A 72089-nucleotide genomic window follows, 5' to 3' on the forward strand; every position below is an offset into this window, starting at 1 on the left:
TTGTAAAATGTATTAAGTGTGTCTATAGCAAAATACAAGTTTTCATCTGAGCCATCCAAAAATAATTCAGTGTCATATGCATATTGACCTAATTTGTATTCTTGATCATCAGTTACAATACCCTTTATAGTTTCATGTTGCCTTATCATACATCCTAGGATTTCAGCAACAAAAAGAAATAGATATGGAGATATGGGATCCCCTTGCCTACAACCCCGTTCATTTTGGAAGAAATCAGAGAGATGCCCATTCTGAATAACACATGAAGTTGTGTTATATGTTAAGACGTTAATCCAACATATAATCTTTGGACCAAAACCAAATTTTATTAGGACAGAATTGATAAAATCCTTAGAAACTGTGTCAAATGCTTTTTCGAAATCGATCAAAATTAATAAACCTGACATGTCTCTTTTCTTAGTTTCAAACATAATGTCTTGTGTTTTCACTTAATGTTCTGCCAGGTATAAATCCAGTCCGGTTGTTATGTATCAGGGAATCAAGGGTAGTTTTAACCGATTTGAGATACATGCGCTTATTAATTTATACAGAGCATTTATCAAAGTAATTGGTCTCCAGTTCTTCAATAAATTCCTATTTTTATTAGCTTTAGGTATACAAGTGATAACTCCTCTCTTCATGGTAAGAGACATCTTATTTCGTTTTGATACATCTTTGATAAATCTGAAAATCCAGACCTTTAGTTCTTTCCATAAGAATTTAAAGAAATCAATTGGAAATCCATCTATACCTGGGCTTTTGTTATTTTTCATACTTTTTATTGCCAATGATATTTCATTTATGTCTAATTCTTTTTCCAATTTGTCTCTCTGTTGGTGACTTAAGGTTGGAGTTATCACGTTTTCTAATAGGCATCATTCCCATAGTTCTCAGCAGAAGAATACAGTTTTTTATAGAACTGTTTAAGTTCATTTAAGATTGCATCGCTGTCAGTAATTTCGTCATTCTTATCTGTAATAATTTTATTAATTGATTTGCTGACATAATTTCTATTTTCTAAGTGACAGAAATATTTTGTTGGTTTTTCCTCTTCCTCATACCATATAATTCTGTTTCTGAGTTGAATTCCTCGTATCTCTTCTTCCTTAATTTGTTGTAGTTCTGATTTTAATTTAGAAAGTTCAGATTGTAAGGCTTCATCTACGTTTTGAAAATCTTTTCTAATAGTATCTTCACAGTCTCTTATTTTAGTTTCTAACTCATTTGTTTTGTCCTTTGTTTTCTTTTTGAGATAGGATGAAAAAGATATTGATTTACCTCGAACATTCATCAGAAATGTTTTTAAGAATAAGCTGTCATCTATCTTAAGTTTGATATCTGAGTCATTCACATTCTCAACATAAGAGTCAATATTTGAGTATTCTTTGGTCGTCTCCTTTAAGATTGATCTGACTAAATCAGCATAATCGGGATTTAAGAGTAAAGAAGTATTGAATTTCCAGTAACCCCTCCCTCTTTTTTGATTAATACTGTTTGAGAAAGTAAAACTAATAGCTGAATGGTCTGTTTTATAGCCAGGTATGATGTCAGCATCAAGTGAAAGATTAAACATGACCTGCGAAATTACAAAAAAAGTCCAATCTTGCTTGCTGTCTAGGGGTTTTTTTCCACCATGTATATTTTCTTAAATCAGGATTTAGTTCCCGCCAGATATCAATAAGATCTAAGGATTCAATTTTGTCTAAAACTATATCTCTGGCCTTGGGGTTGTTAATATTTGTAATTTTCCAAATCATTGGAAGGATCCAGAACCAGATTCCAGTCACCAACAATAGCCACGGATTCATTATCAAAATTACAGATGTTTTCAAATAAGTTTAAATAAAAATTGGGATCATCAATATGAGGTCCATATAAATTGGTAAGGGAAAATCGTTTATCATATACGGTTACATCTGCAATAATATAAGTATCGTTTTCATCCTCTAGTGTTCTATTTATAGTGAGATCGATGTCATTATTGAAGAGTATAGCTACTCCTCTAGAGTTCGTTCTAAATGGTGCAATTATACTTTGCAATTCCCGTTCAGTTTTCACTCTGTTAATATCTTCTTTAGTGACATGGATGTCTTGTAAACAGATTATAGAATAAGTTTTTTTCTTAAATAAATTCATCACTTCCTTTCTTTTGCTTTTGTCAGCTAAGCCTCTACAGTTAGCTGAAATCATTTGATTTTCTTTGTCTTATCCACAGTCAGATACTAAAACAATAGTACTTGAATACAGTGATCTCAAAATAAAATGCTTCATAAGTGATATAAAAGGAAAGGGCTTTGAACAATATGTCATAGTGGTTGTTTTAAGATGATTTGGAAATTGGGGTATTGTTACAAGTGAAGGCGAGATTTGTACTGCAATGTTGGGAACAAAGTTTTTTTTAATAAGAAAGATAGCGAGGAGAGAAAAAGATACAATGCAAATAAAAAAATGGAATATTGTTACAGAAGAATGCGAAATTTGTACCTTATTGGAAACAAAACTTTTATGGATAGGAAAAATAAAGAGGTAAGGGAGAGATAAAAACAATGAAAAGGACGACATAGATGCTTATGTGTAGGAACAAAGTAAAAATAATTTTTAAAAAATGAAAAAAGAAAAGAAATTAGAGTTAAAAACCAAGAAAAAGGGTGGACTTCTCCACCTCTCTTCCAAACCCAGCTATTATTCGTTATCATTGACATGCACATATATTGTTCATCATTCAATAAGGAAAAAAAGTTAGCGTAATGATTTGATAAAAATGTTCCGGCTATGATAACCTCGTTCTTGCGGTATAAAAGCATAACAAATGGAATAATGTATAGATTACGGACAAAATATTTAACCTTAGTTAGATTCAAATGTAAATAGTAACTAACGCGAAGAGTCCTATCGACTAAGTTCGATTCAAATGTAAATAGTAATTAACGCGAAGAGTCCTATCGACTAAGTTCGATTCAAATGTAAATAGTGACTAACGTGAAGAGTCCTATCGACTAAGTTAGATTCAAATGTAAATAGTAACTAACGTGAAGAGTCCTATCGACCAAGTTAGATTCAAATGTAAATAGTAACTAACGCGAAGAGTCCTATTGACTAAGTTCGATTCAAATGTAAATAGTAACTAACGTGAAGAGTCCTATCGACTAAGTTAGATTCAAATGTAAATAGTAACTAACGCGAAAAGTCCTATCGACTAAGTTAGATTCAAATGTAAATAGTAACTAACGTGAAGAGTCCTATCGACTAAGTTAGATTCAAATGTAAATAGTAACTAACGTGAAGAGTCCTATCGACTAAGTTAGATTCAAATGTAAATAGTAACTAACGTGAAGAGTCCTATCGACTAAGTTAGATTCAAATGTAAATAGTAACTAACGCGAAGAGTCCTATCGACTAGTTAGATTCAAATGTAAATAGTAACTAACGCGAAGAGTCCTATCGACTAAGTTAGATTCAAATGTAAATAGTAACTAACGTGAAGAGTCCTATCGACTAAGTTAGATTCAAATGTAAATAGTAACTAACGTGAAGAGTCCTATCGACTAAGTTAGATTCAAATGTAAATAGTAACTAACGTGAAGAGTCCTATCGACTAAGTTAGATTCAAATGTAAATAGTAACTAATGTGAAGAGTCCTATCGACTAAGTTAGATTCAAATGTAAATAGTAACTAACGTGAAGAGTCCTATCGACTAAATTAGATTCAAATGTAAATAGTAACTAACGCGAAGAGTCCTATCGACTAAGTTAGATTCAAATGTAAATAGTAACTAACGTGAAGAGTCCTATCGACCAAGTTAGATTCAAATGTAAATAGTAACTAACGTGAAGAGTCCTATCGACTAAGTTAGATTCAAATGTAAATAGTAACTAACGTGAAGAGTCCTATCGACTAAGTTAGATTCAAATGTAAATAGTAACTAACGTGAAGAGTCCTATCGACTAAGTTAGATTCAAATGTAAATAGTAACTAACGTGAAGAGTCCCATCGACTAAGTTAGATTCAAATGTAAATAGTAACTAACGTGAAGAGTCCCATCGACTAAGTTAGATTCAAATGTAAATAGTAATTAACGCCAAGAGTCCTATCGACTAAGTTAGATTCAAATGTAAATAGTAACTAACGCTAAGAGTCCCATCGACTAAGTTAGATTCAAATGTAAATAGTAACTAACGCTAAGAGTCCTATCGACTAAGTTAGATTCAAATGTAAATAGTAACTAACGTGAAGAGTCCTATCGACTAAGTTAGATTCAAATGTAAATAGTAACTAACGCGAAGAGTCCTATCGACCAAGTTAGATTCAAATGTAAATAGTAACTAACGTGAAGATTCCTATCGACTAAGTTAGATTCAAATGTAAATAGTAACTAACGCGAAGAGTCCTATCGACTAAGTTAGATTCAAATGTAAATAGTAACTAACGTGAAGAGTCCTATCGACTAAGTTCGATTCAAATGTAAATAGTAACTAACGTGAAGAGTCCTATAGACTGAGTTAGATTCAAATGTAAATAGTAACTAACGCGAAGAGTCCTATCGACTGAGTTAGATTCAAATGTAAATAGTAACTAATGTGAAGAGTCCTATCGACTAAGTTAGATTCAAATGTAAATAGTAACTAGCGCGAAGAGTCCTTTCGACTAAGTTAGATTCAAATGTAAATAGTAACTAACGCGAAGAGTCCTATCGACTAAGATAGATTCAAATGTAAATAGTAACTAACGGAAAAGTCCTATCGACTAAGTTCGATTCAAATGTAAATAGTAACTAACGTGAAGTAGTCCTATCGACCAAGTTAGATTCAAATGTAAATAGTAACTAACGTGAAGAGTCCTATCGACTAAGTTAGATTCAAATGTAAATAGTAACTAACGCGAAGAGTCCTATCGACTAAGTTAGATTCAAATGTAAATAGTAACTAACGTGAAGAGTCCTATCGACTAAGTTCGATTCAAATGTAAATAGTAACTAACGTGAAGAGTCCTATCGACTGAGTTAGATTCAAATGTAAATAGTAACTAACGTGAAGAGTCCTATCGACTGAGTTAGATTCAAATGTAAATAGTAACTAACGGTTAGATTCAAATGTAAATAGTAACTAACGCGAAGAGTCCTATCGACTAAGTTAGATTCAAATGTAAATAGTAACTAACACGAAGAGTCCTATCGACTAAGTTAGATTCAAATGTAAATAGTAACTAACATGAAGAGTCCTATCGACTAAGTTCGATTCAAATGTAAATAGTAACTAACGTGAAGAGTCCTATCGACTAAGTTAGATTCAAATGTAAATAGTAACTAACGCGAAGAGTCCTATCGACTAAGTTAGATTCAAATGTAAATAGTAACTAACGCGAAGAGTCCTATCGACTAAGTTAGATTCAAATGTAAATAGTAACTAACGCGAAGAGTCCTATCGACTAAGTTCGATTCAAATGTAAATAGTAACTAACGTGAAGAGTCCTATCGACTAAGTTCGATTCAAATGTAAATAGTAACTAACGTGAAGAGTCCTATCGCCTAAGTTAGATTCAAATGTAAATAGTAACTAACGTGAAGAGTCCTATCGACTGAGTTAGATTCAAATGTAAATAGTAACTAACGTGAAGAGTCCTATCGACCAAGTTAGATTCAAATGTAAATAGTAACTAACGTGAAGAGTCCTATCGACTAAGTTAGATTCAAATGTAAATAGTAACCAACGCGAAGAGTCCTATCGACTACAACACCCGGTATTGACCGCGGATATGCGCACTGAACGTCAGCTAAAGATTGCAAAGCACGTGTACTTTGTGCATAGAGATAACAATAGCTTTCACAAATGAGGGAAACAGATTGGGAGTTTCATAGATACAACAATCATTAACTCATAACTGTAAATTTTATATTCAAAAACGTCAGATACGAATTGAAACAATCTAATGCTAAGGTTAACCCAAAAAATAATTTAAAAATCAAACTCTCATAAAAAGTAGTAACTCACTTGGAGAGCCCTACCAACTACAGCACAAAGACTACGTAAACATCCGGCATTGTAAGCGGATATGCGCACTAGTATGTCAGCTAAAAATAGCAAAACACGTGTATCTTGTGTGTAAACATTGCCATAGATTTCATCGAACTGGGAAGCAGACTGAGTTCAGTGTCATAGTTACGTCACTCATTAGCTGCTGATAACTATACTTTTGATACTCACAAACGCCCGATAAGAGTTGGAACACTCAAATCCTCAAAGTAAACAAAAGTCAAACTCTGAAAGAAAGTAGTAACACACGTGAAGAGCCCTACCGACTACAGCACAGAGACTAAGTAAATAAGCGTGGCACCAGTTATTTGCTTAATTAGCCGTAGCCCACTTACATAAGTCTTACAGTTTAACCAATTGTGAGTGGGGTTGCAACAACACTAACAACAATTCCACGAAAGAGTGCAAGGCATATTATATTACAGTTAGCTTATAGATGGGGGAATACTACTAATTTGCAAAGAACCTTTTAATTAGTTATAGTGATGTAATGTACAAAGGTATTTTTCTAAAATAATTTTGAAGACACAGAATAACTAATACACAGAAACCATCCACAAAGGTGAATATCGATTAGTATTTTTAATGAATCAGTATACACTGTCTTATGTCAGTGAGACAAAACATTTAAACAATGAGCAAAACTAGCTATCTGGTAATCCACGTGTGCCAATAAGCTAAAATGATATTCATGTGAGGGAGCTTAACAGTACATGTATATTGCAGCGAATTTCAGGTTTGTAAACCAAACACTATAACGTTACTGATTTAACTAACGTTATTTTAAACTATCTATCTTTGTTTGTGTGTAAAATTTTGTTTGTGATTTTTAAAGTAGCCAATCAATGAACTAATGGTGAGGTCAGGTTTTAGGAAAATGACTGACTGACAATAACCTCAGCACGATAATTAAATATTCGTCGGTTTATGTCGCATGCGACTGTTCAGATGTAATTTCAATCACGATCATCAGCCGAAATAGCTGGGCGCAAAGGTGCAAAATGGATATGAATGAATCACTGAAATTCGGTGTTCGTGAAGTGAGTAAGCATTTCCAAAGACACAAACACAATTTGCATACACACGCGTGTATTTGTTGTCAACCAAGCCTACGGTGACAGAGATTTGGTGATGGAGATAAAATGTGGCCCAATTGGGTGAACATGTCCTGCTCTAGCAAGCAATCAATATTTAATGATTCCCAAACTACCTACGGTGGTACAAGAGCAAAACACAAAACAGATATATTACACATACATGCGTCTTAGTGACTATTTCTTAACAGGATTTGTAAAATATTTATGAATTTAGACAGGCATTTCAGTTCTTTTGTACATTTAGGCGTCAAAATTTTACAAAAGTTATATACATTTAGGTATTGATAATATAGTTTGGGAATATACAATAATCTGGTTGGGAGAAGAGTTTCATATCTAAAGATGTAATGAAACTCATCTTCTCCTATTACATTTTTGTTGCATAGTTTACATAAACGAACTTCCCGGTAGCATCCACTACATGTAAATGTTATTTTGTCAACCGAATTAACGAAACAGCCAAGAGTGTCAGCAAGGGTCATTCCGACTTCCCTAGCACCTTTTGTTTTAGGGTTCCAGGTCAGTGGAGCGAACTAATCCCCTATAACAAAAGATGCGCTTTTTATTTTGTTCTCTGTGATATTTGGTCACCTGTGATATTAGTCACTGTGTTGTATGATCCTGTAATCATTGTTAACTCCAGACAAATGTACATATCTTCACTTGCAAAAAAAGAAAGCGAAGTGTGACAAGCTGAGGTTTTCGATTGAATGCTATCTGAATGACTGCTGCATCGAATTTATATGCAGTATGTTAACGTGAACAGCATCCCTGCATAATCCGTCGTATTAAATGAAGTTGGCGCGCCTGATAAAAGGTTTTCTGTTTTCTGCTCAGGGCTAATCACGCCCCATTCGTAACCGTTGGCTCAAAACAGTATCTTAAGTAACGCGACGGCGTGACCGACGCTTTATTACCGTCCTCGCTATGCTTGTGGTGTTGACTCAAGTGAGGTGAGGTGAAATTGGGTTTAACGTCGTGCTTGAGAATATTTCGCTCATATGACGACGTGCATGCGTGTGTATATGTATGTGCGGCTGCTTGTACTAGCCCAGACTGAAGCTGGTTTTATAGTGCTAGGCCACTGAGATACCATGCCGCAGTGAAGCACGAATACCCCACTCAGACACATTATACTGACTCCGAGCCGACCAGTCCTTGATGAACCCATTAATGCCGAGCGCCAGGCAGGGACCAACACGTACCATATGTTAACGTCTTTTGGTATGACGCGGTCGGGGATCGAACACGCGACCTTCCGCTCTCCGGGCGGACGCTCTAACCACTACACCACGGACGCGGTCGGTGTTGACTCAAAACCTCAACACATGCTACAACTCAGAATATGTTGAAGGTGTCACGGAACTGAGAATGATTTAAGTAGTTTGAACAGGCCAGTAAAACGACGTGACCAAGCTTCTTTTATATGACCAGTGTAAGTATTTAGATCATTGACTTTTCCGTACCTTTTGACACTAATTTGATTGCCAAGTATGTAGACCCCGCTTACAAAAATCACAGTTGGAATCCACGTAGCAAGTGGAATCCATTGTTACTAAGTAGTTTCGTTCGGTTTGGTATCCCCCCAGTCTCTTGACACAAGCTGAGAAAGTAACAGGGTTTACTACGAAAAATACATGTTGGGATGGGCACGTGTGAAGCCCATTTCTAGTCTTCCCAGCCGTGATATTGCTGGGATATTGCTAATAGCGGCGTATAAAAGAGGGAAAGGACCAGTGCTCATGATGAGTCTGCATCAGCTAAACCTTCCTTGCTACATTAATGTATAATTATCTGTAAATAATTATAAATACTTATGGTCTATTGTCATTGATTTCCTGATGTTCAGTGAAGAAACAATATTTTCAGACAAATTTTCTGGGCTCGTTCTTGCCCCTTCTTCATCCACCTGAAGAAGGGACAAGAACTAGCCCAGAAACGTTGCGAAAAATAAATCAAGAAGTTGTTATCAATAAGATTTGTCTTGTATTACTACACCAACTTCTCAATGCCTTTGAAGAATTTCAATATTTTCAGATCATAAATCATCCACATTGGTGTTGACTGACCTGTATTGCATACACCATCTAGAATTATACAACGGTGAAGGGGATTTTATCACTTGGATGATAATAAAGATAGTAATCCTGACAACTAAAATTATGACTGGTGAGAGTCGACCATTGAGTTGTTCATGGGGCACACGTAGGGGTCGTTGCACTGTTCTCTGCTGGAGCTGCAATATGAAAACAACAGGTGTGAGCGAAGGAATAATGGTAATCAATCAACGAACCATTCAACATCAGTGCTCACTATAGTAGAAACATACGATGAACGGTTTATCTGACATCGCGAACCCAGTGATGTACATTGCGAAACTGACAAGTACCTCGAACAACAGTGCCAAATACATCCGTCACTCATAAATGGTCATAAGTAGCATGGACACATCTTGACCAAGTCTGACATTATGAGAAACAATTTCACAAACAGATGTCATATCAAATTAAATACATCACGCTAATCATATCAGAAATAATTTTACTCTATAGCTGCTGTTGTTCTTTCGCAAATACTAAATGAATGTGTCTTTGAAATGCTGTTCTCAAAAGACAAATGACATTGATCCTTGGTATGGCTGCTTGATCAAACGTTTCATTCACACAGAAGAGTGTCAGAACTTCGAGCGGTGGCATGTATATCAAAAAGGGAAATACAAGTTCAAAACACGTGGAAACACGATATCAAATTTAGATGTGACCACCTGTTTGATAGATCGAAGTATATGCCAGTGTTCAATTTTGTTCTGCCACTTTACTTTAATTAACAGACCGCTTCAAAGGAATGGTATTCGTCATGTGTATGCAGAGCTACAAACCGATATATTATCACAAGGCAATATGAAATATTTTGAAACCATGTCACTGTCTAATTCGGAGTACACGTGGCCCTGTTCTGCAGTTTCACTAGCTTTATACAGAAAACACATAACTAAAGAACGTTTTTCTTTTTTCTTCTTAAAGTTAAAACATGTGTGGGATGTGAAAGACTTTCTGGATGCACAACAAAGTCATTTGTAAACGGCACTCGCGATTTCAAGTGCCACATGGCATTGTGATGTATTGTTAAACGTGAACATTGGGTATCGACGTTACCCTAATGAGATGCTTTCGACGGGCGTTACATTGCAACCACTGACCGCAGTGTTATAACTGGGTTACATGTTTCTGTTAACAATCAGTTGATGTTCATAAAATTGTGTTCAAACAATAATCAGTAATGCATTAGTACCTAATGTAAGCAGTGAATATGGACGTTAACCTATGAAGAGTCAAATGTAATCTGGAATCTTCAGTTAAGTATTCCAGCATAGTGTGGAACATTCTGGAAGGTATTTAGACATATGGGATACGCGTATGCCATCTCACATTGGATGATCGAGATCAGCGGTTGTGTATAAAGACTCTTTACACCTTGAATATGAAGCTGACTTGCCTGATTTTACAACTGCTATTCGTTTTTATACAGTCGCTGCAATTAAAATTGTACAGCCACTCTTTTGTGTACTGTATCCTAATTACTTTGCAGTAATAGGTATTGATTTGTAAAACCGGTTTCGAATACCATACAGTTACATATTATTTATTTCTCTCTGTTGCTTGTTGTTTTCAGAAATAATTATTTTCGGAGTGTTCTTGTTGTTTCAGTTTGGGAATTGACGCTCGATAGTGTTCCGTTCTGTACACAATTCATGTAAATTGTCCATGTTCCTATTTTCGTTCATTATGGAAACACGTACATCAAGTTGGAATAAAGTAAAATATCTGTGGCCCTAATATAACGGCTTTGAGCTAGCCGGGCTCACGTGATTCTGTCCAAAGGTTTACAAGTATTGCATTTATGAGGCCAAACTATATAGCCACTAAATTGCTGCCTCCACAATATGAGATTACCGGTTATCATTTCACTATTTACATGATAAAGGTTACTGCTGCCTTTGGCAATGCCCTTACCATCAGTTTTTATCAACGAAAGGGACAGAGAACCGACTGAACAAGCACCGCAATCTCCTCCACACCGAATTTCGATCAACTGTCCACCCAATGACCGGTTCACAATCGGGGCCCATCCACGAGTTATTTTCTTCCATGTTACCTGAAGCATTTGTGATGAGAAAGGAAATATTAGAATCGAGGATAAACAAACCATTGACTGATATTGTGTGAAAACATTCTATGCAACGAGGCTCGGTGAAGCACAATAAACAAAGAACACCAACCTGACCACCCACTAAGTCGCTTCTTACTACAATAACAGGTAGGTTGTTTGGGATCAGTTTGAACCCGGAATCCAAATGGGGCAATGAATGCGCACAGTTCGACTTACTATTCCGCAATAACGAAAACTACACATATTTTTCCACTCGAAACAAAAAAACACACCAGAAGTTGAACTTGAGTGAGCGAGTGGGTTTAGTTTTAGCGATATTTCAGAAATATCATAGCGAGGAACACAAGGAATGGATGGTCTTCACACATCGTACCCATGTATGGAATCGAACCCGGTTCTTGGACATGAAGATCGAACGCTTTAACACCACCTCCCATGTAGAACTTGAAAACATGTTTAGTTACGATGTACTTGGACACATGCTGTTTTCTAATGGTGCGGTCCCAGTGCCGACCTCACGCTACTCGACCTTCTCGACCTGAAGGTCGAATTGGGGGTCGAGTTGGTCGAGTTTCAGAACGAGTTAGGTCGAGTCAGGTCGAGTCAGATCGAATCAGGTCTACCAAGTTTTTGAAATTTTTTTGACATGTCAAAACATTTTCCCGACTTCCTCCTCGACCTTCGGTCCGAGATGGGGACGAGACCAGGTCGAGAATAGGTCGAGGTAGGTCGAAAAAAGGTCGAGTTTAGGTCGACATTAGGTCGAGTTGGTCGAGTTGAAGGTCGAGCTGGCCTGACATGCCGATCTGTGTTCGTCTTAGAGTCGATCTGGACTCGGCCTCGACTCGACCTCGACTCGACCTGGAGGCGACAGAGTCGACCTGAAGTCCACCTATCTCGACCTCAATACGACCTAATCGAGTCCACGTCGACCGCACAAATGGGCGCCATCTTCCCAGATGCTTTTATAAAAGCCAAGCGGCAGCCAGTGGTAGCACATCATCTCCACACCAACCTGCTGCCACCCAGAGGTCCATCCTGAGCACACCACCCTCTCCAACACGCCGCAAAGCAGCGAAACAGGCTGGTATCTTCCCCAGCTTTGACTCCAATGCTGCAGCAGGTATATCTCTGTACCTTCCAAGCGGTCTCTTGGACCCTACACACACCTCAAAGGATGTTCAGGACTCTCAGCAAGGACAGTGAAACTGAGAAGTAGAACTTGGTACTCATATATTGTCATGAGCACTTTATACTGATGTGAAATGTTACCTTCAGATTATTTAAATGAGTTTCCAATACAAGATTTAAAACCTTTTTTATCTGATATTTTTTTGTATTTTCCATCCATTGCTAAGTGTTTATGTAAATACATCTTGTACGATTGTAATAAAGTTTGTTTTGTTCACCATGTATATAGTTAGTTTTCATTGTGTGTTTTTTTCGCATTTACTAATTGTAAATAGTGTAAATATAAAACAAACAAGAGTTCCTTTGTAAATGAAGTAGTCCTAAATAATAATAGTACACTTGGATATCATCTTCTCTTGCCAATGAATAGCTCCTGGGCCCATGAAATAGTCCTTCAAATAGTTTCTTTGGTTGGCGCCATCTAGTGGGGTAACGTTCCCCGTACCCCGGTTATCCCCATCAAGCAGCTGTGTGTAGGAGCCCCACTTGCCTGGGGTGAGTGAACAGTCCCCATTCCCCGGTCTATGAGGTTCATCTGACTGTTCCGGTTCCTCGTTCTCAGCATACTGTGTAAAGTGACGCAGGCCTGGGATATCTGTTTACGGAACCTCATAGCCAGAATCCCGAAGGTATTCTCCACCACTCGTCTGGCCCGAGACAGTCTGCAAAAGTCACAAATTAAACATTTTTAAGTCAAATGCATTCAAAATTCAAAACCTTTGATATAATATTGCAGACACCCAAAGATACTAAGTTATAATTTGATTTAGGTATTAATGGAAAAGAATAATTACCTGCAGTTGAAGATCTGCTGATCGGGGTCCATCTGACGCATGGAAAAGGACTTCATCATCCAGGGGCGGAGTGGAAAGGCATCGTCTCCGATGATGAAGTATGGCACACCATACTGGGAATACACGGTCATCGCCCTCCATCCGATCTCGTGAATGGTTGAAAACCATCAACGTCTGATGCTGATCCCTTGGCCCCGACGTTGACCCACGGGAACTTGTAGTCGGCATCCGCGAGTGCCAGCAAGACAATAGAGAAGAAGTTGTTGTAGTGGTAGAAGAGGGACCCGCTTTTGGGGGGCTTCTTGATGCGTATGTGCTTGCCATCAAACGCACCGGTGCAATATGGAAATTGCACCCTTTCCTTGAAAGCACGGGCTACAGTATTCCATCTACTCTGATCCCACTAATCTGACCAATACTCAGCTTTGAAGGCTTCCAGGATAGGATTGATGTGCTTACGGCTGAGGCTTTGGCTTTGGAGGAGGGTTGGCATTCTCAAACATGTGCCAGGCTATCTGCACCCAAATGGTAAGCAGTCTTCGCTTCCCGGGGTTCACCAGGTTTACGTCAAGGTTCCTGATGGTGATGTTACTACTTTGCAGTCCTCTAATTGAATGGGTACCTGGTGAAAATGCACCCTGTAATTTATACAATTCGGAAACTAAGGGTCTACTCGGCAGAAAAAAATTGAATTTCCGTCGAGAACCAGTGGCTCCGGTCGAACACAGGTCGCGGTGACGTCGGGCCGGTCGACTTAGGACGAAATTAATTCGAAATTAGGTCGATATACAGGTCTAGCTGGTCGAGTATAGGTCTTCTCAACTTGGCCGACCTAAGTCGAGATAGGTCGACTGAAGTCGAACTAAAATCGAACTAAGGTCGTAAAGGTCCTTACGAGGTCGTTACGAGGTCGTTTTGAGGTCGTTTTGAGGTCGAGATACCCCCCCAGGTCGAGACCGGTCGAGTAGTTTGCGAGGTCGAGTCGGTCGAGCTCCCGAGGTCGCCACTGGGACTGCACCATAATAGGAATGCTTTCACAGTTCACTATTTTCAAACGGGTAGAAATTGTGTAAGTGACACACATGGCAATAATGATAACTGCTCTGAAGAGAACTTAAGATAGTACCACCCGAAAATACAGTCACTCTCAGATCAATCCCACATGTTGCATTAACGATAACATGTTTCAAAAATACTTACACTGTCACTAACAGACAATCCGGTCCCTCTCAGATCTATCACAGCACGTCCTACAGGGCCACAATTCTCAGAGTAGCAGTCTCGAACACTTCCTACTGCGGCGGACATTACCCCTGTCTTGTTGTAGAATGTTTGATCCGATTTGAAAATAGCCATTGTCTGAAAAAGTACACGTGTATAAGGTTACAATACAAATACAAACAGCACAGTTAGACTGACTGACTGAGTTTAGTTTTACGCCGCTTTTAGCAATATTCCAGCAATATCACGGCGGGGGACACCAGAAATGGGCTTAACACATTGTGCCCATGTGGGGAATCGAACCCGAGTCTTCGGCGTGACGAGCCAACGCTTTAACCACTAGGCTACCCCACCGCCCCAGCACAGTTAGAACTGGTCTTGAGTAAACCATGCTTGTTGTAAGAGACGGGTGGTCAGGTTCACTGACTTGGCCCACACATGTCATTGTATCCCAATTGCGTGAAATGATGCGCATGATGTTGATTATTGGTTTGTCTGATTATTTACAGACCGCTTCCATACAGCTGGAATATTGATGAAAGTGCCACTTTAAACAACAAACCAACTTAAGCTGACACATACCAGTCTGATAGCGTTTGGCCTTTCATATACCTTGCCTCCCTTTAACACAGATTCCCTACTCAGACACATTGTTCTGACTCTGAGCTGACCAGTCCTTGTTTTATCCTTTCATACCAATTGGAAGTGCCGGGCAAAGAAAACTACCTTATCTAATTCCTGTTGCCGTTTTGTATGACACGTCCACAAGATCACACCCTAAACCTTCCGCTTTCAGCTCAACCGCTCCATCCTCTACATTACATTTAAGGGAAATCCGGTCCACCTTGGGTTTGTCATAGTACAGCAAAGTGGGACACAGCTTTTAGAATGACAATCTCGAACTTTACTCACTCTTCCCCAGAACCTCACGGATGCGATGTTCATAGGTATGTTACATGTCAGTTATAATAAATTATATTTACATCACCTCATTGATTGCCTAAAATTTTAAACAGTGAAAGACATGATTACACATGTGCGGGTTCGAATCCCGGATGGGACTGAATCCAACAAAAGTACTAGAATCTGTACTTTACTGAGAAAGGGTAGTCGCAAATATATCATATATTATGTTCCAGTGAAAGACAATGAATTATACAAGGAATCTCAGTTCCAGAAATGAGCGTCAAACGATAACACGAATTGACGCCTGTATGATATCGAAAGTTCATTTTCTGTCTACCTCATGACCAATTTCTGTATGCTGCACGATACCCCAAGGTAATAATTTTCTTGTGCAGTCGCTTATCGTATGATGCAAATCATCCATCCTTTAAAGAATTATAGAACGTCAACGCCAGCGAATAAACGCTCGATTATTGAGCTTTAGAGGCAAACGCCATCAGCAACATTCATCAATGGCGATTCGGGTGGTTGGTTCGTTGTTTAACGCCGCACTCAGCAATACTCAATATAATACTCAATAAATAATCGAGTCTGATCATCGATGTTCGAAATTTGGTTACCGTAACATGTCTCAACCAAGTCAGCGAGCCAGACCACCCGATCCCGTTAGTTGCCTTTTACGACAAGCATAGGTTACTGAAGACCAACGCTAACCCGGATCTTCACGGGTACGATTCGAGTGAGTTTTATGTTATTATAAGACTGTTTCACCGGACTACTCTATGAGACTGCGTTTTGTTTGTGGTCCAACTCTGTACTAAGCAAAATTCGAAATATGTGACGTCGGTGAGTAAATCACCCATGTAGTGCAAAGGGTATTTGATCAAATAGCGGCGAATGCCGGGTCAAGTTGTGCAAACTATTTGCCAAGTTGTCACTGATCTCACCTCTATGTCCAAGCCAAACTTTGAATAAACATGTTTTCCGAGAAAGTTATTATCATAAGATGTGTCGTTTCCTGTACAATTAAGATTTCTGATAAAAGGTGCATCCATGATGTAAGGAGTGGTCAGAGTGATGTACTCTCTGGGTGTATTCTTCATGTCATGACAGTACACCTTCACACGGTCACCATTCAGCGGTTGTGGATACAGCCAGTATTCTCCATCAGCATAATTTGAATTAAGGTCAAGCACATCTTGACAACTTGAGAGACCTGGAAATGAAATCAAAATCATTTCATTATCAATAATATGAAAATGCAAGTCGATACACATGAATGCAACTTGATTGGGGAAAATGAGGACCCTTTCTCGGGCACATGTTTACATCCTGACACATCTGGATATGAAATGAATTATAAGAAACCGATAAATCAAAACATATACATGCAACTGGATTGGTCTTACGAAAAAATGGTTTCGTTGGCATTGGTGCGAGACTTTTTATTCCCTTTGCGCGGTGGTGTATTTCGGATTACTTTTTACGCACTGCACAGTGAACACTGGACAGAGTTTCCACCATGACTGACCTTAAAATGAAATTGTTATCAATAAGCAAAAACAAGTGAAAGCAACGTTATTTTACATCTGGATATAATTCATTTGTTGGTTTGTTGTTTAACAGCACACGCAGCAATATTCCATCTATATGTCTGTAAATAATCGAGTCTGGACCAGGCAATCCAGTGATCAACAGCATGAGCATCGATGTACGCAATTGGGATACGATGACATGTGTAAACCCAGTCCCGTTAGTCGCCTCTTACGACAAGCATGAGTTACTGATTTTCACGTTTACACCCATGAGTTATGGGGACGCCAAAACCCCAGGTTCGATTCCCTGTGTAGGTACAGTGTGTCCCCCACACCTGGTGTCCATGACCGTCATATTGCTGGAAGTACACGCTTCATGCACTCAGATCAGGCCCCGATTTCTCGAAACAAACTTAAGTTTTGACTTGGAGACTTGTTGGAGTTTTTACTCACATTTGAGAATACGCAGGAAAATGCATTTGCCAGAATGAACTGAAATCAACAACAAACTCAAACATAGGAGACAATTTGAGTTTGGTGGATAGATTAATTAAGTTGTTTGGGCTTTTTTATTTTATAAATGCAGCTGAGTTTAAAATTCAGCTGTTTCAAATTGTCATACTCAGTTTGAAATTTGAGTAAAAAGTTTGTTTCGAGAAATCGGGGCCTGACCCTACTGTTCCAACTTACATTTGCAAGTCATGTTGGTCCATGTTCCATCCGGCTTACATGTGACGTTTCCACACGGCACATATCCCACAATGCACTCCAGCTGCACTGACTGATCTACCGGAATCACGTTACTGATCGGGGATGTCGATGTGGCATTTTTAACAGTTGGTGGATCTGAACAGTCTACAAAGTAGAGATGTCAATGTAAGTAAAACCTACAATGTGGAGCTTTACCTTGCCGGCAAATATAGCCCTTAACGTATATAGGGTTTTTGCAGAAGATTTGGTCATGCCTGATTAATGATAATGAAAATAAGAGTTTAAATATGGCGCTGATTTCCACCACACAAGGGCAATGCTCAAAGTGCTGACAAGTCACTGTTCACATGTACAAGAAAATACAAGGATTTATGAAACGTATCGTTGAAAAAGGTGTGTTTTGAGTCTGTTTTTGAAGAGCGGCAGAGTTGGTACTAGTTTCTCATCAAGAGGCAGAGAGTTCAAAAGGGTAGCAGCTGCATACTGAAAGGACCCACACCAAACGATTTGAGTTAATAAGTGGACATGGACAGGAGAAACTAAACATGGGAGCGTAGAGTTCTGAAGTTTTAGATTAGGCCTTAATGATTTATTAATTAACCGTGGAAGATACGTTTCTATGGGGAAAAAACAAATATTATGTCCATTCTGTTACATTATTGAAGACGATTTCCATTTTCTGTATATTTGTCCTGTGTATGAAAATCTAAGAAATAAGTATCTACCGCATATGTCTTTATCTCAGATCAATGTTAATCTATTGTCTTCCTTACTTTCCTGCAAAGAACCTCCAAAACAACACAAAAGTTGCCCTATTTATATGCCATGCATTTTTGTTAAGAAAAGAATTGATTAGTTAGAAAGTTGATTATATATGCCATTGTTAAGATGTATATCTCTTGTATATGGGTCTATGGCCTTACATACAATAAAGAATTGAATTGAATTGAGTGAGTGTACAGTGTGATGAGGTCTTGAAGATAGGCAGGTCCCATTTTGTGAATTGCCAGATAAGTGAGTATCAATGTTTTGAATTTAATACGTTCAGGAATATGAAGCCAGTGGAGAGATTGGAGAATGGGCGATATGTGACGGGATGGTTTGCTTCTTGTTATGATACAGGCAGCACTGTTCTGAATCTTTTGTAACGTGTTGACCAACTCGTTAGAAACTCCAAACAATAAACTGTTACAATAATCGAGGCGAGAGAAGACTAAAGTTCTCATGAGACACGCGGTGTCAACAGATAGCGAATGGATCCAATGTTTCTCAAATGGAAATAGCAGCATTTACACAACTGTGAAACTTGAATTTCCATTTAAGGTTTGCAGTCAATGTGAACACCCAAGTTCTTGAGTGAAGATTAACCATCCACTGCAGACTGGCCAATGCTTGGTGTCAAATTTCTTCAGTCTTGAAGGTGGTCCTATAAAGAGTGCTTCTGTCTTGTCGTCGTTCAACATCAAAATGTTCGATGACAACTGTTCCAACATACGCTTGCTAGTCATGTGGGTCCATGTTCCATCCGGCTTACATGTGACATTTCCACACTGCACATATCCCACAATGCACTTGACTGATTTACATGACAGATCTGGGATGTCGCTGTGTAATTTGCAACAGCTGGCGGATCTGAACAGTCTGCAAAGTTGACATCTCTTAGGTAAGTAAAACCAACAAGGTGAAGTTTCAAATATCATGGGGATATGGGGAGTTGTCACAGAAGAGTAGGTCATGTTTGATGTGTTCCGGAATGACAGTCGCGTCTGTGAGAGGAATGTCTTGCAACTGTATTCTGCGAAGTTGTTCACTGTTCCTGAATGGCCTGACGTTTTGCAGCGTTTGAACATTTTTGAACATGTCGGGAAATGCGTCCACGTTATGTGAAAACATGAAACGTAATCTGGGCCCCTATTCTCGAAAGTGTCCCAGCTAAGACAAATCCTAAGTAGTTAAGACAGAAGTTAGGACATCCTACCGTTATGATAAGACCCATTCTCGAAACGATCCTATCCCTGTTCTAACTCCCTGTGCTGCCTATCCTAGCTAGGATAGCGAGCTCTTCAGTAGGTGAGATAGAAAAACCCTCATTAAGTTGGGGATTTCCCTAAATATTACCCAAGATTCATTTCATAAAACACATAATATGAGGAAATTCAGCTTTTGGTGGACTTAGTAGATCTAGAAGGAATTATTCGATTTTTTTCATCACATTATATAGTAGTTTTGAAGTTTTTGAAAATTCATTTTTTGACAAGGCGATAACATTTCTACTTCAGAGTTTGAAAGTCTGCCAAAAACAATAAGGATATTAAAGATGTGTGCATAACATATTTTCATTGTATTTATTTTTTATGAAAATCATCATTTGAACTCTCATTATGCATCATCTCACAAACTGAAAAATTCACCTAGGAAATAAACAGGATCGGAGTTACTTTCCCTATCAAGTTGGCCTTGACATTGACATTTCACGGCAATGTATCTGGAAAGAGCAATGTTGTGATTAATAGGTAAGAACTGAACAAATCTCTTTTGTAGATCTAAAGAATATGTGCATCGCAACAAGTGTCTCTATTCATTACCGATAAATTGATAATATAAACTCAAAAAACTCTTCGTAACACATCAAAACTGTGTGCTCTTGTAAATTCAAATGTATTTTAGGCGAGTTATTTTGTTTGACAACGTCAAAGTTGGTGAACAAACAAGAACCACGCCATGTTGATTTCCACTAAGATAGACTTAGGACAAGTCAGAACCTATCCTAGTATTTATCTTTAGTCAGGATATCCTAGCGCTAGGATACTTTTCGAGAATAAGGTAGGACACCTATACTAGACCCTTAGGATCAAAGTTAGGATATTCTAGGGCTAGGATCCTTTCGAGAACAGAGGCCCTGATTCTAGACTTGTTTCAAATCTCCTTTTCTAGAACTAAAGCTATAACAGCCCTGGACTTTTTATTTTACACCCTAGATGGGCCATATGTGTGCGTGCGTGCGTGTCTGTGTTTGTTCAATGACCTTATACAAATTCTCCTAAAACCATACATTAGTCAAATTAGTTTTGACGGCAACTACCAAAGCGTTTTAGTGGACATCGATCAATCAGATGTGTCAAGGAAAGAAGATGGACAGTGAACATAATCGGGATTTAAAAGCTATCCTGACATTTCTACATGTCCTGTCTTTAGTAGATATTGAGCGGTTTTTTTGTTATACTCCGGAAACCAAATCCACACATCTTTATACTAAGTCCAGGGAAATCAAGAAATATACAAATGTGAAAAACCTGCAAATAACAAGGTGTCGGCCCGGGAAAGCGAAATTTCAATATCCCCTATTCCCGGTAAAGCGAAAATCAAAGTTGTGCTAGAAGTGCCGCGAAAACGAATTGCTATGAAAACATCGGATTACCGTACTTCAGATTAGCGCGCGACCCCAATACTCGATATGTTAGCCGCTTAACTGAGATGAAGTTTCAGTTGTTTCAAGTTTCAGCACTTGATCTATGACAAGTTTAAGCATCGGTGTAGGAAAACCCTCCGAGAAAAGAAGTATTGAAGCTGTGTAGTAAAATTTGTTTGTTGTTTAACTTATTTGACTATTTTATTTAATCCACCGTGCACAGACGGTTGTTCGAGCAGATGTCAATTATTCTCAGTCAACTGGGACAATGGCTGTCGCCGACATTTGATTATGTCGGTAGCGTCAGAGTAATTTACGTTACGTTGTGTTTGTTTACAGCTTTTCTTGTGGTAAATCATCGCACAGGCCCACAAGATAATTTTTCTTGGTTGGCCTGTTCATCTATTCTCGATATCTAAAAACATATAGTTTCGTTAACATTGATTTTTCGTACTATATGGAAAAATATGCTCGACATCAGTAGATATTTTTTCAGCAAGTAATGCTACGTTACCGTTATAACTCAAAATCAAGCATCCCAGTAATAATCTTCATCACTGTACATTTGGGGTCCGGCGGTCTGTTGTTATACATGTGCCCCAACCAAGCATTCTGTATTTATTCATCCTGCCATAACGTTATTCATTACCAGGACTAATTTACGTTACTATAATTTACATTACCGCCATATTCTGAAATTTGGAAAGTTTCGCGAAACGTTTGTGTTTTGTTGTCTGGCATTGCCGAAATATCAAATGTGAATCAAACTTTGACAAGTGAAAGTAGTTTTAGGTTGTTATCGCCCTATGTATATAAGAAACGTAAATTACATTGCGGTAACGTAAATATTTATGATTTACCTAACGATGTAAGTGGTGTATGCACGATATTTTCAATTCCACCCTCACATAATCCATCCATGTGACTTATCGGTGAACAGTCTGTGGCTCAAACATTTATTGTTATTTATATATTTAATTTCTACCATGACTACGGTATCAGACGACGACTCACACTTCTTTGTTTTTCTTGTGTATTGAGAGTCCCGGGAACGCGAAACTCAGTGTTAACTATAGCTTGACCGTTCCCGCGAAAGAGAAACCTAATTTGAGGAGGTTTAGTCCAGATTTCGCTTTTCCGGGCCATAACCAATAACAAATGGTACAACGTTAGGTTCTGTCTGCTATACCTACCAACCTTAGTTAAAAATACTGAACAGTTATTTAGTTATGCTCCGGTGTATTAATTGAATGTAGAATCGATATAACTGGTTTGAAGCAATGCACGGTTCCACCTGGCCATGCTATTGATAATTGTTACTTAGTTCACATTACCAGTCTAAGGAATATTAAGGTGAATATTGATTTCGCGATAGGCAATGCTGACAAGCGTTCCCGTTGGACAGTTTTGATTTCACAGTTTACTGCCCATAATTAACTTGCCTAGTGATCGGTTCTTGTCATTCTGCCTCTGTCAAAGATTTACCATAATTCTTAAACTTAAATTAAGGAACGACCTCACATTGGTTAATATTCACGGAAAGTACTTGAGTCAACTGTAGTTATAGATTCTCAAACATCAAAGGATGTAAATACATATTTTCTTTTTAAGAACAAATTGTCATTAAATGTAAGAAAATGTCATCAGAAGTTTCCCGAGAAAACAATATGTAACATGCTGGACGTCCTCGCAAATTATATCAGTGTGAAATTTGGGGATGAGAAATTTTGGCAAGTAGGCATCCGAATAACCACGAACCAAGCTACCATTCCGGCTAATTTGTTTCTTTATCTTATTGGATTGGCAAAACGAACCCAAAGGAGTTAAGGCCAATACGTTTAACTTAAGTTTCAGGTTTATTGATGATGTGACCGTTCATTAATGTTTATGAAATAATGAACTAGACATAAAAGAGTGAGTGAGATAAAATATTACGTCACATCGGCAATATTTCAGCCATATCGTGTCGAAGTCATGAAAGAAACCAGCGAAACCCGTCCAACCGTTTTCACATAGATATCTGCGCTTAACGATTCAGCGTCATCAAAAGAACATCCTCAAAACTGGATTCTGAATCCGATCAAACATGTAATTTCCTATTACTGTCCAGGTCCAGCCTCACAAGTTTGCAAGTGCAATGAAGCATCCCCTTCGACGGAGACCTGTGATTTTCAGTTGTTTGTTTGCAATGTTTGGTGAAATTTGCAAAAGACCAACAACAAATGACTGTAGATCACCTTGCTGGCTTCAGTGATTTTTCTACCTCCATGAACCCTATCAGCGACTTTGACAAATTTAGACAAACGGTCACATATTCTTCGATTGTTAATTTGTTAGGAATCAAAATCCTTTGAAAAACATAGTCTTACATACCCTTTAAGGGGGACCAAAAATTTACAATACTTCAACCCCCTTTGAGGATACAGTCACAAACACTCTCAGTTGTTCATTTATTCAATTCTAAAATAACATCTATCTGTTCACAAAACGTATCAATGAAATGTTTTCAATTTTATTTCTGTTTAAGAATTAACAATTAAATGATATCAACCATTTCTGATCTTTTTTGAATGAAGCTTCGAGATATTTACCCCTTGTGACATATCCATAAAATTATAAACTTCACGAGTGACATAAACACACACAATAAATACAGAGGTTAAAATGAGATAATTCACATTGTCATTTTCAAAGCCACTGTAAAGTCATTGATGATGAGAATGTTAACATCGTCAACTAAATGCAGGGAACATGATGTTACTGCACTGAAGACGTTAAACGTCTTGTGGCGTTGACATGTCTTGCTGAGATATCACCTGACGGACGACTGACTGTAATGGTCTGACGTGCCTTTCAAGAGGACCCCCACTGATGTTGGATTGGACTCATCATGCCTGACAGAGTGAGGGAGTCTTACGCCACTTTCAGCAACATTCCGGCAGGGGGACACTAAATATGGGTTTCATACATTGTACCCATGTGGGGAAGCGAACACGGGCCTTTGACGTGATGAGCGAACGCTGTAACCACTAGACTGCGCCACCGCCTCATCAAGAAGAACATGCCACATGCCAGGAGAACATGCCACATGGATATTGATGTGGTTCAGAAGGTCCCCTGGGAGTAGTGGATTTAGATTCAATACCTGGTGGTTCTTGTTGGATATATGGCAAAACACCTGGTAGCTAAATTGCGTCCCAATACCTATGTTCAATTATGTTGGCTAGAAAGATAACAAGGTCCTTCTTCTGGTCTCCACAAATTCTAGGACAGGGGAGAGAGTAGGATTCATACCTAATCACGAACCTAGCAACCCAATGACACTGTCGACTGGGTAATTCCCGCCGATGTCGTAGGTGTGGTGGTGAGGATGTTATTGCCCAGAGGAAGTCCTTGGATGCAAGATTCTTCAGTTAAGTTTGGTCCCAGAGGATCTCCCATTCAACCGTCTGTCTTTTGTGGAATGGGCTGTGCATTGACCTCTCAATAATGTAATTCTTCAAAGGCATTTAGTAATTCAAGACAAATCTTTTGGATAACAACTACTTGATTTATTTTTCACAACGGTCTGGGCTAGTTCTTGCCCCTTCTTCAGGTGGATAATGGTGATAGTGAAAAGTACAGTATATATATAGACGTACAGGAAGCCAGATATGTAAATTGAGTATGCACAAACAATGCATTTAGATCAAAGAGCAGAATTCAATGATAGGGTATGTTTTACAATAAGGTGAAGGGTGTGTCTACATAGCAGAGTGGTTAAATCAGATTGAGTTTGAGAGTCTATGATTTCTCAAATCTGCCCTCTCAGAACACATCGTTAACAATCCCAATCACTCTATGATCTGGCAACACACCGAAATCCTGGCTCCAACATCAGCAATTGGCGCAAAAGGAAACTGTGTGAATCAATCAACATAAGAAGATTAGTGCCTGAGATTAACAGAGATCAAGGAGTTTAACTCCTCAGCGCCTGGTTCAACACCCAGAAATCATAGACTCTCAAACTAGTTAGTGAAGAATAAATATATCAGGAACGGCAAATTATATATAGAAAACAGAGGCTGAATTCCAATGCATGAAAACAAGATACAGGAAGCAACAAAAAAGGAAATGTGTTTGGTTGTATTTCCGCATAGCATTACATACAACAGACGCAAGTGAAATGATAAGTGGGTCGGATAACTAATTTAATGAGAGCCTAAGCCTTTACAAGCACCATTTCTGTCCGACAGATTTGGTCAAAGTGAACCCAAGGTGACGCTTTCATCTACCATGAAACAAATGAGTAGGTAACGTGATCTTAACCCCACGATCAACTGTTCGTCTCTGGTATAAGGTCTGCAACTCTACAAAGTAATACTGACCACTTTCTAATTTGTATGCGATAGTTTAAAAAGGCACAAGAAAGGGGGAAAATGAAAGCATATTTACAATGCCACGAAACAAATGAGAAGGTAATGTGACTTAACCCCACGATCAACTAGTCCTCCCTGGTACAAAGTACATGGTGTGCAACTGTGCAAAGCAATATTGAGCACTTTCTAATTTGTATGCCACAACATCAAAGGGACAAATAAGGGGGAAAATGAAGCATATTTACAATACACTCAGGACATTGACTCCACTAATGATTGTATACAATATACTTACACGTAACGACACACTTCGAGGCATTTCTCCCTACTTCTACACATCTTGTGTTCAAGGGGCAGTTGTGGTCTTTGCATGCACCAAGTATTCCCTATAGGAAGATTAAGTATTGATAAAATCAAGCATCAACATATGATGGGGAAGAAACCACATAATATAATCTATGTGATTGTATCACAGTAAAATACTTTTAAGAATGTAAATAGAGTTACGGTTGTTGCCAAATACAAGAATCTTGCTACATGTAAATACATCACCAGTTGTAGCCCGTAAGTTTTAGTTTACTTACTTATGACTATGAACATTGTGTTACATTTCTAAACATTAACAGACTTTGCCAAAGGGACATTAAGGTGTAACAATTCTTCTACCATTTCTCTTTATTGCTACTGTCCATCCAGCGCATTGGTTTCCACGATTGGTTGTCAGTTGGTTTGCTGTATAACGCCGCACTCAGCAATATTCCAGCTTTATGGCGGTGGTATGGAAATACTCGAGTATGGACCAGATTATCCAGTGATCAACAGCATGAGCATCGATCTACGCAACTGGGATACGACATGTGTCAACCAAGTCAGCGAGCCTGAACACCCGATCCCGTTTGTCTTCTTCCACGATAAGCATGGGTTATTCCAATTCTAACCCGAATCTTCACGGGTTGGTTTCTATAAACCAGTAAAGACACAAATTAAACAATATCAGAATGAAGTCTGGTAACAGCGTTATAGATATTGCATATTATATCTGTAACGAAAAAAAGCCTTTTTTAAATTCAGGTAAACTCACCTGTGGCCAAATCTGTGATAGAGAAAACACAAAACGTTCCACCCCAAAAACTGCCGCTGTCCCATCAGTGTTGAGCTCACATGTTCCGTCATCGAGATGAAAGTTGTAGGACTTGCAGGCAAGTCTTGACAGACATTCTTTGGCACATGTTACAACACCTGAAGTTGCTACAGTATCAAACACAGCTCCAGTTAATCTTGCATTCTCCACCACGGCAAGTTGACTAAGTGGTGAACAAGTCTTTTCGATGGCACCAGCAAAGGCAACTAGTGTATATATAAATCCTGTAACGGTTCTATGTAGCCAGCTTACACTTACACGTGACATATTGTTTGGTAGCTCTCCTGAACAAAATGTCTGTCTACAGGTTCAGCCTTACCCGTCTTGTGGTCTCTATATGTTTGTTTACTTGAATCTATGGCGACATCCCTGATAAAGGAAGCACATTTTACTTTTACTTGCAAAATTTGCGTCACATTTCAGCACTGTCCTTAATAATGAATGTAGTGTTAATAGACAAATTCTGTTACCAGACATGTTTAAGAAATTAAATTGTCTATTGATTGTAAGAGAGTAGTGAGTGAATTATTTTTTAATGTAACATCGCCAATATTTCAGCCATACCGTGACGAGAACAAACTATACATTAAACCTACCAGGTTAAGACTGATTTGGTTTACAACCAGCATATCATAAAATGTATAAACAATACGTTAGAGAAATTGCCAGAAGCTGAAGGTAGCTCACAATACTAGGGACCATGGGGACTATTTGCTCTGTACAAAATATAATGGTTGGTTTGTTTGATTGTTGTCGCATTCAGCAATGTTCCAGCTATGTGGCGGCGGTATGAAAATAATTGAATCTGAACCAGACAATCCAGTGATCATCAGCATGAGCATCGATGTACATAATTGGGATACGATGACACCTGTCAACGAAGTGACCACCTGATTTTGTTAGTCGCCTCTTACGACAAGCATTGGTTGCTGAATACATATTCCAACCCGGACCCAAGCTGGATTTACCACATCCCTTCAGGTTTTGGCGATTATTGAGAATTTTAGCCGAACATTAAAGCAACAGATATTTTAGTTTCCATAGCAGATAGTGAGATTTACTAATACAAGCATGGCCACCACTATTTTAACTACGGGATCCAAAACTTGTCCAGTCCAAATTACGAAACTATACATGCAAAACAGCGTCTGTTTCTCTTGACTGTGATTACGTGGATAGGCCTCACATGTCCATCAAGAAACAAGCTGTATACAAGCTGAGAAGTCAGAGACATAGTTTGGCTTACAGTGGGCGCATCACAAGCTGCAAAGGTCGCGTTCCTGACTCTTAAAGAGACATGGAAGATGGATTTCGCAAAATAATGAAGATAGTTTGGCTGCAAGACTTTCTGTGTCGAGAAACTTGAGACTCTGATTACATGAATTTGAATATTGCTATGTTGCCGTTTATTTAAATGGAGCATTCGTTATTAACTTGTCTGAATTAGTCTGATATAAATGTTTTCGGCAGGTTGCACATGACTCCTTTTCTTTTGCACGCATAAACGCATCAGTATAGTGTTGGTTGATTCTCACGCGAAGCATAAGGCGCGGTCAGGGCGGTGCGCAGGAGTTTGGAGTAATTTGAGGTCCACTTCTGACGAACACCTTTGGCTGCTCGCCCGTCCACATAAGAGAACGATGTTGAAGGACCATACAAGATTATGTCACCCCTGGACAGACGAAGATCACTGGGTCAGAACCCATGGACTGTGTTAGTTGCGTAAATGCAATGGTCGTTTGACTGGTATATTCTTCCGCAAAATGTATGCTTGCCATTTACAGCTTGTGTGAAATGCGATCAGGAACACATTAATGGTAGTTTCAGTTGTACAGTGGTTTGTGACTTTAAGTATTAACTCACTCACTCACTGTACAGTGGTAGGAATGGCCTGAGGAACTGGTTACTGAACACAATTATATAAACAAAGAAATCGCTATTCAGACGCTGGTTTCTGAATCTGTTCAGGTTGCCTAACTTCTAACGCTATTATGCTTGTACGCAGTATTAATATCTACCCTGTAATAATTCGGTCCCGTCAGGTCGCCGTGGACACCAACCCATTAAGACTGTTTTGAGTTAAAGTCCATTAAGACTGATTTGAGTTTGTAAATATTTTACGTTCACTGATCAGGACATAAGCTAATCAATGAAGCAACTTCTATTAGCAAAGATGAAACGACTCTCCAAGAAAACAATCAACAAGATGCGATGACAGCTTAAGTCGGAGGTAATAAAACCAGCGCATTGGCAAGACGCCAACGAAACAAAAGGTCTCAGATTTCTCTTACTTAGTTTGTACAGCACATAAAATCAGCCACTGATCATGTACATGTGGGTTCTATACGTTTGACAATCCTCTTTCAGCATAACATATATGCAAAGAATAGTTTTAAAATTGTGCAAATCGATCTCTGAAAATATTTTCGGTAATGAAACCAGGTGTTAGCATAATCATTATTGACTTTTCAAACATCGGAGAGAGACGAACACGCACATCCACTTGAACATGAATGTAACTAAAACATATTCACACTCGTACTATAACTTACACGGAATCTATCAACAATATTCCAAAGACAATACAGTATTGAGTACACAGTAGATTATACATATACTTTATAAGTTGTATGCTTCTCTCGAGGGCAATACGGTCTGATGTACGCCTTTTTGTAGTAGCGTCACCCGAGCCGGTAGGCGAGGGATGACACTGCTACAAAAGGTTGGGTGTGCAAACGATGGAATGTACAAAATTGTTTAAATAAAGCAGTGAGAGTTGGTAAAATAAATGTGTACATAGTGAACTCTAAAAAACATCTAAACGAGCGGTTTTCGATCTTCGTGCATTGCATGCGTCATATTATGACGTCATACGATTGTTAGCTTTAGAGCTTCTCGGCGGAGAGTTTGGCGGTTACCGTGGCAGTGGGTAATATCTTTTCCATTTGACATGGAAACTTGTAAAAGCGTCATTGACCAATGAAATTAAAGTATTTACATGAAGGTAAGATAAAGTAACGTATATGTTATCCTATGTCAATAAGACAAAACATTTAAATTATTGTGCAAAATGATTGGCAACCATTATCAGTCATCTGATACTTGTCCAGTAATCATTTACGCCCAAACCAGAAGAAAAAGAAAACAAAATAGACACTGAACGTAACAAACAACATACGAATCGTAAGTCACACGACAGTGACTGACCTCGATAAGATTATCTCAACGAAGACTAGGACGGCGGATTTATGATAGGTATATCAAATAGAAACACTGGTTCTGTTTCGACTGCTGAATCTGCTCACAGTTGGCAGGCGGAATGATGCATACTTAATCATAGCCACAACTAAGTATGCAGTACCGCTCCCGTCTTTCTTTTTGCTTTGTGTTGTTGATTGGACGAAACAAGAAACTCAGCGTATGGCTACCCTCACAGTAAGAATCAAGTCAGGCAATAGATTCATACATTTATTTGATGAATATAAGGCATTTCAGACTTTTTGTAAACGAGCCAAGGATGCTGGACATAATCTTAATGTTAATGTTGAATTTCTTGATGGTACTGTATTGCGGGACTGTAAAACAATGTATGTCAACTAAGCGAAAAGTCATATCATATCGTTGCAGGATCATATTTGCATTGGAAAGCTTCTTGAACAACTGCTGCATCTATTCAAGTGCAGTTTGCTGCTCGTGCGAATCATTTCTCATTTGAAAAACCGGCACTGTATATGTGGAATGTAGATTACGCAAAATGTTTTATGAGGCTGCCCGTAGACACCCAGTTTTGTCAGAAAACACAGTATCTGGAGATATCCGATGACGTTGTTCGATACTTTTAATACAATCCTTGTCATGTTTGTGCTTTTGACTCAGAGCTCCACCCATGCATGTGGTTTACAAGGGAAATCATAGCAAATATATGGACCTTGCTCATGAAATGCCACGCTAGGATCCTTATTACCAAGCTGATTAGGTTTAGAACCTCTCAATCACTTGACTCAGATTGGGAGAGGAACAGGGTTTGCATCTCTGGGATGTACTGAGTGATGAAGAAGGCTACATTGTTGCAGGGTCTTCCACTGAAAGGACCCAGGTTCAACGAAGCAGCGCTTCCTTCCAGATGTCCCTTTCGCTGTCTGAGTTGTGGGCAAACCCGAATAAGTCAAGATCATCTGCATCTTCTTTGCTGCGTTTATACATTGGTATTTGTAAAAACATATGATACTAACAAAAGTCATTCGGAGATGATATCTACCCCTGGTTTGGTGAAATTCGTGAAAGGAGGTTGGTACATATTACCAAACTTATGATTTACTGTCACTGTATTCCCCCAGTTTAATGGAGGAAGAATAATGATATTCAGTATCTTTCAATTACATAAATCAGCCCAAAGACTGGTGTAGACAGATATGTATGGCAAGGGTCATCAGAAATCATATAATAGTGCAGGAGTTTTGCCCAAGAAACTGAATAAGACCGACAAACAGATGGACTTGTTGATCGTCTTAACCTCACGATTTTACAATAGGGGTCATAATAAACATATTCATTATGGTTGTTGAAATTTGAAATTATGACTGGGGAGAATGAAACACTGAGTTGTTCATCAGGTACACGTGGGGATCGTTGCACTGTCCTCTGCTGGAGCTGCAATGTACAAACAACAAGTGTGATGGAAGGAATATTTATATTAATCAGTCAACCAACAGGGATGAATACTGTTGTAAAATACGGTACACGATCTAGGTGAGGGGCGGAGTTTAGTTTTACGCCGCTTTTAGCAATATTCCAGCAATATCACGGTGGGTACATTACACACGAACCAAACGTAAAGGTGACTTTTACTACTTTAATGCAACCCACACAACAAGGATGAAAATCAGATTTCAACCTTATCGGGAAACTAATCGAGCCTTATGTGGAACAATCTTTAAGGTACTTAGACCTATATAATTGGGTACGCGAATGCCTCTGTCACCTCACATGTGATGACTAGGACTAGCGGTTGTGTATAAAAACTCTTTACACCGTGGATATGAAGCCACAGCCTAGATTCGAAGCTTGACCACAGTTGCTGCAAGACAAACATTATCACTGACTTGCCTGCCTTTACAACTGCTATCCGATTTTATACTGCAATTGTAATGATACTGCCACTTAATCTACACTGCCACTCTTAGTGTACTGTCATTCAAATTACCTCGCAGTAATACGTATTGATTTTTTGTTTGTCAAACAATTATTGATTCAGATGTTTTCTTCGTTACATGTTATATTTGGGATTACACTTTCTGATTAAAGTACAAATTCTAGTACATTTTTTACTTGAGCCCCATCCGGGATTCGAACTCACGGCCTCAGAGTCAGGCACCTAATCGCCAGCATACAAAGTCAGCCGCCTAACCCACTCAGCTACCGCGACTTCCAAACAAATGGAAGTCGGACAACTGGTAGTCAAGAGTTCGAATCCCGGATGGGGCTCAACTAAAAAGAGTCTAGAATTTACCTATACTAATTATAGGTAAAATATAAACCTGTCACGGAAGGACGGTAAAACAACTAGTTTGTCAAAGACGGAAATTTTAAAAACTAATAATTAAATTTACAGATTGAAAGGAAGTAAATTTAATAATTTATCTTTTGTACGTGATTCTGACTAAATGTACACGTAAATTTGATATATGATGCCGAACTATAGTATGACCAGAAATTATTGAGAATTTTAGGAATATGTTTAATTGGATTTCTAGTATAAACAACCTTGACCAGCTATCAAGTGTTTGGTTTCATTCAAGAGAGACAACTCCGTTAATCCTTTTTCATTAGTTTGTGAAGAGTTATCCCCCTTTGTTTACTTGCTAGCAGACGACATTTTCAGTGATCCTCAGTATGGATGATTTAGAGAAGAGGAAGTTGATTTTAGAGTATTACAACAAGGACATCAGATCAGCTAAAGTGATTTCAAGTAGAACAGGCATCCCTTTGTCAACTGTTTATCGTGTTTTGAAAAATATTGCAAATGGATATGACATTGAGCACCAGGGAGGCGCAGGTAGGCCCAGAAAATTGACTGTCGGTGACAGGAGGCGGCTTGGTATTCTTGTTTCTAAAAACAAACGAAGGAGTTTAGAAAACTTAAGGCTTGATATGATTGATAGAGCAACTGTGGCTGTCTGTTAGGAGACAATTAGAACTGAGTTGCATGCAACGGGTCGGCAGAAAAGTCGAGGAATTCCATCACCGATCATGAAACCTGAACAAAAGGAGCGAAGGTTGAACTGGTGCTTAGAGCCTAGAAATTTTAACTGGGACAATGTGATTTTCTCAGATGAAAGTTTTGTGTGGCTGTTTCCTAATACACTGAAATTCTGGAGCAAACAAACTGAAAAACCTTTGTATCAGCGCCCAAAGTACAGTCCGAAATTTAACGTGTGGGGTGGCATGTCTTAGTACTTGTGTATGTGAAGGGAATATGAACAGTGAGCGGTACACAGATATTCTCGAGGGACATTTACTTCCATCTGCTCACGTGTTCTATGGAAATATTTTGATTTTCCAGCAGGTCAACGACCCAAAAGATCGCTCAAAGCATTCACAGACCGAAAATATGACATTATTAGATTGGCCAAGCTATAGACCTGACCTCAATCGAATAAAAAATGTTTGGGGACTTATGAAGGAAAGTGTAAACAAGGAAAATCTGACAAATATTGCGGTGCGATATTGGGACAGCATGGACCTCGACTTTCTAACTTCTTTGATCATTGTCCGCCTCCGTGGTGTAGTGGTTAGAGCGTCCGCCCGGAGAGCGGAAGGTCGCGGGTTCGATCCCCGACCGCGTCATACCAAAAAGTTAAAATATGGTACTTGTTGGTCCCTGTCTGGCGCTCGGCATTAATGGGTACAACAAGGACTGGTCGGCTCGGAGTCAGCATCAGTGTCTGAATGGGGTATTCATGCTTCACTGCGGCATGGTATCTCAGTGGGCTAGCACTATAAAACCAGCTGCAGTCTGGGCTAGTACAAGCAGCCGCACATACACGTAAACATGCATGACCGTCGTCATATGAGCGAAATATTCTCAAGCACAACGTAAAACCCAATTTCACCTCACCTCACCTCTTTGATCAGTAGTATGCCCCGCCGCATTACAGCCTGCATTGCTGCCCATGGTGACTTGACAAAATACTAACTGTTAACCTGTCTTTGAATCTGGAGTTATGTTCTGCTAATATTCACGTTTAATACGTGAGTAATGAGTGATTTTTTTTTTTTAAATTACAATCTTTCTGGTTGTACTGTATATAACCACTTTATCACAGTACCCTCAATATAAGATTACCAGTTTAAATTCACTATGTACATGATAAATGGTACTCATGCCTTCGAGTAATATAATATACCCACCATCAGATTTCATCAATGAGAGGGACAGAGGACCGTCGACTGCACAGCCACCGCAATCTCCTCCACACCGAATTTCGATCAGTTGGCCACCAAATGACCGGTTCACCATCGGGCTCCATCCAGCATATTTCTTCCATGTTACCTGAAGCATTTGTGAAAGTGATGCTTAAAGATAATTAACCGACGTGTTTGCTGGTTTGCTTATTGTTTAACGTTACTCTTAGTAATATAATGCTGGACTTATCAAACCAGTTAACGCTTTTACGAACTCATGAGGTATGATTACATGTTGTGTACAGACAAAGTAAGTGAACCTGACCACCCAATAAGTGGTCTCTTACCACAAGAATGTGTTGGTTGTTAGGGATCAGAGTCTAGATTTTCGAAAGGTCTTAGACCTAAAATTATCCTAAACTTATAAAAACATCGTGCACTGTCGTGGAATATATTGAAAAATATGATTGTGTATTTGTTACGGTAAATGTGTCCAATCAGGAAATGTGTAAATTTCCTGGAATATTTAGGAAATGTGTACATTTCCTGATTCCCTCAGTAAATGTACACATTTTCTAAATATTCCTGGAAATTTACACATTTCCTGATTTGAGGGCCTGATTTTTTTTACACATTTCCTGCTATCTCAAACAATACAGCTTCGATTTAAAAGACAACCAAAATCATCAATTTACACGAACTCATTTATTGTGGCAATTCAAGCTTGAATGACAACGGCTATAACACTTAAGTCCTTCTTTGTAACATTTACATTTGTTGGTTTTGCACTGCTTAGAACTTTGCGCACAATTGCACTTAGTGTATCCTTGACCACCACAGATTGGTTCGTATTGCACAGCTTGGTGCAGTCCAATTTCTTTGTCAGTTTGTACATCAACCATGGACAAAAGGTTCTGAGCGCACAAGTCAAATTGACTTCTGCAGTAGCGTTCCTTCAGGATACCAGATCCCCCTCTGCCACGATCTACAAGGGTGATTGGTATTGTCACATTATCACCTGGACTTCCAGCAACATGTTCCAAACGACTGCGTTTCACCATTGCGTTTAACTTGAGCAAACTGTCCACCAGCAGCTCTCTTGCGGTTAAGCAGGATGTTTTGATGCTGCTCCCCAATCTGTGAGATATCTGATAATGATGACTCTGCAGAGGATGGATGGTCCTGCTGGTGTGTTGCTGGTGGTGTAGTAGACGGCCCGAATGCTGCATGGAGGTCATCGTCAGTGACCAGACGTTCCAGTATTTCAGGGGGAAGAGTAGATGAACGAAGACCTACTCTTGGCTCACTTCCAAACAGGGCTCTGAAAGGTGACTGCTTGATTCCGGAGTGATGGCTGCTGTTTTTCTGGAACTGCACAAATCGTAGTCCACTCGGCCATTCAGTTGTGCACATACTGCATGTTGTTTCGTATATCCTATGTCACAAGAACAAGATGTCTATGCGCATGATTGTGCGGGAAGTCTCTCGCATAGATACGTATTAAATACATTGGTCCTAACAATATGATCATGAATCCCGTGTTACCTTTCCACAGCCGGGTTTCATTTAATTATTGTTTATTAAAGAAATAGAATTGTTAGATAAATTTTGAACAATATGTTTCGTAAATAGATAAATGTTATTTTATATGGTAGTATAAGTTAGCAACTGCGATTGTTAGTGGCTGTATCCTCAAAGGGGGTTAAAGTATTGTAAAATCATTGTCCCCCTGAGAGGGTACGTATGTCCCAAGACTTTCAAAGTAAAATTTAAACTTACTAAATATTTTAACGTGGTATTTTTGTTATTTTAACTGTCGGCTAAATTTTACTACAATCGCCAGTGACTAAAGAGATTGTGTAAATCCCAATAGGGTCCACGCAGGTAGCAAACTTACTGTAAGTCTCCATGGTCCCTAGTATGGTGATTAGCCTTCAGTTGATCGTGATCTATAGCCTGTTTTTATATTGTATTGTCTTCGTAAATAAAATAGTTTTACATTTACATGCTAGTTTTAGACTCCATCTGTGATACTCTAGTTATTTTACAGTCCTCCGATGACTGATTATTTACCAACTTATATTTATTGTGTATGTAAAATCTTTCTCGTCTCTATATGGCTGAAATATTACCGAGGTGACGTTAAATTTTAATTCACCCACTCACTCATTCACTCACTCCACAGCCGTGGAATCATCTTGTCTTTTAAATTTCATGGGTTTGAACGACAGTTTTTTAGAAGAGGTCCAGAACTAGAACTTCGAACAGATCCAGAACTAGAACGTGAAGTCTGTTTGGGTATGATGTTCTTGGGCCCATGTTGTTTCCAATGGAAATTATTTTACTGTTTAATGGTTCAGAACGGATCGTAGAGAGCAAGTGACACACACGGCAATATTGACAACTGATTTGAAGAAAACTTACGCTGGTGCCAACAGAAAATCCAGTCCCTCTCAGATCGATCACACCACGGCCTATGGGGCCACAATTCTCAGAGTAGCAGTCTCGGACCTTGCCTACTTTTACTCGGCCAACCCCTGTCTTGTTGTAGAATGTGCGATCCGCTTTCAAAATAGCCATGGTCTGAAAAAGTATTTCTATATAAGCATACAATCAAAAGATACATGCCACCTGCACAGAGGTATGTTTATATGTTACTATAGGTACATAAGGTGAGATGAACTGAGTTTAAAATTGCGTTTGATATTATTCACATACATAAATATGTGCATGAACATGTGATTGTGTAGTAATCAAGAGACCCATGCTTGTCGTAAAAGGCAACTAACGGGATCTGGTAGTAAGGCCAGCTGACTCGGTTGACACATGTCATCGTATCCCAATTGCGTAGTCTGATACTCATGGTTTTAATCACTGGATTGTCTGGTCTAGCCTCGAATATTTACAGATTATATAGCTGGAGAAGTGCGGCGTAAAACTAAACTCACTCACACTGACTAATCAAGACTTATGCCAGTCTAGGCCACTGATATACCTTGCCTCCCTTTAATAAGGATTCCGAACTCTGACACAATGCACTGACTGAGCTGATCAGTCATCGTTACAGAACTTAAAATGAGGTGTAAAATGCATATATATTGACAAACATTTGTTTTTACTGGATATATTATACGTACAAAAAAGTGTCATCTTGGAACACATCGTACCATATGTTACTGTACACAAAGGCGAACCCGGTCAAAAAAAAGAGTTGTGTTAAGCATGAAAGCTACGTTACCATTACTGTACGGAAACATGAATAACAGCTACCTATGAAAGTGATTAGAATGAAGGCTTTGTGTTTTCAAAGTGTAATAAAACCGTAAAGGGAGTGCAATATGCTTCCAGTCAAGATCATGGTAGTTTGCAAACGGTGAAAGTAATCTACGTTATGAAATCTACGTTACCACCTGATATGGAATCTAACAAAACATTACTGGAAATAGAACATTTCGTTCGTAGCACAGTCAAAGAACCCAGTCAAATAATTTGATAACCTGCAACAGTTACCATGATAGCAGCATTTCAGTGACATTTCACGAAATTCAAATATGGAAGGGAAACTTCATCTTTATTCTGGAAATTCCCCATGAAACAGGTAAGAATGTTTGTTAATTTACTTCATTGTAGGGATATAGTTTCACAATATTTCAAAACAATTGTTCTGCTGTTAAGAATATCTTCGGTAGAAGCATTTGGAAATGATCACTATATTTGGGTGTCGTTAGCCGTCATTTCTAAAGATTGATAGAAGTTGTATTCCGTGAAGCTTGTATCAATTCTGTTAACACTACATAGATTTTTAGATATGTTGATATTAACACTAAACGTATCCTATTTCGATCTCTTAAGAAAACTGCAAAATATCTTTCCCATCAATTTTGTACTCACTCCTCAAAGTATGGTAACGCAGATTGCAATGACCTTCATAACTATCACATGTTCCGGTAGCTGTTATGAATATTTTATTTATTACTAATCAGACAGCAATAATGATTTTCATGTATGGTAAGTTGTTGTAAAACCAGTCTATATGAGGACGATTATTACGTCCAATGAATTAGTTTGTAAGGCATTATAACGTAGATTACAAAACATCATTGTTGAATTCTGACAGAATGGGCAAGACTCGTGCAGGGATCCAGCGTGTTATGCAGCCAGCATAGACAACAGTCACGTAGATTACAACGATCGAGTATGGTGGTATTGCATGAGATGTGATGGAATTTTTACAAGTTCCCTTTTAGAGCTGCAATTTCTGATTTTCGTTCGTGACACTTCCTTCAATAAAACAGCAACAAGTGACAGAAATATTGCCTTCAGTTTTTACGTTTGTGTCTAAATTGGGCATTCTCTGTGATTGGTCAACACCTGACATACAGAATTCGTTCGTGTTCAGCTGCAAATCTTCAGGTGCAACGTATCCCTCCTTTAAGGAAACAGAACGTCAATGCCAGAGAATACCTGCTCGATTATCAGCCGGAATAGACTACATTAGGCTTAAAAGGCAACCTATTTGATTGGATCATGGACATTCAGCACTGACGATGCGAGTGAGTGAGGCTGAAAGCCGATTAGAATAGCTGCATCACGACCTTTCAATTTGATGGGGAAAATAAGCAGAGGAAATGAAAAACTACACGAGTCGAGGTATGATACGCCAAAAGGAGTTAACTCTGTCCAAAACATGCACGGTCTTGTACGATTGTCCCCACCACCCAACACCAAGCCTAAGCCCCGAATACTTCGTATGATTGCGTTTTGTTTGTTGTTAAGCAAATCGTGTCAGCAATATTCAAAATGTATGACGGCAGTGTAAAATGGCATGTATATGTCGTGAAAAGGGTATTGGTGGAATAGCGGTCAAGGTGTGGGAACCATTTTCCTAGTTGCCATCTATCTTACCTCGATGTTTAAACCAAACTTAGAAAAAACATGTTTTCCGAGAAGGAAGTGGTCATGAATCTTGTCGTTTCCTGAACATAAGACATTTTGCAGCATTGGAGCATCCATGACATAAGGTGTAGTCAGAGTGATGTACTCTCTGGGTGTATTCTTCATGTCATGACAGTACACCTTCACGCGGTCACCATTCAGTGGTTGTGGATACAGCCAGTATTCTCCATCAGCATAATTGGAATTAAGTTCAAGCACATCTTGACAACTTGAGAGACCTGGAAATGAAATCAAAATCATTTCATTATCAATAAAAAGAAAATTAAAGTCGACACACATACATACATTGTACAACGTGATTGGGAAAAATGAGAACCCTTTCGCTGGCACCTCTTTACATCCTGGCACATTTGGACATGAAATAGATTTAATTATTAGAAATCAATACATATCCATGCGGCTGAATTGGGCTAAGAAAAAATATGGTCTCTTTGGCATTGGTGCGAGACTTAATGCCCTTTTTGCGGAGGTTTTTATTCGGATTGTTCAGTGAACACTGAACAGTAGGCACTGGGTGTACCTTTAACATAACAATCATGCAGGCATGAAGAATAGGTTGATTCCTATCTGGGAATGTAAAGCGTAATTTAAAAAAACCCATAAAAATATTAACAACATTTTAAAAATGAACATAACTCTGTTATACTGATTGTCAACAGATCATTATTATTAATATACAATTACAATAGCATTCATAAAAAAATAATTCTAACACAAATATGCTGGTTTGAAGCAGCATTAACTCACTACTCTAACACAAATGTCAAAACGGAAACGAAACTTTCACATCATGAATGATTTAAACACACTTATTATATTCTAAGAAATCTTTATCGGCAAACAATTAAAACTTGCTTATGTAACGACTTCTCATACATTTACAACAACTGGTCTGTGCAAGGTGTTATTGAGCATAATGTACAAGGTAAAATACTTGATGCCAATATGTGTGAGTGAGTGAGTGAGAGAGTTTAGGTTTATTAAGCAATAGTCCAGCAATATAACGATACCAGAAATGGGCTTCACACATTGTGCCCATGTGGAGAATCGAACCCGGGTCATCGGCGTATCGATCGAACGCCTAACCAATTAGTCTAGGCTATGCAATCGTCCTGATACCAGTATGTTGAAGTTTGTTGTTTATGTGAAGAAAATAAATGACTGAACTATTGCCATGTAATGATAATTTAGGCTATGGGTGTATGTAAAAATACATAGTCTTTCTGGCATTGTTGTAAATTTTACAGGTACGGAAACAATGAGTTGCCTAATTCACAAGATATCGCGAGATTTGCAATGTACTACTTTTCAGAGGTTTTTAAATATTTTGTCATTATGTTATGTTAGTTTTATCCGATCTCTGTGTCGCACTATATTTTCCATACGATATAAAATAATAAAATGTGAAGCATTACCCCTGCACTTTCATGAAAAGACCAGGTCAGCTTGATCTTTCTTCGTCAAATTAAATAAAACAATTTCCTGAAGCAAAGCGACTCCATCTACAGTGCGTGAAGCCCATGTTTGGTATTCCCAGTTGTGGGATTGCTGGAGTGAGTGAGTTTAGTTTGACGCCTCACTCAGCAATAGTCCAGCTATATGGCGGCAGTTTGTAAAAAAAATCGAGTCTCGACCAGACAATCCAGTGATCAACAGCATGAGCATCGATCTGCTCAATTGGGAACCGATGACATGTGTCAAACAAGTCAGCGAGCCTGACCACCCGATCCTGTTAGTCGCCTCTTACGACAAGCATAGTCGCCTTTGGTGGCAAGCATGGGTTGCTGAAGACCTATTCTACCCCGGATCTTCACGGATCGGGATTACTGGAATCATGCAAAGTAAAGCAACATTCACTCGCTATTCATACATTTTGGTCAGAACTTACTCTTGCAAGTCATGTTGGTCCATGTTCCATCCGGCTTACATGTGACATTTCCACACGGCACATATCCCACAATGCACTCCATCTGCAGTGACTGATTTACCGGAGTCGTGTGACTGACCGGAGATGTCAATGTGGCATTTTCTACAGCTGGTGGATCTGAACAGTCTGCAAAGTGGATATGTTAATATATGTAAGTAACACCTATTGTGTGGCCGGGAGGATCCTCCATTTTGCATCCCTTGTTATGGGAGAACCATGGTCAAGCATGTCCTGCTCTACTGTATTGATTTCCCATCACAAGGGTAAATATTATACGGTAAAAACAATGAAGGCATTGTGTATTTTATAGCTTTCGGTCGAGGGAGCCTTGCCAATTTAGACTTACCAGAGGGGTACACAAAGTCTGCAGTCTAGACTACCAGTTGCCCGTCTTCCATTTTTTGTGGAAGTCGCGGTGGCTGAACGGGTTAAGCGGCTGATTATGTGTGCTGGCGATCAGGTGTCTGACTCTGAGTGTGTGGGTTAAAATCCCACATGGAACACAACCCAACAAAAGTACTAGGATCTTCACTTTACTGAGAAAGTGTAATCCCAAATAATATATAACCTATGTTACATTTGACCACTTTCTAAATAGCACTGTGTATTCATAGGATCTTGTGAGTAAAGTCAATTGCCATTTAATTATTGATTTTTTTCAAAATAAATAGAACCGTTGATAAATTTTATTTGATATGTGATGTGAAACGAATGACATTTTTCAACAAAGACGGATTTAAAAGTGTTAATTTGCCTGTAAGAAAATATCTCTTCAATTATTCAAGGTTATTCTTTATAAGTGTATTTTAGGGTAACTATGGGAAATTACGGTACGAGTTTCTTTCTGCTATTAATATTCAGAGCCCAGTTTTGGGCTGCGCATACAAATAATGTTGCTACTTCGTGACGTAAAATCGTGCATTTCCGGTTTTCGACAACCCATGCTGTCACAGATTTGTTCACGGGAAGAGTTTTCAAATGCTTGGAGTTGGGAGGTTCACTATTCAGGTAGCTTTTGTTTCACAGTTCAACTATATATCATCTTTACATTCTATGTGTAAATTCACATGTTAATCTGTAAAGAGTACTATTTTAAATATTTTCAAAGTGTCCCTGGCAAGTTCATGTCTAGTATTATTCAGGGTACCGCTATTGTTTTACGTAATGTAATTAAATACGTATTTTAAGATTTCTTTCCATAAAGTAAGTTTAATTTAAGCATAGTCATCTCGTCTAGAGTATGAGTCAGGTGTAAATTTGTATTTTGTACAGAGATTTCTATATCTTTTTAAAATGAGATAATTTTTATCCCTGTGAGTAAAATGGACAAGTCCATGAGTTTCAAGCATTGCTACGTTTTCAAGTAAATGTATTTTTTTCATTCAGGGATTATTTTGTGTAATTATTTATTATAGTTTGCAATGTGGGCATTCTTTGCAAAGGTTAAGGGTTTTTAAAGCTGTCTGTTGGATATATTACAAGCTCTTCACTCACTCTGTGTGTAGAATCAGTAAGCATTAGAGCACGCAAGAGTAACTTCCCTTGAAGGGTTAAACATTGTTTCATGACAATAATATATATATATATATATATATATATATATATATATATATATATATATATATATATATATATATATATATATTATATGTAGATTTATGACAAATCTGTGTCATCATGTTTCCTGTTTATTTATTATTATTATTTATTTCACAGAACTGCGACATTAAAGGGTGAAGAACTCCCAGCCTCCTGGCGGGATACCTATGTCCCAAAACATTCAAAGTAAATTTAAGCTGACCCGATTCTTAGACGTAGTGTATTTGTGATTTTAAATGATGGTTGATTTGGTTACAATAGCCAGCGGTTGAAGGGTCCATGCAGGTAGCAAACAGCTGTAAGTCCTCATGGTCCCTAGCATGGTGATCTACCTTCAATTGCTGGTGATCTTAAGTCCGTTCCGTAATTTTACAGGTCCATGCTAGTTTTTACTTTTCTATATTCGATAATCTACTTATTTTGCTATCCTTTGTCGAGAAAATTTATCTTATAATTTATTACTTTTTAGTCACGATTTAGCTGAAATATTGCCAATGTGAATATAGATCTTAACTCACTCAGTCCTTTGGCCTAATTGTAGGATGTATTTGGCTATCGGCTGGCGGAAGTTCGCACAAGAAAAGAACACAAGTGAGGGAGTGAGTTTGGTTTTAGCAACATTCCAGTAATATCAAGGCGGGGGACACCAGACATGGGCTCATCACACTGTGCCCATGTGGGGAATCGAACCCGAGTCTTCGGCGTGACGAGCGAAAGATTTACCACTGGGCTACCCCACCGCCCTTGCAACATAAAACTGCTGAGTCATCCAAGCAAGAGGGGAATTAACCTTGCATGATGGCACAGTGGCTTCTTTCCTTCAAATGCGCATGTTACTGTATTTCTCTGGTATTTTATATTTATTCTTTAGGAGTCGCATATCATGTGAGATAATAAATGATAATAATAATGAGAATATCTATAACGCGCCTTTTCCAGGCTTGATATCCTGCTCAAAGCGCACAATCTGATCATTATTACCCGGATAACCCGAGCTGCCTGGTAGCCGCTAGAAGGTTAATAGTCTCAAGGCTGTCATGATTTACAAGAAACTGGAGCAAAAGTGAGTCACACTCGTTTCGTAAACGTCGTATGACACCCTTGCTCGTGTAATAATCACTATGTATTACCCCGAACAGACGACGCCACCTGTGAAGGTTAATAGTCATATGACTTATACCACCAGGTACCCATATTCTGCTGGGTGAACAGAGACGATTTTAAACAAACTCACTTGCCTGAGGTGAGACCACATGTATCACATGTGATGCGTTGTGGGGCAGCACCGAAGTCCTAGAAACTCTCAGGAATCAAACTGCCAAACACGGTCACCCATCTAAGGACTCTCCGCGCCCAACATTGCTTAATTGCAACTGATCGTGACCTGAGGGCTATGCTCAGGACCACACGTGATGAACAATACATTTACGTGAGCGATTAATTAAAGAAAATCTTTATTTAAAATAGATGCACAGTAAACTGTAAACTTAGGATTAAATCATTCATAGCGAATAAATAAAGAAATGTAACGAACAAAAATATTCTAAAAGTAATCTTAGAGTCAAGCCTTTGCATATGTTCATGACCAGTCCCAACTTTTCGCGAACAGATGGTATCATCACCATTTGATCGTGATTCATAAATACAAGCATGGCATAGTCAGACCTGTAAACTCGACTTTTATAAACGTTGAAAGGGATTTTGTCGGTGTTATATATTAGTAACAAAAAAACGTTAGCAGCTTATACGTATTCCGGAAACTACCGGGAGTCTTTCTGATTGTTTTTGGGGTACATAACAACCGCCATGGCATCTTCAGACAATGTCATTGGTGAACAAGTTGAATGTTTGTTCATTGATGTTACATATATTTGTCAATAAATGAGTCAAAATAGTTTTGACAGCAGGGATGAAAGCGCAGTAGATGTATCGTGGGACGACATCCAATCAGATGTGTCAACAAGGAAATACCAGAGAAATCAAAATCTTTATCGAATGAAAACAAAATTGCGAGAAAGTTAATCTTGTGTGGTATTTGTAAGTTGAAGACTGGCGCTTACCATTGTCAAAACATTTGGTTTTGATTGTCTTTCTGACAATCAGTTAACATTGTGTGGAAGTACATTTGTTTTCTCTACATATGAAGTTCTAAGAAGACTAATCTGTCTTTTCTAAGTGAGAGAGAGCTTAGCGCCAAATGGGTGGAACGGAAATCCATAAAATCAGACACATTGCGAGTGATTGTGATGAACAAGACTGGTTTTTCATGCACATTTGTAGAAGAGGTAAAACTGTGAAATATTGGATTGTTTTGAGAGTGAAAATGAACGTTGGCAATGTTAATAACACAAAAGACAATAAATAATGCTGTACAGTAAAGAACGGATTGCCCGAACACATCACGGAACACATCACATGACAACAAAACAATTCATGCACAACACACACGAAAAGCAAAAATTGCATGCGTAAAACATGCTGATTAGGGGTATAAATGACCGTCGGCAAAAAACCGTTCTCATTTTAGCTGTACCTCCGCAAGTACCAAGATTGTCACCAGAGGAACGAGAACGGGCGTTGGGCATGTTGCAGGTTGGCACATCAAGCAGGATTATTGCCAGACGATTTGGTTGCCATCATTTCACCATCATAAGACTTGCCAACAGGTACCAACAAACAGGAACCACCAGGGACCGCCAACGTCCTGGCCAGGCACGTGTTACCACCCCTCGCCAAGATCGAGACATTGTTCGGCACCATATTCGAGATCGTACGTTGCCGGCTGCCAGAACCGCCAACGTGGTTTGATCAGTGCTGCCACCGTCCGACGCCGTCTCCGTGCGGCAGGATTACGGTGTCGACGCCCTTATGTTGGACCCATCCTGACTCATAGACATCGCCGTGAACGCTGAGTCAGGTTTTCAGTTGCGATATGCGAGCGGGCGTCTACGGGTATGGCGTCGACGGGGAGAACGTTACCATCAGAACTGTGTTGTGCAAACAGATCGGTGGGGTAGAGAAAGCATTATGGCGTGGGGAGGGATCCGTTACATCAAAAAACCGCTCCGGTAGTTTGTCGTGGCAGAGTAAATGCCCTTTACTACCGTGACACCATTCTTCAGAACAACGTCGTTCCCTTCTTTAACCAACATAAAGATCTGCACACATTCCAGCAGGACAATGCTAGAGCGCACACTGCACGTGTTGCAACAGTTTCTGGCAAACAACAACATTCCTCTACTTCCATGGCCTGCATTGTCACCAGATTTGTCTCCCATTGAACACTTGTGGGATTACATCGGCCAACGCCTCTCACGTCGCCCACAGATCAACAACCTTGGGGAACTTGAGAATGCCTTGCAACAAGAGTGGAATGCATTGCCTCAAAACATTATTTAGAGCTTATCAGTTCAATGAGGAGACGTTGTACAGCTTGTGTTGCTGCATACGGTGGTCATACACGTTACTGACTTTCCAATTTGAAACCATCTTTCTTTCATGGTCAGCTGAATTAAAACTTCACTGTTTTGCTGGATTGGTTCTTGTTTCCTTTCTTTATCAATCATTGACTACAAAAGTATGTAAAATGTACACCGATTGCTCATTTGCTCTTGGAAATCCAAACTAATACAGGTGGTGCGTTCTCAATGATGTTCAGTATACTACTATTTCTGTAAACTGAAAATCAGTGACATATAATATAATTGTAAAGTTGCAATAACTGGAATAGATTGTTATAATTTATAAAAAGAACAATACCAAAGCATCCTGTGATCATCAATTTGTCAAATGTTTTGACATAAAAAAAATTATAATTGCAATAGCTGGAACAGATTGGTACAATAACCAATACATCCTGCTATCTTCAGTTTATCAAATGAGACTATTTAGTCGCCGTTTCAGAGAGGAAGCAACGTGCATGTTTTTGAGTACATACATTTCTGTCGACTATTAATAGTAAGCCATGTCATCTGGTGAATAAGTGCTCCAGCTCTTGATGAAAGCCGATGCTACAGAGGTTTTCGGTACGGCGGACACAGATTGCTTCCTCCAGAACAGTACCAGGTTCAGTGCAAAAAAATCGATAGGATCAACAGCACCAGGAGAGTAACGGTTTGTTCAACATTCCATAGGCACTCGTAAAGATCAAACTCTTCCTGGTGAGTTAATAGCTCTTTCCTCGTGTGGATCTGCAACATAGCGTGTCAATATAATATTCAACCTAGATGAGCAACCTGATTGCGCCCCTGTGTCGGTGGACGATGGGATTCTGGTGGTTGAGCGTTCCTTTGCTGGTAGAATAGGACAGGTGCCTCAATTCCAAAAATATCGACACAGCAGGAAAAGAAATTTATTAAGTTCAATTGAGAAAGAGTACAATGGACTACTTTCTATTCATGAGCTCCATACTGCTCTTGAACAAACTCTTGAATGATACTGCTGCAGGAGCTGATACCATTATATTGTCAACTCCTGAAGCACTTACCCGAATGTTTAGCTGCCCTTTTTGGAGTTTGTTATTTGTTGAGGTATTTTCCTTCTTCCTGACGTGATGCTGTAACTATCCCAATACCTACCCATTGGCTTGAAGTTAAAATTAGCGACCAGGTTTGCAAAACCATGAACTCATGATCAATAATCGACTTTGTTGGTACTTCTACATACTGATATACAATGTGTGTCTACCGTGAAAACAGAAGTACCATTGACTGTTTAATAGTGCGTTTAGAATCATTGGTTAAAATGTCCTTCATAAACAAGATGCAATGTATTTCTTTTTCCGATTTAACCATACATTGCGGGTAAATGCGTGATTTTATACGATTGACACGAACTTGAATTGGGAGGTCATTTGCCTCAGAGCAGTTTCCGCATTTATTCTACCCTATCTCATCGTGATCACTGTGTCTCCACAAGGCAGTATTTTGTATGTCACATTGTATAGCATTAGCAATAATAAAATAATAATAATAACGAGAAGTCTTATAATGCGCTAATCTCCACGCAACAAAGCATGCTCAAAGCGCTAACCCCTGATTCTTGTTACCCCGGATAACCCAAGCTGCCTGTTAGGCCCTAGGTTATAGTCACATGACTTTATCCAGCCGGGTACCCATTTTCTGCTGGATGAACAGAGGCAATTTTGAACAAACTCACTTGCCTAAGGTGAGACCATATATATGTATCACATGTGCTTCTTTGTGGGGCAGGACGGAAAGTCCTAAAAACTCTCAGTAGTCAAGCTGTCAACACGGTCACCCATGCAAAGACTGTCCGAATAGTAATCAAAGATTGTGTATGTTTCATTCGGCAGATTGCTTTTGTAGATTGCTTTAACATTACTTATCGTTGTAAAATCATGCATAGTATGAAAAGGCAACTGAAAATATACGCAAAAAATTAATAAATGGTGTTCACAAACTATGGTTTCAAATTTTCAAAATTTAAAACCAACTGCATCCACCTTGGTAGAAAATATATACCTCACATCGACCTGGAATTGATTTTAGGCGGTGCTTTTATTCAAGTTGTAAAAGAGGCCATGTTCTTAGGTATTATTTTCGTTGGTGATACCTCAATAGTCAGACACCCCAAGAGTCAGACACCCTACTAGTTTTAGACAGGAGAGTAGGGGTTGGCCAAGCACTCACCTACATTGAAAATGGAACAGTCTTAATTAGGACTAATTTGCTAATCTCTTGCAATATATGACCAAACCCCATAAGTCAGCCTTGACTGTTAAAGCTTAATCCCTTTTAATTCTGCCTTGAGGGATTTAACAGCCGTCTGGATGCCAGCCTCTTGAGTCGTCACCGGAATGACTTCAGACTGTTACCCATGAAGGTCCGGGTTAGAATATTGATCTTCAGTAACCCATGCTCGTCGTAAGAGGCGACAAACGGGATCGGGTGGTCAGGCTTGCCGATTTGGTTGACACATGTCATCGGTTCCCAATTGAGCAGATCGGTGCTCATGATGTCGATCACTGGATTGTCTGGTCCAGACTCGATTATTTACAGACCGCCGCCATATAACTGGAATATTGCTGAGTGCGGCGTAAATCTAAACTCACTCAGTCTTCAGACTGTTCGAGATTCTCAAGAATTCTTGAGAAGGCCGACAAGTTGAAGATTGCCCAGGCTGACTTTAGTGCAGCTCCTCCGCCACGCAAGAAGGTTTACAGGGAGATCAACCAGCGATTTGGCAGAATGAGAGTGCAGTTGGAGCCAGGACGCAAGACTCCACTGCAGTATTTGGATGTTGTTGGAAAGCTCAGGAAGCTTGGCTAAATTTGACTTTGCAACTCCATACTGTGCCAGTACTGCTAGTGAATGTGACAGTTTAACTTATATGCATGTTATATTATGACACAGTGACAAATATGAAAATTACAAAAGATGTTGAACGTGGGTAGGCATTATATAAAAGGTAATAAAACTGGTCAAATCTGAGCTGTTTCTCTTTATGTCTGACTAATGGGGTAAATGTTTGATTAGTCCATTTCCCCAATGGGTAACAACCTTCCCAAATTTGCTCACTCAACCATTTGATTAGAGTTTGTCATGTGTCTAACTAATGGGTTGTCTGACTGATGGAACGACACAATGTGACCTTTGGGCCACATTTAGAATATACATTTATGTATTTAGGATAAATACTCGAGGGGACCAATCGGCCCTTCTCCTGAGCCCAGATGAGGACGTCGTATTATCCATTGCAGTTACACTCGCGAATATTTACTAAAAGGCGAGGGTTCTCCACGCTGCATCCCTTGTGGAGAATAAATCACGGTCAATAATTTCCTGTTTGATTGTATTGACTTTTGCATCCCAAGGGATAAGTATTTCAAAGCTTCATCCACGAAGGACATTTATTATCTTGTTTATTGTAATCCTGTTTTTAAAAGAAAGAGATTTGGCTGAATCATTTTTTGATTGATACGTTATATATGTAAATAGATAAATGTTATTTTTGAATTGCTAGCTTAACTGCGCAACTGAGATGGTCAGTGGCTGTATCCTTAAAGGGGGTTGTTGAAAGTACTGTAATAGTAGTGTCCTCCTGAAAGGGTACGCAAGTCCCAAAACAACTAATATCTTTAACTGTAGTATAAATGTTATCACAATTAATGGCTAGATTGCCTAAATTTCTAAAGGGATTGTGTAAATCCAGCTACCGTCCATGCAGGAAACAAATGTACTGTAAGTCCCCATGGTCCCTTGTATGGTGATCTGCCTTCAGTTGTTGGCAATCTTAATGTTTTTATAGTATTGTCTTCTATAGTGAAAATGTTTAAGATTTACATACTAGTTTAAATATGTTCATACCTTCGATATTCTAGTTATTTTACTGTCCTTCCTTGGCAGGATTTCTTTTATCTAATTGTATGTATTGTGGATTTTTAACTTGTTATAGTCATGATATGGAACGAATACTGTCGATGTAACTTAAAATTTTAACTCACTCAGTCACTCACCCAACACAAAGTCAATCAAAGGATACTTCTTTCATAGTATATAGAAATATCGGTTACTTGCTAGATTTAAGTGTACATCAGCGATATTCTTGTTATTATAATGTTCCGTGTTGGCAGGTATGATATAGTGATATAGAGTTTGTTTTTCTTAATACACAACTCTCATAGTCACGATATGGATGACTACTGTCGATGCGACTTTAAACCTAAATTCACTCACGGGTTTGCTTCAGTTTTTACAGTCTCAAAAAACGGCTAGACTTTAGTTCTGTAAAAAAATATTAGATTTTTTAATGATGTACACCGCATGACAAACTAAAAGAAACCATTCCGTTATCAACGGGTCATCCGTTGATAAATGTAATGAAGAAAGAAATACGTTACGTATCTTTCTCCAGAGGTTTTGGGCAATTTTAACCCACTCACTCAATATTCCACTCCAGATAACTAATAAAATATTCATAAGATCTGAGGAATGATTGATTGGTTGTCATATCTTCAATTCTGCCAAGGCATCATTCAACAAATCTGTGACACTACTTTTCATCCCATACTCCGATTACAAAGCTATCATAAGATCTTGCATCCGTGATCTGATGCAGAAGTGGGACACCCAGGTCAGTATCAATAAATTACATTATATCAAACGAACCATCGGTACACCTACTTGGGTTGTCAGTCCCGTTTTGAAGAGGTTATCATGCCACGATGTCGTATTGGCCACACGGGGATATCTTTTGAAAGGTGAGGATCCTCCATTTTGCATTCCTTGTGATCAAAGAATCACAGTTAAGCATGTTCTGCTTGACTGTATTGATTTTTCCATCACAAGGGATAAATGTTTCAATGTACAAACGGTTAACAATTTCTTTAATAATGTTCATTGTCAGTTAGTTATTGCTTATTTTAAAAAATAGGTTATGATTGATATGTTTTGTAGATATATAGTTGTATTTTTCTATGATTGGTTATTTAGATTAGAAACTGTGTTTGGTGCTTGTTGTACCTTCGAAGGGGTTGAAGTAGAGTAAAACTATTTTCCTCTTTAGATGGTGCGAAAGTGTCAAAACATTCGAAGTTGTTTTAGATCTACCATCGGAAGATATTTGTATTTTCAAACTATGCCTAAATATGAGCAAAATCGCCAACATCTTCAGGGACGATGTAACTACAGCTAGGGTCCATGCAAGCAGCAAACGTACTGCAAGTCCCCATAGTCCCTGTAAGAATTGATATTCTGTAACCAATGGTTGTCGTAAGAGGCGACAAACGGGATCGGGTGGTCAGGCTCGCTGACTTGTTTGATACATGTCATCGTATCCCAATTGCGTAGATCGATGCACATGCTGTTGATCACTGGATTGTCTGGTCCAGACTCGATTATTTATAGACCGCCGCCATATAGCTGGGATATTGCTGAGTGCTGCGTAAAACTAAACTCACTCACCCACCCCCTGGTCCCCAGTATAGCGATCTAACTTCAGTTGCTGGTGATGTAAAACCTGCTTTTGTATTGTGTATTGTCTGTATAGTGCTATTGTAATTCTGACTGGGATCCTGTAGCTGTTTTACTGACCCCTGACGACAGCTGAAATTAGGCAATATGGTATTTCTTTTTAATTTCTGCTTATTCTTGTTCCTTCACTCCGTTGAACCGTCAGCTGGCAGGGGTAACGGAGGCGAAAAACGATTTGATATGCCACTAGCTAAAATGTTGAATTAAATATATTTTATATTCAATATGAGGTTGGAAATCTGAGAGCACAACCCTGTGAGGAAATGGGTGTCTACCTTTGATGGTGGCGATATTTTATTTTGCATAACTGAATCTAAGATTTAGAGTTTTCAGTCCCATACATTTTGGCCGAAGTGAAACCATTTGACTAAAACTTAACCCATAGATCAACTGGTCTTCCCTGGTGTCATGTGTGCAACTCTGCAAAGCAATGCTGATCATTTGACCTGTTGCCAACATTTATTTATTTAGTTAGTTTAAAGGGAACAAGTACGGTGAGGTGAAATGGGGTATAACGTTGTACTTGAGAATACATATGACGATGTGCATGCGTGTGTATGTTACTGCTTGTACTAGCCCTGACTTAAGCTGGTTTTATAGTGCTAGCTCACTGAGATACTAAGCCGCAGTTAAGCACGAATACCCCACTCAGACACATTATACTGACTCCGAGCCGACCAGCCCTTATTGTACCCATTAATTCCGAGCGCCAGGCAGGGACCAACAAGTACCATATTTTAACGTCTTTGGTATGACGCGGCCGGGGATCGAACCCGCGACATTCCGCTCTCCGGGCGGACGCTCTAACCACTACACCAGGGAGACGATCTGGAACAGGCATGGGGAAATGAAGGCATGTTTACAATACACCCAGGACAATAACACCATTAATATTTTTGTACAATATACTTACACGTAACAACACAGCTCGAGGCATTGCTTCCTACTTCTACACATCTTGTGTTCAAGGGGCAGTTGTGGTCGCTGCATGTACCAAGTATTTCCTGTGGAAAGATTAAATATTGTTAGAATATATAAAACAATATTATAAACTATTTGCGATTTTTCCAGGCACCATAAAAATATGTTTAAAGAATGTAAATTCGTGACGTTCTGAAGGGATGGTGTAAATCCAACTATGGTCCATGCAGGTAGCAAAGGCACTGTAAGTCCCCATGGTGATCTAAAGCCCGTGTTTTATGTTGTATTGTCTTCTTTAATTAAACTGTTTTAGCTTTACATACTAGTTTTATATTCATATCTGTGAAACTCTAGTAGTTTTACTGTCCACCGTCGAGAGGTTTTACTTTTCTTTTCATCACTATTGTATAATGTTTTCGTCACGATATGGCTGAGATATTGCCGATGTGACGTTAAATATTAACTCACTCACTCACTTTTACTCCTAAATTATCACATTCCTACTTTATCCTAATAGAGTGTAAATAATCAAGTCTGCATCAGGGGTGATTGAAAGAACAAACTTGCCGAATACACGAATCTTAAATGTCATACATAATACATAGTCATATATATACATAATTGGCCACTTATCGAGCAATGAAGTCCACTACGCAGGGACATACTCTAAACGCATACAACATGATGGACAGCATTACCCATACGGAAACATAACCAGTACCATATATATCATATGTGCACATGTGCACATATCACTTTAGCCGAGCAACCATTGTTTCTGTGTTTCGTCGTCTGTGACTTCATTGAACAATTGAACGTGACGTCAATGAAGTGGGGCGTCAAACTTGCTTACCGTGTGTTACTGCACAAATGTACATGAATAAAATGGATAATAAAGAAATTATTACACTCGAGCAAAGTGTGTCATGTCTTATACGAAACTCGTGCAAAATTATTTCACACTCGTGTCGTATCACACACTTGCTCGTGTAATAATCTCTATTTATTACTGTGAAGTGGTAGACGGTTAATAGTCATATGACTTATACCACCGGGTACCCATTTTCTGCTGTGTAAACAGAGGCAATTTTGAACAAACTCACTTGCTTAAGGTGTCACCACATGCTTCGTTGGGGTGCAGGACAGAAGTCCTAGAAAGTATTGGGAGTCAAGCTGCCAACCACGGTCACCCATCCAAGGACTCTCCGTGAGCAACGGTGCATAACTTCACCTGATTTGTGACCTGCGCTCTATGCACAAGGCCACACACACATCGCCATTTGCAGCGATGTGGTTGCTAGTTTAGTGACTCATGACTGTGAACAATTATGATACATTTCTAAACATTAATAGGGGCGGTGGGATAGTATAGTGGTTAAGCGTTCGCTTGTCACGCGGAAGACACGGGTTTGATTCCCCAAATGGGTACACTGTGTGGAGCCCATTTCTTGTGTTCCACGCCGTGATATTGCAGGAATATTGTAAAATGCGCCGTAAAACTAAACTCACTTATTCACTTACTAAAACTTAATAGACAATTATACAACCATTCTTCTGTATATATAATTATTGCTACTGTCCATTCGGTGCATTACTTAATATCACAATTGAGTGATGGAACAGCGTGATATATATTATACATTATAGCTGTGACAAAAGAAGCGTTTTTAAACTTCAGGTAAACTCACCTGTGGCCATGTCTGTGACACAGAAAACACAAAGCGGTCCACCCCAAAAACTGCCACTGTCCCATCAGTGCTAGGGACATCCTCACTGTTGAGCTCACATGTCCCGTCATCTAGATGAAAGTTGTAGGACTTGCAGGCAAGTCTTGACAGACATTCTTTGGCACATGTTACAACACCTGAACATGCTACAGTATCAAACACAGCTCCAGTTAATCTTGAATTCTCAACCACGGCAAGTTGACTAATTGGTGAACAAGTCTTCTCGATGGCACCAGCAAAGGCAACTAGTGCATATATAGATGCTGTTCTATGAAACCAGCTTACACTTAAACGTGACATATTGCTTGGTAGCTCTCCTGAAATGTTTGTCTGGTTAAGTCCTATATTCACCATCTTTTTTGTATGTCTATTTATATGTGCCTATGGCAACATCCTGGAAATAGGATTAGAACAGTGTCCTTAATGGTGCGTGGTGCGATCGTAGACGAGTTTCAAAGAAGCTGAATATTCTATCGATTGTGAGAGAGCCTTTATAACTTGAAGTGGAGTCAATTTTAATCTCATCATTGTTAGATATAATTTGGTTAAGTGCAACGTCGTATGATCAATGTTTTATCATAACATATTCATTGACAAAATCAATATCTTCTGTCATTGTCAGAGCGATAGCACACTGAAGGCGACGAACGGGATCGGGGGTTAGGCTCGCTGACTTTGTTGACATATGTCATCGTATCCCAATTGCGTAGATCGATGATCATGCTACTGATCACTGGATCAGACTCGACTATTTATAGACAGCCTCCACAAAGACGGAATATTGCTGAACTCTTTCACTCACATGTTTCTTAAGTGTGGTTCCATCTTTTCAGGTAAGGTTTTAGGGGTCTGGAAACAGACCTTCGAGGCATTGCCGCCTCAAAGAATGCGTATGGGAGGGTATTATCCATATCAACGACATCCAGTTAGCGCACGCCACTAACAGTTTAGTTGTGTTGTCCCGTAACATTACACGTCAAACCCCACACAGATCACGAGCGTAAGGCAAGCGTCAGTATTTCAAACGTTTGTCTGGGCACATGCATATCCTTGCACGACAATCAGATCTGTTAAGATGCAACCTGGATTCATCTGTGAACGGTATACTGTCTCAGTCTTGTCTGATGAACCTCTCATACTGTCTATACCAGACACGGTTTATCTATGAAAGGTAGCATATTTTGGCGTATCGATTAACATGAATTTGGTTGTCTTGTTCACGTGACGTCACTCGTGGACGATTTCTCTTATTTAGTTTGTACAGCACATACAATGATTATGTACATATGGGTTCTATACGTTTAACTCACTCACTCACTCAGCATAATATATATGCCAGGAATAGGTGAAAATTGTGCAAATCGATCTCTGAAAATATTATCGGTAATGAAACCAGGTGTTAGCATAATCATTTATTGACTTTTCAAACATAGGAGACAGATGAACACGCACATCCACTTGCACATGAATGTAACTTTAATATATTCACATTCGTAATATAATTTACACAGAAACTAGCAATAACAGTCCAAAGACAATACAGTATTAAGTACTTCAGTAGATGATACATATACATAGCAACTTATATATATGCTATCCTATGTCATTGAGACAAAACATTTAAATTATTGTGCAAAATGATTGGCAACCTTTATCAGTCATCTGATAGTTGTCCAGTACTAATTTATACCCAAACCAGAAGAAAAAGAAAACAAAATAGGCCACACGCGACTCGTTCGTCACATGACAGTGACTGACCTCAGAGAGTTCGTTAGAACTTAAACGAGTTAATGATTTGGTATCAAACGAGCGAAAATGGTTTTTCACGGAAGCGAGTTTAGTATTCTGTTTATTACTCCCCAACATAAACTTCAAAGTGAGGGTTGAAGGGGAGGACATTTATGTCCCTGTGGCATCCAGGGGGTTAAGACTTTTCGTAAACGTCCAAGGATGCTGGGCACAATCTTAATGTTGATTTCTTGATGATTCTGTATTGCTGGACGGTACAACAGTGTATGTCAACTAAGCGAAATGTCATATCATATCGTTGCAGTATCATACAGTCGAGCACCGTTGTCTCGATATTCATGGGACCAAGAAAAAATATCGAGTTATTCGAACTTCGAGACATCCGACAGGGGCATATTATCACATATCACTATGAAAGAAAACAAAACAAAAAGTAGATTTCATGTATATTTATTTGTATATACATTTTTACTCAGAGGGATCGCGATCGCACACGATACAGCTCATTTTACAGTGTTTTTTCTTGAATGATACAAAGTTCCTTGTCTCAATCTTCTTTACTGTCATCTTTCTCTTTTTTGGTGTACCAACATTTGATCTAGTTGTCCCCCCAGATGAGCCGGGTCCTTTGCTCAGACATGGTGATAACCATACTAGTCACGTCATTACACAAAACCCTCATTGGATTCTCAATATGTTTTGATTCGAACTATAATCCGTTATCAGTATTGTTTAGTCGTAACAGTGAGTACTTCCTAATTAATTCCTTCTTCATTAATCCTAATTCAATAACAAATTCAACTCAATAAGCCCTAATTAGATTATACTACCGCATCCCTATGATTCATGCCGCACCGTGTGGAAACATGTGGAAACAACCTCAGTTCAGAGGGATACTTGCCCATGAAAGGTAGGTGAATATCGAGATTCTTTGCAAATATCCAGTTAAAAGGGTAATTTTGCTTGTAGGGACCATAAAATTATATCGAGATATTGAGAACTGAGCTGAGAACTGAGAAGTTTATTCAGTAATATTTGGGCCATAAGGCCTATGATACAGTTGACAAATACAATTTAAATTACACGTGATCATAAACATTTGAGTTTCATATTGATCTTATTTTGAATATTTCATTGAGATAGATAGCTGTTAGATGCTGTACATTACTATTTTGTGACATGAAAATTGCCTGAATGGTTAGTGGGCCTCTGTAGACTGATTGTAGCTTCTGTAGATATAGAGTTCTGGCTTGATTATACTTGTAAATTACTTGATTATATATAAAGAATCTTTATTGGTTCTTAGCTTGTTTATCTTGAAGTTTATTAGCGAAGCTCTAACTTTGAAGTAGACTCTTATTAGTTGTTTGTACCTGATGTTCTTTATATATGATTCTCTTTCCAGTGAAAACTGGAGCGTAGTGGGTAAGGAAACTTGAACTGACTATCTCATGATGCCAGTTTTGGTGTGATATATCTTTGAGGCGCTGTTTTAAACATGATAAGAAATTATTTACATCTCCGACATCCTGTGCGATCCATACATGTGAGAATCCTATCTTGAACAATGTTTCTCTAATATCAGAAGTCCAGTTTCTTTTTCCTACATCATCGAGTGATTTAAGCATTCGGTAACACTGGTGTGCGTGGCGATCGGTTGTCATTCGTAGAACCTTTATCCAGTACTTGATGGCCTTTACTTGTGTATATATATAAATCAAATGTCTTCCAGTGTCGCCAAGAATTGCCTTGTTTGAAGCAAATTTTCCAACTTTGAGAAGGTGTTTAAAGTAGTTTGACTGAACTTTTTCAATTGAAGCGTAATACTTGCATCCCACACTTCTGCTCCATAGAGGAGTATTGGTAAAACTTTAGTGTCGAATATCGTACATGCAGTTGAAAACGTTATTTCTTTATTTTTCTGTAGGAATCTATTTATTGCGAGGCATGCCTTACTAGCTTGCTGTGCGAAAGTCCATACCAGTCGTGATGAGAAGATAAGTCCAAGGTATTTGTAATAGGTAACGGTTTCGATAGGCAGTCCTTTATCAGTCCATTTTTCATTCTGTGCTAGTTTTCCACCATTTCTAAAAACTATAATCTCGGATTTATTAAAATTCAGTTGTAATCCTGATTCTGAGCAGCAGTGTGTTAAGCTGTCTCTGTAAGCCGATGATGGTAAACGAAAATAACACAACGTCATCCGCAAAAAGTAGGAGCATCAAGGCTCCAATATCTTGGGTGACGAATATTCCTCTTGTCCACGATCTATACATGGCTGTTACAAGTTCATTTATATATACTATAAATAACACTGGGCTGAGAATGCAGCCTTGTCGAACCCCTGCAGATGTTGAGAATATTTCAGTTGCGTTTCCTTGCACCTTCACACACGTCTTGATCGATGAATACATGTTCTTGAGTAGAGTAATGACTTTTCCATGACATCCTTTTTGAAGCAGTAGAGTTAACATTCTTTTCCTGTCCACAAGATCGAAGGCCTTTCGGAAGTGTATAAAATCTGTTCATAAAATCTACCCTTTGGTTTACAAAGATATTTTGAGCATAGTGATTGAAGCGTGAATAGGTGATCTGCTGTAGAATATCCGGGACGGAATCCAGCTTGACTCTCTGATATAAGTTCGTTTGTTTCAACTCATCGTCTTAACCTTTTTTCGATAATATCAGTAAATATTTTACCCATAACGTTGAGAAGTGAGATACCCCTATAGTTGTTTATTTGGATCCTTTGGGTCTCCTCATTTGAAGATGGGGATGACCATTCCATTGTTCCATTCTTCTGGGAAAGTTCCACTGTCAAGTACTTTATTGAAAAGCTTTTTCAGATCTTTGTGGAAAAAATCACTAGTCATTTTGAACAGTTCTGGGGGTACACAATGTTGACCTGGTGATTTACCGTTGACAAGGCCGTGGATTGACTGTTTGATTTCTTCTTCCTTGATTTCATCCTCTAGAAAGGCATGACTATCAGCTAAACCATCACAGTCTTCGCATGAGTTTGGTCTATGAAGTGGTTTATAACACTTAGGGATTTGTCTCCTGTCGGGGTTCAGTAAGTTCCTGAAATAAATCTGCCATTCGCTTGTGTTTATTGTATTACTTGAAAACGAGTCGAACTGACGTTTCAGAGTCCTCAAAAACTGTTTACAGTTACCGTTCTTGGCAGCGTTTTCTACTTCGTCTGCTACTTTTCTGTCATAAAGTGTCTTTTTGAGTTTACAACACTGTTTGAAATTTCGTTTTGCTTCTAAGTATTGGTCAGTATTAAAGGCGCACTTATATCGTCTCATTTTATGTAGCAGTCTGTATTTTTCCGATTTCAAATCCTGGCAATCCAGATCAAACCATGCAGGTTGCATCCGTTTTTGAGTTAACTGCAGGCCAGAATAACTGAGTTTCCCAAACGTGCACACAATATCCGTTAGCTTACGTACCGCTTTGTTAACATCATATTCAAGAAGATTCACAAATTCACTGAGCATATCCTTCACCTTTGCTGTACTGTAGATGTTGTAAAGCTGTGATAGATCTTCTGTGATAAATTTGAACTTAGGCACTCTCTGGAGCGTAATCTCACAAGCCTCTTTAACATGTGTAACATGCTCAATGACGTCCTTGAGACTACACGCCACCCTTGCATATGATCAGATTCAGCTCGTGGCATGACTGACATATCAGATACGCTGTGTAAGAGCTTCTCCGAGACAAGCACATAGTCTACAACACTTGTTCCAGACCTTGCTACAAAGGTAAAGTTACTCGGTGTATCTCCTGGCGTACGACCGTTGACAACACGTAGGCTGAATATCTTGCAGAATTCCAATAGGCGCCATCCATAGTTGTTAAAATTAGTATCACGGGAATGACGTGGTTGACAGTAGTTATCTTCCTTATAGTCATCTCTAAGTGGTAGGTAATCACTGTTATCATCAATGTTATAGTCTATCTCGTTTCCAGTTCTTGCGTTATAATCGCCCGTTAGAACTAGATTAACTTCAGGGCCATAATCATACAATAATTGATTCAGTTTAGTCTCACGTCTTGTTATTCCGTCATCTTCTGATTTATGATATTCAGGAGAATATTCAGGATGAACATAAATAAATCCAATAAACATCGGGGGAAGACTAACCTTCACACGAAACAATATAATATTTTGCCACTCATGATACAGTCTCTGTACGTATTCAGTTATATCCCTTCTCACACAGACACTGATCCCACTAGAGAATCTCCCACGATCACACACACGTTTGGCATCTACAGCATAGCACACAGCATCTGTAAATGTGTTAGCAAGAATATCTTTATAATTCACACACATGGTTTTTTGAAAAGCAAAACATATCAAATTGTTCACAAAAATTGCAAAAGTCAGAACTGTTTATGTTTGATAAAAGTCCACGAACATTCCATACTAATAAATTCAATAAACGTTTAACAAATGAGTCTGTGGAGATCATAGAAGTGTCACTGTAGCCTTGGCCGTATTCCTATTGGGAACTTGACTGTTCGCCCTCTGCTTGGGCGGGTTCGGGTTCGGGTCTCCGGGGTGTACGTCTTTCCCAGTTGCGACGTTGTCCAATCTGTCGCAAGGAACCATCACTTTCCTCAAATGCAAACACTGTACCATCAATGATTAGTTTATCGTAGTTCATGAAGGATATTTTGCCCTCGTCCCTGGCCTGATGCATTGACGGGAATAGCTGAGATCGGATCCATCTGGCCCTCTCTGTAAAGTCTTCGGCCACTCGGTATAGTTTATCCCCCTTGAGTGCAGTGCGTGCACTCGACATAATATGCTGTTTGTCTTTGAACATAGCTAGTTTTACAATAATTGGTCGGTTCGCACTTTTCGAATTTAATCGGTGTGCACGTTCAATGTGTATTGTACAAGCATCTTCAATCGCCACTTTGTCTGAAAGGAAGTTGCGCCCTTTACTCTCAGTCTGCTCCCAGGACTCGCCTCTAGTCTCTGGGATCCCGTGTATTATCAAGTTGTTGCGTCTGGAATGGGCTTCCAGATTGTCAACTTTATTTCCTAAATAAGACACTTTCTCCTGAAGGGCATCGTTTTCAGTCTTCAGCTGTGTTAACCTATCGTCAATCTCGCACCTAAAATCATCAAACTTATGTTCAAGGGAGGTAAGCTGACTGTGTATCATCTTCAGCGTTTTATCGAGGTCGACTAGGGTAGGGGTGCTACTGTTGTCAATTTCAGTATTGATACACTTTCCGCTAACGTTCTCTGTCGACAATCGTGTCTGCATCCTGTTCTTATTTGTGATTGAGGTCGGGTAACGGGGACCAGGATTGCTTTCAATATCACCGGCTAACATCAGTAGTGTCAAAGTTAGTAGCACAACGTGCAACCCTGTTCGAGTTCCCTTCGGTATCGTTATAAGGGGTACTTGCCACGTCCTTCGCCGTTCTCGCTGACAAAATGTTCCGATGTGCTGTCTCCATTGCATTATGGATACACCCATGTCGCTAGGAATGATCAGTAGGGTCTTATGTATCTATAGGTCCCCAAATTATACATGGATCTTCATTCGTTCATGAGATATTTCACTTTCTTCATGAGAGATTGTCATCCCCGTTTGACAACAGATGATCACGTGATCACCGCTCGAGATCGAGATATCTGAAATATCGAGACATCCGTATCGAGTTAAAAGAGCTTGAATAATGATAAATTATGAAGGATTTTGGCGGGACCGAGATGCTATATCGAGACAACCGAGATATCGAGTTACCAGAGTTCGACACAACGGTGCTCGACTGTATTTGCAATAGAAAGCTTCTTGAATAACTGCTGCATCTCTTCACGTGCTGTGTGATGCTTATGACCAATCATTTCTCATTTGAAAAACCGGCAATGTATATGTGGAATGTAGATTAAGCAATATATTTAATGAGGCTGCCGGTAGACACGCAGCGCTGTCAGAAAAATATGTATCTGAAGCAATCTGATGGCGTGGTTCGATACATTTAATACCATCCTTGTCATGTTTGTGCTTTTGACTCAAGAGTTCCACCCAAGCACAAGGAAAAGCATAGCAAATATGAGGACGTTGCTTACGAAATGTCATGCTTTGATCCTAAGTACCATGCTGCCCTATTCCCAATTGTTCTTGGTGCCTTAATTAGGTTTAGAACCTCCCAATCACTTGACTGAACTTTGGAGAGTAACAGGGTTTGCTGCCAAGAACACATCTCTGGGATGAACTGTGTGATGAAGAAGGCTACAGTGTTGCAAAGTCTTCATCCGAAATGATCAGGTTCAACGAGGCAGCGATTCCTGTCAGATGTCCCTTTCGCTGTCTGGGTTGTGGGCAAACCCGACTACGTCATGATCATCGGCATCTTCTTTGCTGCGTTTATACATTGGTATTTGTAAATACATATGATACTAACAAAAGTCATTCGGAGATGATATCTACCCCTGGTCTGGTGAAATTCGTGAAAGGCGGATGGTGCTTATTACCAAACTTATGATTTAATGCCACTGTATTCCCCCAGTTCAGTGGAGAAAGAATATTGATGTTAAGTATCGTCCAGTGTCATAAATCACTCACAAACACTCTTGTAGATTGATATGTAGAGCAAGGGTCATCAAAAATCATATAATAGTGCAGGAGTTTTGCCCAAGAAACTGAACACGACCGACAAACAGTCAGATGGACATGTTGATCGTCATAATCTCACTATTTTACAACAGGGGTTCATAATAAACATATTCATTATGGTTGTTGAAATATGAAATTATGACTTGGGAGAGTGGAACCCTGAGTTGTTCATGGGGCACACGTAGGGACCGTTGCACTGTTCTCTGCTGGAGCTGCAATATACAAACAGCAAGTGTGATGGAAGGAATATTTATATTAATCAGTCAACCAACAGTACTGAATACTGTTGTAAAATACGGTACACGATCTATGTGGTGCATTGCACACTTGTGGGGTAGTGAGTTACTTTTACGCCGCTTCTAGCAATATTCCAGCAATATCACGGCCGTGATATACAGTGAAACCTGCCGGCACCTGTCTAATCCGGCAAACTGTCTAAACTGGCCTTTTATTTCGGTCCTAAGGGATGCCGGTTTTGACTGTATAATTAGACCTATATAATTGGGCACGCGAATGCCACTGTCACCTCACATAGGCAGATGAAGACCAGCGGCTGTGTATAAAAACTCTTTACACCGTGGATATGAAGCCAAGACCTAGTTTCGAAGCTGGATCACAGTTGTTGCAAGACAAACATTATCACTGATTTGCCTGCCTTTACAACTGCTATTCCATTTTATACTGCAATTGTAATGATACTGCCACTTAATCTACACTGCCAGTCTTAGTGTACTGTCATTCTAATTACCTCGCAGTAATACGAATTGATTCTTTGTTTGTCAAACAATTATTTATTCTGATGCTTTCTATGTTGTTTGTTGGTTTTATCCATTGCTATTTGGTGTAAAGATTTCTGAGTTAACTTATTTTTTTACATTAGAAATCGAAACGTAACGCTCGATAGTGTTGCATTCTGTACACTATTCATGTAGATTGTCTATCCACATATTCACATTCTTTTTCCGCTTCTAGCAATATTCCAGCAATATCACGGCCGTGATATACAGTGAAACCTGCCGGCACCTGTCTAATCCGGCAAACTGTCTAAACTGGCCTTTTATTTCGGTCCTAAGGGATGCCGGTTTTGACTGTATAATTAGACCTATATAATTGGGCACGCGAATGCCACTGTCACCTCACATAGGCAGATGAAGACCAGCGGCTGTGTATAAAAACTCTTTACACCGTGGATATGAAGCCAAGACCTAGTTTCGAAGCTGGATCACAGTTGCTGCAAGACAAACATTATCACTGATTTGCCTGCCTTTACAACTGCTATTCCATTTTATACTGCAATTGTAATGATACTGCCACTTAATCTACACTGCCAGTCTTAGTGTACTGTCATTCTAATTACCTCGCAGTAATACGAATTGATTCTTTGTTTGTCAAACAATTATTTATTCTGATGCTTTCTATGTTGTTTGTTGGTTTTACCAATTGCTATTTGGTGTAAATATTTCTGAGTTAACTTATTTTTTTACATTAGAAATCGAAACGTAACGCTCGATAGTGTTGCATTCTGTACACTATTCATGTAGATTGTCTATCCACATATTCACATTCTTTTCTAAACCATGTTAGTGAGATTGAAAGGAAGTAAATTTATCTATGGGCCAAAACTAACGGTTTTGGCCTACCCGGGTGTATGTGATTCTGACAAAGTGTATACCTATATTGGATATATGAACTACAAAGCCACTTTATCAACGTCCCCTCAATCTATGATAACCAGTTATAATTTCAATATGTATAGGTTAAACGTTACTACTGCTTTTGATAATATACTTACCATCAGATTTCATCAATGAGAGGGACAGAGAACCGCTGACTGCACAACCACCGCAAAGTCCTCCACACCGAATTTCGATCAATTGGCCACCAAATGACCGGTTCACAATCGGGGCCCATCCAGCAAATTTCTTCCATGTTACCTGAATCATTTGTGAAGGTGAAGCTTCAAAGAAGCTCAATATGCAACAGACATGTTTGCTGGTTTGCTTATTGTTTAACGTTACTCTTAGTAATATAAAGCTGGACTTAAGAAACCAGTTAATGTTTTTAAGAACCCATGAGGTACGATGACACGTTAAGTACAGACAAAGTATGTGAACCTGTCCGCCCACTAAGTCGCCTCTTACCACAAGAATGGGTGGGTTGTTAGGGATCAGGGTCTAGATTTTCGAAAAGGTCTCAGTCCTAAAAGTATCCTAAACTTATAAGGACATCGGACACTGTCGACCAATATACACATGTACATATAAAAACATGCATATATACTGCGATTATAAAAGTAGACATAACTGAGTCATTCTCAAAATCTGCAGACAGATAAAGAAGGAAATATAAATTTATGCAATCAATCTTTAAACATTTAGAATTGCAAAACACATGAAAGCAGAGCTCAGTGGTAATGAACTCATATAATTAGCCGAATTAATTAACAACGTATGGTATCCTTCCCGTAACACAACTTCATTGCTAATTATATGATATTCGAAATATGTTTTCCTAAATTTTCGACGTTATAATTGTTTTGAATACTAATATCTTCTTCACAGGTTAATTTTACTTTTTAAATATGGATAGTTTCTTCCAAAACACAATAAAAGTTGCTATCAGAAAAGTATAAGGTTCCCAATTGAAACATTACATACAAACAATACAGTTTGAGCTGTGTAAAATATTTCAAATGTCATGAATAATAACAATCATTATAATTTTTCTCCCAACTTTCCAAAATATAAAACTATGTCAATTATATTTTTTAAAACAAAAGCAAAAACTGTTTGTTATAGGAAAGCAATCAATGCAACTTGAATGACCAAGTATGTCATAGGAATGACCTAATCTCTATTATTCAGTGATTAATTCGTACATTACAAACAGTATGTTACATTTCGTTTATATATGAATAAGGGAATTGTCCTTGTGTACAAATTACAAATAAAAAAGCTTTCCTTGCCACAAACTATATTATATTGCAAATACTCTAGTCAGAGGTTACAGGAAGGACACCAAATTGTTACAGGAATGATATCAAATTAAAACTCTAACGACTAAACTAAAATAATGAACATTGGTTTGTACAAAACTTCAAAATATCACTTTCTGTCTAAGTTAAGTCAAACGAAAATCTTGTTTAGTACTTCCACAGAATAAAAAAAAGAGACAGTTCTTAAAATGTTACATTGCAGATACAAAGATGTCACTGAGTTAATGAGTCCTTACAGTAATGAGTCCTTACAGTAACAACATTGATGTGACACTTGAACTGCTAAATGGAAAATCATACTCGCTTTACCTGGAAGATGAAAATAAAGTTATTAACACATGTTTGCTGTGTAAAATATAACCATTATTAATCTAATAGAATACCCTAATAAAGTATAATGTTCACACAGCTCATAGTTAAGTCCTTTCAGTTACTACAATGATGTGACGCTTGCATTGATATAACTTTCTTATAAAATGAAAAATCAATTTAAGTATTTCCTTTCAAAATACCCAACTAACAGGCTAATAAAAATATCACTATGACTAGAATACACTCACAAACACACATTATTTTGAACATTTCTGTCATTCATCTAACAACAGAGCTCCTTCCCGTTACATTTTTGTTACCGGACTGATAATAGCTTAATGCGCATCACATTTGTTGCTTGAATACAATGCATTTGTGTTTTGAGCATGTTCAAGTGGTGGTATGAGATATCTCATAACGTAACAGCAAAACGTAAGGATATACACTATGAAAAAAGACGGGACGGGGTATTGTATATTGTCCACTTTTTTGTTATATCTTGGAGTAAACATTATTTAATTGAAATATACTGGTCAATATAGAATTGATATCTCCTTTTGTCATTGTAATCTGTTTTATACATTCAATTTACCGATTAAATAAAAATAATTGATGTTGGTCTTTTCTGACTTCAAAACAATGAGCAGTATTGACAACCGACCCAGTATGAGCAAACTTGAACACGTATTTTGAATGTTGAATAGCTGCTGTTTGTTCAGAGGTTTCATTTAAAAAAACGCACCATATCATCATTCTTGTCAGCGGCGTGTCCACAGACAGCGGTCCAATTAGAGGGAATAATGAAGTCTTAGTTCTCATTGTTTCAGTGTTAATGACAACAGTGTAGTAACACATTACATATTGGTTGTAATGTTCCCTGTGCTTGAATAATACCTTAAAGTTTGCATTGGCACACATAATGCTATTGTTGTTATGGTATCTTATGTCACAAGAATAAAATGTTTATATGCATGATTGTGCGAGAAGTCTCTCGCATAGATACATATTAAACACATTGGTCATAACAAAATGATTCTAAATTCCCGATACCTTTCTACACTCGGGGCGGTAAATCCCTGTAATGCCATTTGGACGCCTTCGAAAACACGTGTTACAGTCTCCAACACAAATGAGTTATCTGTCTGAGTTATGTTTTTGAAAATGCATCTTGTCTTTATATTAAACATTTCTTATCTTTGAACGACAATTCCTGAGATTAATCGTAACTAAAATCCTTTCAAAAGTCCAGTTCTAATTAGTAACCCTACAGGGAGCAATATACAATAACAAGTAACACCTAATACATGTTATCATCCAACAGAGGATGTTATCGGTGTAATAAAGCAATCTGATGAACTTGGTATCCAAATCTGATAACTATGCAAATTACGTCAATCCACGAACTACTTTCACAAAACTCCATACACCCCATGTGAATCCTTAAACGTTTAACATTTCATTGATGACGTCGTCGCGAGTTTATATTGCGTGGACGAGTTTGTAAACAATCATGTCTGTCCCAATTCTCAAAATTGGTGATTCTGTAAGATTTGATGACCTAGGTTCTTGAGTCGTCACTGCAGTAATTGACTTTGGAAAACACGAGTACTTCGATCAGATTGAAGGTACGGATTATGATGCACGAGTGAAAGGCGATCGTCTAAGAAAAGGTACCAACCAAGGATTTCGATCTATCGCTCACAATACAGACTACGAATCGATTCCGTCAGGTATCAGAAACTCATATTGATGGGGTGATCACTTCAATGAAAATAGAAACCGTGCCAAGAAACCCTGCCCAATTTGTTCTTCTTCTTTTTGAGAGAAAGATGTTATTTTAAGCATGAGTTATGTCTGCACTGTATTAGCGACTAGTCACAACCATATGCCGCCGTCATGAACGACCTTCACCTTGGTTTATCGCTAAGTATTCTTACGCGAATGTTCAATTCTATTGATGTAAATTACGTACGATTTGCTTTTGTTTTTAGAGTAATTTTAAGAATGACATTATATGATAAAGAGATTATTTACCTCGTGTGTTTCCGTATCATTAATATCATATATTAGGAATAAAAATATGTATTATGCTTGCCTTAGTATAATACATATTTTATTCCTAGTATATGATATTTATGATACGGAAACACACGAGGTTAATAATCTCTATGGATATCGAATATTTCAAATTCTACCAACTTCTTCCACTTGAAACCAAACGGATCCAGAAGTAGAACTTCGTGTTAGGCTATGATGTATTTAGGCCAGTGTTGTTTACATTGGAAAATATTTTACTGTTTATTGGTGGTTCAGAAGGGATAGTACAAGTACAAGTGACACACTGGCAATAATTAATGATAACTGATTTGAAGAAAACTTACGCTAGTGCCAATAAAAAATCCAGTCCCTCTCAGATCGATCACACCACGGCCTACGGGGCCACAATTCTCAGAGTAGCAGTCTCGAACCCTGGCTACCTTTGCATCCCAAACCCCTGTCTTGTTGTAGAATCTGCGATCCGCTTTCAAAACAGCCATGGTCTGGAAAAGTATATCTATATAAGGATACACCTGCACAGAGGTAGTAATATATGCTACTATAGGTACACAATGTAAGCTGAATTGAGTTTAAGCTTGCGTTTGATATTATTCACATACATTAATAAGTGCATGCACATGTGTATGTGAGTGCTGTAGTAATCAAGAGACCCGTGAAAATCCGGGTTCGAATTGGTCTTCAGTAACCCATGCTTGTCAAAAAAGGCGACTAATGGGATCGGGTGGTCAGGCTCGCTGACACGTGCCATCGTATATCAGTTCCGTAGATTGATACTCATGATGTTAATCACTGGTAAGTTTGGTCCCGCCTGGATTATTTACAGACCGCCGCCATGTAGATGGAAAAGTGCGGCGTAAAACTAAACTCACTCACACTCACTAATCAAGACTTATGCCATCTATTCATCACAACACTGATCTTCCGCTTTCCACACAAACCCTGCTGGTAGTTTAAATTAGTAACTGGGATTGTTAGTCGCTGTATCCTCAAAGGGTGTAAAAATTGTACAATTATTGTCCTCCTGAGAGGGTACGTAAGTCTCAATACCTTGAAGTCAATTTTATCTTCCCACTCTTTTTAATCGTAGAACATGTATCATTTTAATGTATGGCTAGATTTGTCTGAACTGGTAACAGCTGAAGGGATGGTGTAAATCCACCATGCAGAAAGCAAATGTACTGTAAGTCCCCATGGTCTCTAGCATGGTGATCTACCTTCAGTTGTTGTCGATCTATAGCCTGTTATGCATTGTGTTGTCTATAGTTTATGTATAATTACATGCTGGTTTTACGTCTACATCTGTGATATTCTAGTTGTTTTTAATGTTTACAAGTTTTATAGTTAATGGGTCATGAATTTATAAATTGATTAAAATAGTGACGATATGGATGAATTACTACCGGTGTGACTAAAAATCCTAACGTAATCACTCACCATCGACTACAGTAAAATAATGGAAAATCCCACCCTTCTCAATATACAAAGTACAATATACCCGGACACAATACAGGGAATGACAGTCTCGAACTTCTCTCACACCTGCAGATATCTCCAGATACACCACAGAGGTATACTCTATGTCAGTTATAATAGATCATATTTGCAGCAATTTATAATTCATAATCTGAAATTTCATAAAAGAGAATCAACTACAGTTCTAACAATGAATCCCAGTGGCGGATCTTAGGATCAAACGTTAAAACAACACGTCAACTGACATTAACATTTTAGAAAACGTAAGGATTGTTTCTACCTCAGCTTATATATGCTTACTCTACCCGCCAGATAAGAAAATTCAATTTTGCAAATGCAATTTTTCTAATGCAACGCATTCCTCCTTTTAAGGAAACGTTAAACGTCAATGCCAGAGAATACCTGCTCGATTATCAGCCGCAGTAGATTCCATTGGTCTTGAAAGGCAAACTATTTGATTAGATCATGGACATTCAGCACTGACGATACGAGTGGGTGAGGCTCAAAGCCGACAAGAACAGCTGCATGACGACGTTTCATTTTGATCGGGAAAAAAACATGAGGAAATGAAAAAGTACACAATTCGAGGTAAGGTGCTGCCAAACATAACAATCCAAATGTCATACGGTATAGGTTTCTGATACTCCATGGGAGCCAACTCTGAACAGAGCATGCACGGTATTCTACAATTGCCCCCACCACCCTCCGTGTCAGCAATATTTAGCATTTATTACCTACAAAGGTGAACATATCGGGGTTCATATTTTTCATACGATGCCCTAGGGCAAAATATCACTTTGTCATGGTCAGGTGATGTCATAAACAAGGATATAACGTCACGTTTCTTCGGTGACGTTGCGTTCTACATGCGGTCTGTGTTTGAAAGTAGATTTGGGTTTATTTTCCTCAATTTGACGACTTCGGTAATAAACAGAATATTTTTTTCGTGCCCATATCATACTATGTTTACGACACTCGTGCCTAAATATCGGTATATCCCCCGCTCTCGCTCGGGAAATACCAACATTTAGGCACTCGTGTCGTACACATAGTATGACATGGACACTCATATAGTATCCTCTATATATGACGGCGGTGTATAAATTATCCATGTATTTGTTGTGTAGAGGGTATTGGAGGAATAGCGGTCAAGTTGTGGAAACCATTTTCCTAGTTGCCATCTATTTTACCTCTATGTTTAAACCAAACTTGGAATAAACATATTTTCCGAGAAGTTGGTGGTGATGAATCTTGTCGTTTCCAGAACACAAGACATTTTGTAGCATTGGAGCATCCATGACGTAAGGAGTGGTCAGAGTGATGTACTCTCTGGGTGTATTCTTCATATCATGACAGTACACCTTCACGCGGTCACCATTCAGTAGTTGTGGGTACAGCCAGTATTCGCCATCAGCATAATTAGAATTAAGGCCAAGCACATCTTGACAACGTGACAGACCTAGAAATGAAATCGTCAATAATAAGGAAATGCGCATACGTGCAACACAAAATGAAAATCCTTTCTCAGGCACATTTTTACATACTAAAACTTCTGGATATGAAATAAATTAAGTTGTAAGAAACAGATAAATCTATACATATACATGCGGCTGGATTGGGCTAAAAAACATTATTTCGTTGGCATTGGTGCGAGACTCTATCCCCCTTACGCAGAGTTTGTTTTTCGGATTGTCTTACGTACTGCTCAGTGCAAACTGAACAGTTGGCACTGGGTTTACCTTTAACATTACAATCATGCAGGTATGTAGAATGGTTTGATTCCTATCTGGGAATGTAAATTGTAATTGAAAATAACCATAACAAAATTAAAATACAATTTTAAAAAAGAACATAACTCTGCTTAACTGATTTTCAACAGATCATATACTATTATAATAGCGTTCATGAAAAAACCAATTCTAACACAAATATGCTGGTGCGGCTTGAGGCAGCATTAACTCACTTACTCTAACATAAATGTCAAAACGGAAACAAAACTTTCGCATCATGAATGATTTGAATATACTAAGTAGATCTTAAGAAATCTGGATCGGCAAACAAGCAAAACTTGCTTTTGTACCGACCTCTTCAGGTCATACATTTACACCAACTGGTCTATGCAAGGTGGTATTGAACATAATGCACAAGGCGAAATAGTTGATGTTAATGTGAGTGAGTGAGTGAGTGAGAGTCCAGTAATATCACTGCGGGCGACACCAAAAATGGGTTTCACACATTGTGCCCATATGGGGAATCGAACCGTAACGATAGACTGCCTAACCACATACTCTAGGCTATACCACCGTCCTGATGCCTTTATGTTGAAGTTAGTTTTTCATTTCTTTCGGCAAATATTACAAATACAAAGATGTTTTCCTTTGACAATAAATACGTAAACTGACTGAAGGATGTCCGGGGATGCTGAATAAATGACTCAACTATTGCCATGTAATGATCATGTTGCTTATGATGATTGTATGTAAAAATATATATTCTTACTGACATTGTCGTATATTTTACAGGTAAGGAAACAATAAGTTGCGTAAATCACAAGATATCGAGATGTGTGTAATGTACTACTTTTCAGAGGTTCAAAATATAGTTGTCCTTATTTCCTCTGGGTTTTTTTGTCTGATCTCTGTGTCGCACTTTATTTTCCTTACGACGTAAAATATTAAATTGTGAAGAATTACCCCTGCACTTTCATGCACAGACCAGGTCAGCTTGATCTTTCTTTGTCTAAATCAAATAAAACAATTTCC

The 72089-nt window shown here is 38.7% G+C and overlaps 2 protein-coding genes across 2 annotated transcripts; both read right to left on the bottom strand.

Annotated features, from left to right (window-relative positions):
* Positions 1 to 9115: 9115 nt before the first annotated feature.
* Positions 9116 to 26878, bottom strand: LOC124262273. The gene is made up of 7 exons (XM_046696758.1): positions 26504 to 26878; positions 25718 to 25808; positions 17635 to 17799; positions 16357 to 16625; positions 14483 to 14641; positions 11141 to 11282; positions 9116 to 9363 (listed from the first exon to the last, which is right to left on the bottom strand). The coding sequence occupies exons 1-7, from the start codon at positions 26828 to 26830 to the stop codon at positions 9320 to 9322; spliced, it is 1197 nt and encodes a 398-aa protein (XP_046552714.1). The 5' UTR covers positions 26831 to 26878; the 3' UTR covers positions 9116 to 9319.
* LOC124262274 lies at positions 12710 to 14294 on the bottom strand. Its single transcript, XM_046696759.1, has 2 exons — positions 13283 to 14294; positions 12710 to 13150 (listed from the first exon to the last, which is right to left on the bottom strand). Exons 1-2 carry the CDS (start codon positions 13411 to 13413, stop codon positions 12910 to 12912), a joined length of 372 nt encoding a protein of 123 aa, XP_046552715.1. The 5' UTR covers positions 13414 to 14294; the 3' UTR covers positions 12710 to 12909.
* Positions 26879 to 72089: the final 45211 nt, after the last annotated feature.

This window comes from Haliotis rubra, unplaced genomic scaffold (assembly GCF_003918875.1).
Source record: "Haliotis rubra isolate DU_JTF1 unplaced genomic scaffold, ASM391887v1 Scf83, whole genome shotgun sequence".
Taxonomy (NCBI): Eukaryota; Metazoa; Mollusca; class Gastropoda; order Lepetellida; family Haliotidae; genus Haliotis; species Haliotis rubra.

Coding starts and splice junctions, on each gene's coding strand:
- LOC124262274 (XM_046696759.1), bottom strand. CDS start 13,413: ATGACCGTGTATTCCCAGTATGGTGTGCCATACTTCATCATCGGAGAC. Junction 13,151..13,282: donor CAGCAGATCTTCAACTGCAG/GTAATTATTCTT, acceptor TGACTTTTGCAG/ACTGTCTCGGGCCAGACGAG.
- LOC124262273 (XM_046696758.1), bottom strand. CDS start 26,830: ATGTCACGTGTAAGTGTAAGCTGGCTACATAGAACCGTTACAGGATTT. Junction 17,800..25,717: donor CTCGAAGTGTGTCGTTACGT/GTAAGTATATTG, acceptor TCTACTTTGTAG/ACTGTTCAGATCCACCAACT. Junction 9,364..11,140: donor TTCGTTGATAAAAACTGATG/GTAAGGGCATTG, acceptor TTCATATTGCAG/CTCCAGCAGAGAACAGTGCA.